Source organism: Leptodactylus fuscus, chromosome 5 (genome assembly GCF_031893055.1).
Source record: "Leptodactylus fuscus isolate aLepFus1 chromosome 5, aLepFus1.hap2, whole genome shotgun sequence".
NCBI classification, from domain to species: domain Eukaryota; kingdom Metazoa; phylum Chordata; class Amphibia; order Anura; family Leptodactylidae; genus Leptodactylus; species Leptodactylus fuscus.
This window is the reverse complement of record NC_134269.1, coordinates 25,616,404-25,688,017: the sequence shown is the minus strand read 5'-3', so window position 1 is coordinate 25,688,017 and position 71,614 is coordinate 25,616,404. Positions and strand designations below refer to the sequence as shown.

At 42.9% G+C, this 71,614-nt stretch overlaps 2 protein-coding genes and 13 non-coding genes across 15 annotated transcripts; 7 read left to right on the top strand and 8 right to left on the bottom strand.

Annotated features, from left to right (window-relative positions):
* Window positions 1-13,121: 13,121 nt before the first annotated feature.
* UBL5 (ubiquitin like 5) lies at window positions 13,122-21,049 on the top strand. The gene is made up of 5 exons (XM_075276094.1): window positions 13,122-13,197; window positions 13,679-13,741; window positions 14,025-14,108; window positions 20,256-20,293; window positions 20,861-21,049. The coding sequence occupies exons 2-5, from the start codon at window positions 13,686-13,688 to the stop codon at window positions 20,902-20,904; spliced, it is 222 nt and encodes a 73-aa protein (XP_075132195.1). The 5' UTR covers window positions 13,122-13,197; window positions 13,679-13,685; the 3' UTR covers window positions 20,905-21,049.
* A 4,600-nt stretch (window positions 21,050-25,649) lies between these two features.
* On the top strand, window positions 25,650-25,721 carry TRNAH-GUG (transfer RNA histidin (anticodon GUG)). Its single transcript has one exon. It is a non-coding gene; the product is annotated as a tRNA-His (tRNA).
* A 326-nt stretch (window positions 25,722-26,047) lies between these two features.
* On the bottom strand, window positions 26,048-26,120 carry TRNAM-CAU (transfer RNA methionine (anticodon CAU)). Its single transcript has one exon. It is a non-coding gene; the product is annotated as a tRNA-Met (tRNA).
* Window positions 26,121-27,629: 1,509 nt separating this feature from the next.
* Window positions 27,630-27,701, top strand: TRNAH-GUG (transfer RNA histidin (anticodon GUG)). Its single transcript has one exon. It is a non-coding gene; the product is annotated as a tRNA-His (tRNA).
* Window positions 27,702-28,020: 319 nt separating this feature from the next.
* On the bottom strand, window positions 28,021-28,093 carry TRNAM-CAU (transfer RNA methionine (anticodon CAU)). Its single transcript has one exon. It is a non-coding gene; the product is annotated as a tRNA-Met (tRNA).
* A 6,040-nt stretch (window positions 28,094-34,133) lies between these two features.
* Window positions 34,134-34,205, top strand: TRNAH-GUG (transfer RNA histidin (anticodon GUG)). The gene has a single exon. It is a non-coding gene; the product is annotated as a tRNA-His (tRNA).
* Window positions 34,206-34,532: 327 nt separating this feature from the next.
* On the bottom strand, window positions 34,533-34,605 carry TRNAM-CAU (transfer RNA methionine (anticodon CAU)). Its single transcript has one exon. It is a non-coding gene; the product is annotated as a tRNA-Met (tRNA).
* Window positions 34,606-42,458: 7,853 nt separating this feature from the next.
* Window positions 42,459-42,530, top strand: TRNAH-GUG (transfer RNA histidin (anticodon GUG)). The gene has a single exon. It is a non-coding gene; the product is annotated as a tRNA-His (tRNA).
* A 322-nt stretch (window positions 42,531-42,852) lies between these two features.
* On the bottom strand, window positions 42,853-42,925 carry TRNAT-CGU (transfer RNA threonine (anticodon CGU)). The gene has a single exon. It is a non-coding gene; the product is annotated as a tRNA-Thr (tRNA).
* Window positions 42,926-44,884: 1,959 nt separating this feature from the next.
* Window positions 44,885-44,957, bottom strand: TRNAM-CAU (transfer RNA methionine (anticodon CAU)). Its single transcript has one exon. It is a non-coding gene; the product is annotated as a tRNA-Met (tRNA).
* A 7,881-nt stretch (window positions 44,958-52,838) lies between these two features.
* On the top strand, window positions 52,839-52,910 carry TRNAE-UUC (transfer RNA glutamic acid (anticodon UUC)). The gene has a single exon. It is a non-coding gene; the product is annotated as a tRNA-Glu (tRNA).
* Window positions 52,911-54,050: 1,140 nt separating this feature from the next.
* Window positions 54,051-54,123, bottom strand: TRNAM-CAU (transfer RNA methionine (anticodon CAU)). The gene has a single exon. It is a non-coding gene; the product is annotated as a tRNA-Met (tRNA).
* A 222-nt stretch (window positions 54,124-54,345) lies between these two features.
* TRNAE-UUC (transfer RNA glutamic acid (anticodon UUC)) lies at window positions 54,346-54,417 on the top strand. The gene has a single exon. It is a non-coding gene; the product is annotated as a tRNA-Glu (tRNA).
* A 3,742-nt stretch (window positions 54,418-58,159) lies between these two features.
* Window positions 58,160-63,153, bottom strand: LOC142204773 (kelch repeat and BTB domain-containing protein 8-like). The gene is made up of 4 exons (XM_075276093.1): window positions 63,090-63,153; window positions 62,285-62,363; window positions 61,371-61,598; window positions 58,160-59,636 (listed from the first exon to the last, which is right to left on the bottom strand). The coding sequence occupies exons 1-4, from the start codon at window positions 63,151-63,153 to the stop codon at window positions 58,160-58,162; spliced, it is 1,848 nt and encodes a 615-aa protein (XP_075132194.1).
* Window positions 63,154-66,093: 2,940 nt separating this feature from the next.
* Window positions 66,094-66,165, bottom strand: TRNAG-UCC (transfer RNA glycine (anticodon UCC)). Its single transcript has one exon. It is a non-coding gene; the product is annotated as a tRNA-Gly (tRNA).
* Between the last annotated feature and the right edge of the window lie 5,449 nt (window positions 66,166-71,614).

Genomic DNA, 71,614 nt, shown 5'->3' with positions numbered 1-71,614 from the left:
TAAAGTTTGGTTGGACCAGCCAACCGTCTAACATGTACTAGTCAACGTTCATTTGGCAGTTGTCAGAAAAAATAAATATCGGCCATGTTAACTTTCAACATCAGATACTTTATTCTTGAGGAAAATGTTATTGAAAGTATATAACCACCTCAAACAAACAGTAGTCCACTCCACCAAGATCCATCATCTGCATGAGGGTTAGAGCGCCCAACATTTGTAGGGGAGGTGGATTGCAAGACCATTTGGTCTTTCATCCATGTCGTAGGGATGTAGATATGAGGGCCAATGTTAGTTCACATCAACATTGAAAATATAGCTTTGGGTTAACCCAAGCAGAAACCACTTCTCTCCACGGACTTATACCATCGGTAGAAATATGATGGTACAGTAGTGAACTGCACATGAAAAATGGGTAGAAATGCGTCAGTTTTCTTTCCTTCCTATGATTCTCTTACAATATTATTGAGCAGATCAACATAGATTACATAATTTATATTATACCAGTCCATCTCTATTCCAACACGCCCCCATTACTGTTACCAGGGCTGCTTTTGGCTTTTCCTTTTTTGCGGATGGAGCATCATTGGAATTGTCTTCTGATTTGATGATGACTTTTGTGGACTCCTCTTTTCTGTAACAAGATGAGGAATCCTTTTAGGTGGATCAAAACAGATTATTAGCGGACTATCGTATATAAGTATCCCCTAACATTCTTCCAATTTGAGTGGGAGGACATCATATTGGGCCACAACATGGACAATGAGCATTATTGGTCTTTTTTGACCTATACAAAACCCCTTTAAATCCCTTGCTACTTCGATGGTTCCCATCGGTCCTGACTTACTAGGGCATGTTGATAATGGGACACATTCACCACGTGACCACAGTGGCCAATTGGCCACAGCGGTAATATGTCATCCATGACACCTCTACCACTCTGTAGAGAATATTTCAGTGTAGAAGTCAATAATCAAGCTAGAACAACTCTGAATCAGTCTGTATAAATATATCTTGGCAAGGTACCAATGGGTTGACCAGTCCTATATGGGTGGGAAGACTAAAAAAAGCAACACCTCACTGAGCTAGCCACCTTCAAGTCCTCACTTTTTTTTCCCGGAAGACACAGCTATAAATCAAAAAGACAAATAGCATAAGAAGAGCTGCAATAAAGGACACCCTATCAAAATGGCCTCCCCTTATGGTTCTGGGTTTTACCAGCCAAGACAGAAGGGCTTTGTTTGTTTTATCCATGACTTTGGGCCAATTTCTACCCTTTAAGAAAGAAGTCTTGCACAGGCACACACCACCAAATGGCATAAAGATTATGACAACCAAGGCTGGCCGCCTTTTTCCAAGGACCCTACAGCATTCTTATTGGGTTGCCCCTCTGTTACATACTCAGCAATTTTTTATACCTCAGTCATATGTCAGGACATTAGTAGGGTTGAGCCGATCTTGAGATTTCAGGATCGATTTTAAAATCAGATGTCCGATCATTTTCCAGCCGATCGCGATCGTGAAATTTGCTTGATCGCCGATCGGAATCCGATCTTTTCCGATCCCTCAACCCTAGTCAATGCTTCTCTATGGGAAAAGTCACTTTTAGGGTTGAGACGATCTTGAGATTTCAGGATCAATTTTAAAATCTGATTTCCGATCATTTTCCAGCCGATCCCGATCGTGAAATTTGCTCGATCGCCGACTGGGATCCGATCCCTCAACCCTAGACATTAGTGACTATAGATCCAGGCTCCCAAGGAGAGGATGGACAATGAACTATTTCAACCTACTATCCTACTATTACATGTTGCATAAATATCTACGATTGTCCTGAATTCTCCCCCCCCCCAACAAAATCGGTAGTAACTATGAAATATTTGTTTTTCAGTAGACTTAGTCAGTACTGCCTGCATGTGGTGACATCAGCTAGTGATATGTGAGTATGTTGATGTATAAGTTGCATTTTGCACCCTATAGATGGCTTGCCAGAGCTCTGGACTACAGCTGACAGTGGTGTTACCGTGAGCCCCATAGCAGTAGTTATAGCTTCTATGAAGGTAGTTGCACCCCTGACAGATCCTGAATTGCCAGAGCCCTGGATTAATCACTTCCCCTGATTTGAGGACCTGCACAGAAAGGTCATGTGACCACAGGTCCTGCACACATGTAACACCAACAAGGGAAAGATACAAGGGAGATTCACCACCATGACCAGTCGGCCAGAATCTAGACTGCGATATGATGGGTAAAGCAGGAATAATCTCTTGGTAAACCATTGGCCACAGCGGTGACACAGCTGGGCTGGTGTTTCCTGTGTGTGTTGAGACGCAAGGTCAATGGGGATCGGGGGAGTGTAAGAACCTTTGCGATGGTGGATCAGTGAAAGGTTAGAATATTAGCCCCAAACACGTTACACTCTCTTACACGTAGACTCCCTTGTTAGTTTGCACCATGAATAAATACTCTTGGAATACAACTTGACGTTGGCCCGTTTATTGATAATAGACATACATAGCCTAAAACGATCTATATCCATCTCTAGTTCTACCATTTTTTTGCCTTTTTAACCTGACTCCTTCAAGCTCTGGCATAAGACATCTTCACCACCATCTTTTTTTTTTCCGAGTAGACATCTTTGATCCGCTCCTTGTTCTTTTACTGTTTTGCTTTGTTCTCCTGTCCTGAGGAGCCATCGCTTGACCTCCTTATGCTCAGTGCTTGAAATCTCCATCCTTTTTCTGACTTAACCCTGGGACCTCAGCTGTCATATTTTGGGGATTTTAGCAGGCTTCTTATCTTTGTATCCATCAGGATCAACCTTGTTGGTTCCTTTCGAAGAAGCTGAACCAGAACATTGCGAGTCTTTTGCTGGTCTTTTTCGGCTTCTCTTTTGGTTTCTGTAGAAGAGATGGAACCACAAGCTTTTACTCAAGACAACTCACATCAATTTACGGTCTTGTTAGACAATGGATGATTCTGTAGACTTACTAGAAGGACATGGAAGACACAAAGGGGATTTACACCACAAATATTTGTGTATATTCAAATAATTTTCCAGATATTTCTAATCAATGGACTTCCAATTTGAGTGCCCAGTGATCCCAAGAATTGGACATCCCATTTCACTCTACAGCCATATATGACACCAATGTTTGTATTGTATAGGAATAATCGAGCAATTTGATCGCTACGGGACTGCCAAAAATACATAAAATAACACTTGTCTACCTCCATCAGTCCCATAGACTTTAAATGGAGCGCTAGTGTCATACTTGCCAACTTTAAAGGGGTTGTCCCATGAAAAGCATCCTATCTATACTGCTAGTTTATGTGGATTTAAGACTTTTCCTAAATACATTGCTTTATCAATACTGCTTTGTTTGGCCGCTATCTAAATTCATTTAATTGTTTACACTCAGTTTCTATGGTCACTGGGCTTATCTGCTCAGTTCCCAAGGGGGGAGGGAGGGGCTGAGTTCTTGGCAGCAGCTCTGAGCTGTGTATGTCTGACAAGTAACGGAGCTCCTCAGATAGGGGAGGGGGAGCTGAGAGCTCCGGCATTTCTGATTCTGGTTTAATTGAATTTGGCTGATAAAGGCTGAGATAAGGAGTCCGTTACCTCAGTATGTAATGCAAGCTGACTCAAATCCAGCTCTGCTACATCAGCTTCATACTGTGGTAATGCATTTACAACCAATCCCTCATTACTGACTGCAAACATAGCAGAGCAAGTGAAACCCTGCCCACCAATGTGCCGAGAAAACCAGGAAGTGAAAACAGCAGGTAGCCTGCAGGTTGTTGAGAAAGTGTTATGGGAATACCCCTTTAATGAAAATCTTGGTTCGTGGAGCGTGCTGCAAAGATTCTTGTACGGTCACGACCGCTTTTCGTAAAACCCCACCTCTTATATACACTTCTTTTTCAGATGTGACAAGTGATGTGGACATGTAATGTGGCTGTTAAGTCCCTTCCTTCGTGATGTGCCGTCACGTAATGTGCCCATACCATATATAATATGACTGGAAGTCTGGGAGATGCAGGAGCATTCCACTGGGCCTGGGAAATTTGCCTAATTTGCCTCTTGGACGTTTTGCAAATTGGGCTAGTGTGCATGTGTAAGCACTGGACTTCTCAGAAGGAGGTCTGTCTTGTAGATAGGTAATGACGTCACAGACCATCCCCATTAAAGTCCATGATAGTTGCATCATCTCCACTATACTGTCCATAATTCAAGAAGGAGCAACTGCTACAAGAAGGACTTTAAGAACATTATAGTTTTCTCACAAGATACCTTTGTTTTTTTGGCTGACATGGAGGAGTCGCATCTGGATTTTTGCAAGCCCGGATGTCATATCCGTACGTGGCAATCAGCTCCTGCTGAGACTTGGGGGCTTGCCTATCCTCCTCAAACCTATCGTGTGTCCACCATTGCTCCTCCTTTCTATGTTTTTTTCTTCGAGAAATCTTTGTCCTGCAACAAGGTACAAACCCAGATATGACCCAAAGTGCTGACATTCTGGCCTCACTGACGGTGGAAGAGGGCTGCTAATAAATGTCATCTTGTTTACCCTCCTAATCTCACCTGAGTTCCCCATCATTCGTACGTCGCAGGTCATGCTCAAAGAAGTATCCCGACCGAGGGACATAGGCTGGGTTTTGCGGGTCTTCAAAAAGGTCCACTTGCTTTGGAGTTTTCTTAATGTCTTTCTTCTCAGTCTTTGGATTCTCCTACGAATGGACACCAACAATGAAGTCATATCAAGAATGGTAACCTGAGAGGGATACTAACTCAAAACTGGTGAATTCCATATAATATTTAAGGAGAGGATCGACAAGATTAATGTTCTCCAAACTCTCAGACAAATTACCATCTAAAAGTCTTAAGGAGGACGATTTTGGTGGGACTGGCTTGACCATCCAATGTGGTTTACACGTACGTTTGGGAGATGTCTTTCAACATGCCCGACCCTTTTGTTTAAGGCAGACAAGCCATCACTGGAGGCCTCTAGCAGTGGCTAATTCCTCTCCCCCTTATGAGAACGCATGCACACTCAGCCAAACTAGGTATTCACGTGCATGGGAAGGCCAGAAGAAGGAATATCTCTAGGCTGAACATGTATTCAGTTCTTGAGTATGTACATAAAAAAGTGGTTACGTTGGACAGGGTCAATTCATCCGTGTTGGTTTGATAGCAAGGATGAGTCAATGGACATGGGGATTTGGGTCAACTTCTCCTCATGGATTGTTACCATGGACAGAATTGTGAACAGGCTAGCCAAATTTACATCAAGCGTGGGTAGAAATGCATCAACTCTTCTCTGCTTCCCCTGATCCTCTCAGATACTAGAACAATATACAAGATTTGAATCAGTTATACTTGTCCATCTCCATTTTGCGGCTCCGCCATTACTACTAATGGGCCTATTTGTGGCTTTTCCTCTTCTGTGGACATGGCGTCATTAGGATTGTATTCCGATTTGTTGATGACTTCTATGGTCTCATCCTTTATGCCACACTCATAGCAGCCCTAATGGGAAGAACAAGATGTATCATGAATGGATTGTCATAAGCCTCACCTGTCATACCACCAAACGTAGTCATCATAAGGATTTTCATGAGGACTTTAGCGTGAGTTAGACCTTAGAGAAATACAGAGTGAACTCACGGAGTTAAGTGGAATTGGTTGACTAACTAAAGAGGGTTTCTTGACTCTCAACATACTCGATCCCTTGTTGTCAGTGGGTTTAAGCTTCCACCAGAGGTGTCTGACCGCAGCTTGTTCTCCTCTCCTTATTGAGAACATGCGTATGGTGGTTTTGGGAGAAGCGTTACTGGTCGTAGTCTCTTCCCCTTGAGAACTTGGGCAGGTCCAGGCTTCCTGGTTTGGAGGTCTCATGTCCAGAATCTGACTACAAACTTTCCCACTCCCTGCCCTCATCCTTCCTGCAGAGTCGTAACCTAAGATCTTGATGGTTATCAGGAGACATCTTGGCTTTGACCATCTACTGCATTATTACAGCAGTTATCGATCAATTATTGTCTTATCGACAGCAGCCAATCCCAGGCTATAGTGGTGGTGTCCTATCTAGGGTTGAGCAATAGGGAACGGAAAAGATCGGATCCCGATCGGCGATAGAGTAAATTTCACGATCATGATCTGGTTCCGATCCCACCTAAAAAAGATAGGGAAGGGAATTCCGATACCGATCGCTCAACTTACCTGCAGAGAAGCACTGCCGCTGCCCGTTCTTCTCTTTCCTCTTCTTTCTCCTTCACATGCCTTCAGAGCGCCGTGCACACCCCCTTGTGGCTTAGGAGAGTGTGGGCGGGAAGACGTGAGTGATGCACTCACGTCTCCCCGCGCACACTCTCCTAAGCCGCAACATGCTCCGCCTACTCCCAGCATCTCTAACACTAGCCTGGGAGGCAGGGGTGCGCACGGCACTCTGAAGGCATGTGAATGAGAGAGAAGAGGAGCAAGAAGAACGGGGAGCAGCAGCGATTCTGTGCAGGTAAGTGGGGGGGACTAAGTAGCCGGGGGATTTTTTTTCAATCACTACACAGCGTGGAGTCCAAAAATTGAAGCGTTCAATTTTTGGACTCCACGCTGTGTAGTGAATAGGATCGTTTTTAAAATCCGATCTTCGATCATTAAAAAAAATCCCATTGACTTGCATTAGGATCGGATTTGGGATTGGAATTTTCGAATGAAAATGATCGGAAATCGGACTTTAAAAACGATCCTGAAATCTCAAGATCAGCTCAACCCTAGTCCTATCCATTCTGACACTATGGCAAGTGATTGACTGTCGTAGTCACATGATCATTGCGAATAATAAATTATTAGTAAGATACAAGATATCAGGGTACCACCAAGGGCTAACATGGAGCCCCTTGGCTCCAATGAAAAATACCCACTATAATGTATAGTTTTGGTCTCCTAATATTGGGAATAGACACCTTGATGAGTTCCCGAAGGCTCCTGAGCCTGGTTAAAACAGCACTCTCTGCACCCCCTCACATTATGCCACTGGGTACCAGTGTGATGCCCACTCCCATAGGGGTTAGTATTTTATAAAAACAACACCCCACTGAGCTACTCACCTCATGGATCCCCCAGGAAGGCACAACTGTAAGTCAAAAACACAAATATTATAAGAAGATCTGCAATAAACCCAACTGTACATAGATATGATTATAATGGGCTCCATTGTGGTTCCAGATTGTACCAATGGGGACAGAAGGGTCTTCTGCTCCTTTGTCCCTCTACGAGTTTCTGTAACTCTTTGGCCTATTTCTATTTCATTGTTTACAAGCAATGCGGTTCTTTTGGAGAAGCGAGTCTTTCTCAGGTACTCGTATTCCAATAGGAAAAGGGATGGGGTCAACCTGGCCTGGGCCCCCCCTCTCCAAGGGCCCCAAGGCAGCCACATTGTCCAGCCTTAGTGGTATATATACGGTCAGTACATTGATTTTATACCTCAGTCATTCGGCCACTATTGACTAATGTTACAGATGTAAATATAAGTACTATCCTACTCAAACACAGTTCACATTAGTAACATCACATGATAAAATGCACTATGTCGGGCAACTAGTACATGTCCCTAAGTACATGGAGCTGTCCTGGATCCTCCTCCTTATATTGCAGAAAGATCTGCTGTCGATAAGTCCCACCTACCTACCTGCTCCTGTCTCCCTATACTCAAGAGGAGGAGTAAGGACGGGTGAATTGAAGGGATGGCTACTTTACTTTCTATGGGTGCATATGATGTGAGGGGGGATGTGACTCCTCAATATATAGGGAGATGTAGTTGTGCTGTATATGGGGGGATGTAGCTGTGCTGTATATGGGGGGATGTGACTCCTGAATATATGGGGAGATGTGGTTGTGCTGTATATGGGGGGATGTAGCTGTACTGTATATGGGGGATGTAGCTGTACTGTATATGGGGGGATGTAGCTGTACTGTATATGGGGGGATGTAGCTGTACTGTATATGGGGAGATGTAGCTGTACTGTATATGGGGGGGATGTGCCTGTACTGTATATGGGGGGATGTGGCTGTACTGTATATGGGGGGATGTGGCTGTGCTGTATATGGGGGGGATGAGCCTGTACTGTATATGGGGGGATGTGGCTGTGCTGTATATGGGGGATGTATCTGTACTGTATATGGGGGGATGTAGCTGTACTGTATATGGGGGAATGTAGCTGTACTGTATATGGGGGAATGTAGCTGTACTGTATATGGGGGGATGTGGCTGTACTGTATATGGGGGGATGTGGCTGTACTGTATATGGGGGATGTGGCTGTGCTGTATATGGGGGGATGTGGCTGTACAGTATATGGGGGGATGTGGCTGTACAGTATATGAGGGGATGTGGCTGTACTGTATATGGGGGGATGTGGCTATACTGTATATGGGAGAATGTAGCTGTACTGTATTTGGGGGGATGTGGCTGTACTGTATATGGGGGTATGTGGCTGTGCTGTATATGGGGGTGTTTGTGGCTGTACTGTATATGGGGGGATGTGGCTGTACTGTATATGAGGGAATGTAGCTGTACTGTATATGGGGGGATGTGTCTGTACTGCATATGGGGGGATGTGGCTGTGCTGTATATGGGGGGATGTGGCTGTACTGTATATGGGGGGATGTGGCTGTGCTGTATATAGGGGGATGCGGCTATACTGCATATGGGGGAATGTAGCTGTACTGTATATGGGGGGATGTGCCTATACTATATATGGGGGATGTGACTGTACTGTATATGGGGGGATGTAGCTGTACTGTATATGGGGGGATGTGGCTGTGCTGTATATGGGGGGGATGTAGCTGTACTGTATATGGGGGGATGTGGCTGTACTGTATATGGGGGAGGATGTGTCTGTGCTGTATATGGGGGGATGTGGCTATACTGGATGTGGTAGAATGTGATGCACTGTATGTAGGGGAATGTGTCTGCATTGTATTTGAGGGAAGGCGGTTACACTTTATATGACTGAATGTGGCTGTATTGTATATGGAGGAATGTGGCTGTACTGTGCCTGCATTATATAAGGGGGTATATTTTATGCACCATTATTTCACTGTATATGGGGAGATTTTGCTGTATTGTGTCAGAGGGAATGTTGTTACAATGTGGCTGCAATATGGGGGTATGTTTTTATGCACCAGGGCTACATTATCTATGGGGGTGGTATGGTTTCTTGCACTGTGGCTGTTCTTGCTTTGCTGCTGTACAGTACTATATATGGGGGAATGTTACTGCACTGCATATGGGGTAAAGTTACTCCATTTCAGCTGCACTGTATATGGGGGAATGTTACTGCACTGTAACCTACCACATAATACGTATTTACTTGTTGTTGCATCTTTGTTGGGGTTTATATTTATATCTTAAGCTACATTTTACCTACAGACGGCCCTTGAGTTGCCCACAAATAGTGTGTACAATGGCGGCACCATTACAGTGTATTCATCCCAGACGGGGTTTTCGGTTGGCAGCACAGTAACAAAGCAGTGACAGATCAGTACACAGACATGACTATACAATGATACCCTCCTATGTGGTCATACCGTGTTTCCGGGGTGCCGCCGGCTGCATGTTCTTTGGACGAGCTGTCAACCACTTGCTCGACATTTTCTAATGCGTCTGGGGCTTCTGTATAGGGATAACTGGATTCCTATGGACGCTCCGCCTGGTATTGTGCTGCAGATAACACAGAGAGCATCATATAGACATATACAGTGCCTGCATGGAGGGAGAGCGCCTATGGCGGATACATGAGCTTACTGTATACTGCACTATTACTGACGGTTATGTATAAATAGTATACTGCGTGCTCTGAAGCCTCCCCTAGAGGTGACTACAGTTAGAAGCAGTGTTATCTATATAGGGGACATGGACCTCTGTATCAGAAACACTGAACTCCGACCACTATGGAGTTATATGAAGAATGTTCTATCTATTTAGGAAGGAAACACTAACATGAAACATTCCCTGTGCAAAGCAAATGAAATGGATCCTGTGCCTTTAAGTAACACAATAAAGAGATGTAGAGAAGAACCCAATGACCGGATCTGGGATACTCTGAGGGATCAGCGAGAATTACTGAGTCACCGCACACGAAACTCGGAAAATTACCCGTAATTATACCGAAAATACAGACAGTGACCTGTATTATAAGAGACGTCACCTGTGCGAGAGCCCTGAGCTGTGACAAACCTTACAGAGAAATCTTCTGTCTGTCTATAGTATTATCTATCTATCTATCTATCTATCTATCTATCTATTGTAAAAGATGTACTTGGAATTTGCATCTATTTATCTATCTACAGTATTATCTATCTATAGCATTTCTATCTATCATCTATTTATTGTATTATTTGTCTATTTATCCATCTACAATTTTATCTATCTATTTACAGTATTATCTATCTCACATCTGTCTACAGATTTATCTACCTATCTAGAAAAGTATCATCTCATTTCTAGCTATCTACAGTATTATCTGTCTAAAGAAAAGCATCTTGGGCTAATAAAGTCTTTTACCTTTTCTATTTCGGAGTGCAGACTTTTGTATTTAGCATATCTATCTATCTATCTATCTTCTATCTATCTATATCTCCTATCTATCTATCTATCTATCTATCTATCTATCTATCTATCTATCTATCTATCTCCTTATCTATCTATCTATCTCCTATCTATTTATCTATCTATCTCCTATCTATCTATTTATCCATCTATCTATCTATCTATCTATCTATCTCCTTATCTATCTATCTCCTATTTATCTATCTATCTATCTATCCCCTATCTATCTATCTATCTATCTATCTATCTATCTCCTTATCTATCTATCTCCTATCTATCTATTTATCCATCTATCTATCTACTGTATCTATCTATCTATCTATCTATCTATCTATCTATCTATCTATCTCCTTATCTATCTATCTATCTATCTATCTCTATCAATCTATCTATCTCTCTCTCTATCTATCTATCTCCTATCTATCTATCTATCTATCTATCTATCTCCTATCTATGTAAGGTTGGCACTTATGGGGGATTATTGTTATGGGGACTCTGGGGCTCCCTCTGTCATTGGGCTACTTTCGCTGGATCTTCTATTGGGATTGTGTGATGGGCCCAGACTGTGACACTTTGGGATGTATCATGTCCTCTGCTATGGGGGAATAGTCCTGGTCAAGTATAGCCTGTGTAGACTAACCAAGCTTACCCGTGTGATCTCCCACCCCTTACCTTGAATAAAGACTAGAACAACTTATTAAACTCAAGTAGACGGGGTCAGCCACAGCTTTATGAAATATTCATGTTAACCATTAAACGACTTCTTTAACTTACTTAACCAACTCGTGACGTCACAAGCCGCGCCTACGCGGCGACGTCATAAAACCACAGGTGACGCGATATGCCAGCCGCAGGGTGGGTTCCCTGCCAATTACTAACTCAACCGCCAGCTGTGACTTCAATTTAGCATCCAAAAACCATGAAATACAAATATAGTAAAACCCACAGATTATACATACAAGGCGGGGGGGGGGCAAGAGGAAGAGACAGGTGAGGGTAAGACACTATAACACCAAGGGAAGTACCAATTATCAGAAACAGAGGAGGGGGAATCCAGCTCCAACCACACTTTTACTACCACCTGCTGCATTAATTACCCAAACACCCCCCTTCTCAACATGGACCAGTCCCACAAATCCAAATAATACCAGGAAGGGGTATGGAGATAAGCCGCACTATTGTAGCCCCTGCTCCCCAGGCTTATACTCCTTCCTTACTTAGTTTGATGTTTCCTAATTTTTTGGGTAGCCAGACTTTAAGCCCATAGCAGCCCCGGCATCCTGCACTGCCAACAGTAACTGACAGCAGCATTCCCCCATAACAAGGAGCTCTCCCATCCTGGGCACAGTTGCATCAGTTGACATCTACAGTGGAAAACTCCAGGGCTGTACTATTATATTTCCCTACTATCATATAACTTACAATGACTGGTACAATATACAGAGCACATACTGGTAATATACAGTATTAACCCCAAAGTAACCGGAGCGTGTAGCAAATGATCGCCTGTTCTACGCTTGGCACACGTGCGCCCTCTGGTGTCCTCGCCTAGTCAATGCGTTACATACGTGCGCCCTCTGGTGTCCTCACTTAGTCAATGCGTTACACACGAGCGCCCTCTGGTGCCTTGTCAGTAGGTTACACACGAGCGCCCTCTGGCGTCCTCGCCTAGTCAATACGTTACATACGAGCGCCCTCTGGTGTCCTCGCCTAGTCAATACGTTACATACGAGCGCCCTCTGGCGTCCTCGCCTAGTCAATACGTTACATACGAGCGCCCTCTGGCGTCCTCGCCTAGTCAATACGTTACATACGAGCGCCCTCTGGTGTCCTCGCCTAGTCAATACGTTACATACGTGCGCCCTCTGGTGTCCTCACTTAGTCAATGCGTTACACACGAGCGCCCTCTGGTGCCTTGTCAGTAGGTTACACACGAGCGCCCTCTGGCGTCCTCGCCTAGTCAATACGTTACATACGAGCGCCCTCTGGTGTCCTCACTTAGTCAATGCGTTACACACGAGCGCCCTCTGGTGCCTTGTCAGTAGGTTACACACGAGCGCCCTCTGGTGCCTTGTCAGTAGGTTACATACGAGCGCCCTCTGGCGTCCTCGCCTAGTCAATACGTTACATACGAGCGCCCTCTGGTGTCCTCGCCTAGTCAATACGTTACATACGTGCGCCCTCTGGTGTCCTCACTTAGTCAATGCGTTACACACGAGCGCCCTCTGGTGCCTTGTCAGTAGGTTACATACGAGCGCCCTCTGGCGTCCTCGCCTAGTCAATACGTTACATACGAGCGCCCTCTGGTGTCCTCACTTAGTCAATGCGTTACACACGAGCGCCCTCTGGTGTCCTTGCCTAGTCAATACGTTACATACGCCCTCTGGTGTCTCACCCATAAGCGGCGCCCTACTGGAAATTCAGAAACCGGTCAAACCATAGACTAGACCCCCCAACGGACTAGAGCGTCATCTAGCGTACATCACAAAGCGTAGCGCGCTGCAATCCAGAGCGTCTGATCTCTTCCGCCGGAAGTTTTGCGTCCAGTACTACACAGTGACAGCCGTACGGTAATAGCCTACCGAAACACAGGTAAGAGGAGCGTTATCGTTACTGTACCGCGATATTAACCGTTTGTGTAACACCTCAGCAGTATACAGATGGACTACAGGTCACAGCATGGCTTCTAAGTGTATATACTGATAGTAATGCAGCAAGGCATGCTGGGACTGCTTGTTCCTCTTCTTTGCACATCATATGGTGCAGCTACAGACTATATATATATATAGAGAGAGATATCTATATATATATCTATATAGATATATATCTATATATATATATATATGATATATATCTATAGATAGATAGATATCTATATATAGATATATATAGATATATATATGTATATATATATATATATATATATATATATATATATATATATATCGATAGATATATATGTGTATATATATATATATATATAGATATATATATATATAGGGGGGGGGACTGTGTCTATAAACACCCAGACACGCATTCATGCAGAGCTAAATCGGATGTGTTTTGTCTCCAGGTTCAACATGCTTGAAGTCGTCTGTAACGACCGGTTGGGAAAGAAAGTTCGAGTCAAGTGCAAGTATCCTTCAAATGTGCACAGTAAGCAGGAACTGGTCACACTATCAGGCAGGTATATGGGAGGACTGGATAAAGCCCAGTAGGTGCCTAAGACAACTACCCCGGTGACTGGGCTTCCACCTGGTGCAGAATGCGTGGTCTGTGTTTCCCTGCAGAAGCCATCACAGACCCCTCCTGCTGTACAGAGTAAGCCGTGTGCTCCTCCTGCACCGCTGTGACCAGTCCGCCCCACATATCCTTTTGTTCTAATTTAGCGCTGGTTTCCTTAACCTGATTATGTATAGCTCAGAGGACACCATCAAAGACCTCAAAAAACTAATAGCTGCGCAGACAGGGACAAGGTGGGAGAAGATAGTCCTAAAGAAATGGTGAGTACCAGGGGTCAGTGTATATCAGCATCTTCAGCTGCTGTATATAGATGGTAGGGATAATCCATTGTTCATTGTGTTCTATGTGGGGTCGGTTATTTGCTTACAGTAGTTGTTATATTATATTACTGATCCTGAGTTATATCCTGGATTATACTCCAGAGCTGCACTCACTATTAAAGGATGTAACTCAGGATCAGTACAGGATAAGTAATGTATATACACAGTGACTGTACCAGCAGAATAGTGAGTGCAGCTCTGGAGTATAATACAAGATGTACAGTGGTTGCCAAAAGTATTGGCCCCCCTGCAATTCTGTCAGATAATACTGGGTGTCTTCCAGAAAATGATTACAAGCACAAACTCTTTGGTAATATCATTTATTTTGCTTACAATGAAAAAACACAAAAGAGAATGAAAAAAAAAGTCCAATCATTGATCATTTTACACAAAACTCCAAAAATGGTCCGGACAGAAGTATTGGCGCCCTCAGCCTAATACTTGGTAGCACAACCTTTAGACACAATAACTGCGCACAACCGCTTCCGGTAACCAGCAATGAGTTTCTTGCAAGGCTCTGCTGGAATCTTAGACCATTCTTCTTTGGCAAACTGCTCCAGGTCCCCCCTGAGATGTGAAGGGGGCCTTCTCCAAACTGCCATCAAGAGATCTCTCCTCCCCCACAGGTGTTCTATGGGATTCAGGGCTGGACGCATTGCTGCCACTTTACAAGTCTCCAGGGCTTTCTCTCACCACCATTTTCTAGTGCCGACCTGAAGTGTGTTTTGGGTCATTGTCCTGCTGGAAGAGCCCTGACCTCTGAGGGAGACCCAGCTTTCTCACACTGGGCCCTACATTATGCTGCACAATGTGTTGGTCGTCTTCAGACTTCATAATGCCATGCACACGGTCCACATCTACATCTAGGGAGGTTAGCCACAGTGCCATGGGCTTTACACTTCTTGATGACACTGCGCACGGTAGACACAGGAACATTCAGGTCTTTGGAGATGGACTTGTAGCCTTGAGATTGCTCATGCTTCCTCACAATTTTGCTTCTCAAGTCCTCAGACAATTCTTTGGTCTTCTTTCTTTTCTCCATGCTCAATGTGGTCACACAAGGACACAGGACAAAGGTTGAGTCAACTTTAATCCATTTCAACTGGCTGCAAGTGTGATTTAGTTATTGCCACCACCTGTTAGGTGCCCTCAGGTAAGTAACAGGTGCTGTTAATTACACAAATTAGAGAAGCATCACATGATTTTTCAAACAGTGCCAATACTTTTGTCCACCCCCTTTTTTATGTTTGGTGTGGAATTATATCCAATTTGGCTTTTTGACCATTCTTTTTGTGGTTTTCCATTGAAGACAAATTAAATGAAGATAATACCAATGAATTTGTGCTTGTAATCATTTTCTGGAAGAAACTGAGTATTATCTGACAGAATTGCAGGGGTGCCAATACTTTTGGCCAACACTGTAACTCAGGATCAGTACAGCGTAAGTAATGTATGTACACACTTAATAAATATGAAAATTTTGTTAAATGATTTTCAGGGACTTCTGTATTAATGATATTTCCTTCAGAGAGGTGATTGGTCCAACACCCAGGACTCCTACTGATCAGTTGATTGAAGAGACTGCAGCGTTTGGGAGAGTGTTGCGGCCTTATTAGTGAGTACTAAGCACAGTGCTGTGTACATTGTAAGTACTCTGCTTGGTATTGCAGTGCTGGCCACTTCAGTCAGACTGCTGTACCATGTGACTGATGAACGTGACATTGGCACAGGGAAGAGGCTGTGCCACTTTTGAGCTCTAGTGCTTCTTCAAACAGCTGATCGGTCAGGGTCTTGGGTGTTATCCTGAGGATAAGCCATTAATATGTAAGTTCTGGAATACCCCTTTAAAATGTGGGGATACCCTCCCAGATGGCATTCCGGTGGAGGTGTACGCCCAGATAGCATTCCAGTGGAGGTGTATGCCCAGTATAAAGATACGCTTCTCCCTGTGCTGCTGGAGTGTTATAAGTCGGCCCTTGCGGACCGTGGTCTCCCGGCGTCCTTTTATGATGCAACTATTATATTACTTCTTAAACCTGACAAGGACCCGCTGGACTGTGGCTCGTACAGCGGGTCTATAAGTTTGTTGAATGTTGACTATAAATTACTGGCCAAAATGTTGGCTAACCGACTCAACTCTGTGATCCTAGATTTGGTCCATCCGGATCAGGCAGGTTTTATGCCCGGTAAGTCCACGTCTGATAATTTGCAACGTGTCCAGGTGGTGACCCAGATTGGCTCGGCCTCTTCTGAGGATTGGGCGATAGCTTCCCTTGTTGCAACCAAGGCCTTTGATTCGGTTGAATGGTCTTTTCTTTTGCAATCTCTGCGTAGATATGGGTTTGGGGATGGCTTCGCTAATTGGGTGTCCCTTCTGTATCGTGCCCCCAGAGCAGCGTTATCTATTAATGGTTCTCTGTCTCCATATTTCTCCTTAGGTAGGGGCGTATCCTTGCCCCGCGCCATGGCGCTTATAGATGAATTTGGTAACTATTCCGGTTTATGAACCAATTGGGACAAATCTTCTTATATGCATATTGGACGTGCTTCAGCAGCGGCGGGGGATGGCATGTTATGTGGGCTACCGGTAGTTTCTTCCTGCAAGTATCTGGGCATAGTACTCTCCAGTGACCATGAGAGGTTCCTAGACCTGAAAGTATTCCCACTTCTATCACACTTTAGAGTTAAGTTCCGTACTTGGGCTGCTTTGCCCCTATAAGTAGCAGGTCGGATTAATTTGATTAAGATGATTGTCTTACTGAAATGTTATATATATATATATATATATATATATATATATATATATATATATAATGTCACTCCGCTGTGCCCGTGCCTCTCCGATTTTTTTAAAACACCTGGATTCTCTGATGACTTCTTTTGTGTGTGGCCACTCCAGACCCAAATTGAGATTGTCTTCCCTCCAGAGACCGAAACAGCTTGGGGGGGGCTTCCCTCCCCGACCTGTTCCTTTACTATTTAGCTGGCCAGCTTCGCTTCCTTAGGCCTTGGCTCACCTCGGAGCCTCTCCGGGGCCCTGAGGCACATTTGGCTCACCATCTGGACTTGCGCATTCTATGGCCGGTGCTGGCTCGCCCTCATTTGTTTAGTGGTAGACTTTTAGCCCTTCACACTCTGGCAGTACGAGTCTGGCAATAAGCCCAGAAGGTGTCTTCCTACTCTGACACCCCTGCAGAGACCCCCCTATGGGACAATCCTAGCCTACCTGACCTTTATAGATTGCCTGATGCCCGGTCTTGGTCCAGTTATGGAGTATCTTCCCTGTCGGACCTGTATGTGCAAGGAGTCTTCGTTACGTTTGATTCTCTGACTGCCTCCCATGAGGTCCCCCGCCACCAATTTTTCTGATTTCTCCAAATACGCCATGCCCTCTCCTCTCTATTTCCCACCCAGCCGAGTGCTATCTCCGAGTATCCGCTGATTGGTGTGCTGCGCTCTCAGGCTCCTGGGGGCCTCATTTCGGCTCTCTATGATCATTTAATCCACGGCAAGGTATCCATATCGGAGGCCCCGGCTCTGACGTATTGGCGCACCAATATTCCCGAGTTGACGGATGAGACATTCCAAGACATTTTGGAATCCCCTCTGTATGTTTCACCCTCGGCCAATAACAAGCTGATCCAAATATTTATTCTGCATCAATGTTACTTGACCCCGGCCTGTCTTCATAAGATGGGTCGGCTGTCGAGCCCGAATTGTCTTAGGTGCTCGCATCCCCAGGCAGACTTCTGGCACATGGTGTGGAGTTGCCCGGTTATACAGTCCTATGAAAAAGTTTGGGCACCCCTATTAATCTTAATCATTTTTACTTCTAAATATTTTGGTGTTTGCAGCAGCCATTTCAGTTTGATATATCTAATAACTGATGGACACAGTAATATTTCAGGATTGAAATGAGGTTTATTGTACTAACAGAAAATGCGCAATATGCATTAAACCAAAATTTGACCGGTGCAAAAATATGGGCACCTCAACAGAAAAGTGACATTAATATTTAGTAGATCCTCCTTTTGCAAAGATAACGGCCTCTAGTTGCTTCCTGTAGCTTTTAATCAGTTCCTGGATCCTGGATGAAGGTATTTTGGACCATTTCTTTCTACAAAACAATTCAAGTTCAGTTAAGTTTGATGGTCGCCGAACATGGACAGCCCGCTCTCAAATGATCTGAAAACAAAGATTGTTCAACATAGTTGTTCAGGGGAAGGATACAAAACGTTGTCTCAGAGATTTAACCTGTCAGTTTCCACTGTGAGGAACATAGTAAGGAAATGGAAGAGCACAGGGACAGTTCTTGTTAAGCCTAGAAGTGGCAGGCCAAGAAAAATATCAGAAAGGCAGAGAAGAAGAATGGTGAGAACAGTCAAGGACAATCCACAGACCACCTCCAAAGAGCTACAGCATCATCTTGCTGCAGATGGTGTCACTGTGCATCGGTCAACTATACAGCGCACTTTGCACAAGGAGAAGCTGTCAGGGAGAGTGATGAGAAAGAAGCCGTTTCTGCACGTACGCCACAAATAGAGTTGCCTGAGGTATGCAAAAGCACATTTGGAGAAGCCAACTTCATTTTGGAAACAAAGATTGAGTTGTTTGGTTATAAAAAAAAGGCGTTATGCATGGCGTCCAAAAAGAAACAGCATTCCAAGAAAAACACTTGCTACCCACTGTAAAATTTGGTGGAGGTTCCATCATGCTTTGGGGCTGTGTGGCCAATGCCGGCATCGGGAATCTTGTTAAAGTTGAGGGTCGCATGGATTCCACTCAGTATCAGCAGATTCTTGAGAATAATGTTCAAGAATCAGTGACGAAGTTGAAGTTACGCCGGGGATGGATATTTCAGCAAGACAATGATCCAAAACACCGCTCCAAATCAACTCAGGCATTCATGCAGAGGAACAATTACAATGTTCTGGAATGGCCATCCCAGTCCCCAGACCTGAATATCATTGAACATCTGTGGGATGATTTGAAGCGGGCTGTCCATGCTCGGCGACCATCTAACTTAACTAAACTTGAATTGTTTGTCCAAAATACCTTTATCCAGGAACTGATTAAAAGCTACAGGAAGCGACTAGAGGCTGTTATCTTTGCAAAAGGAGGATCTACTAAATATTAATGTCACTTTTCTGTTGAGGTGCCCAGACTTTTGCACCGGTCAAATTTTGGTTTAATGCATATTGCACATTTTCTGTTAGTACAATAAACCTCATTTCAATCCTGAAATATTACTGTGTCCATCAGTTATTAGATATATCAAACTGAAATGGCTGCTGCAAACACCAAAATATTTAGAACTAAAAATGATTAAGATTAATAGGGGTGCCCAAACTTTTTCATAGGACTGTACATGACTTCTGGAGGGAGGTGGTGGATCTCCTGACAGCTGTCCTAAATTGCCCTGTCCCGTTTTCTCCCGAAGTTTATTCGGTGTACTGGATGAGGAGGTATGGCTGCATCATACTCTGATTTTCCTTCTGGAGTGTTTATTTTATGCCAGGAAAGCCATCGCTCTGTGTTGGATGGCCTCGCTATCCCCGTCTGTTTCCCAATGGAGGAAATTGGTTAATTCGATCCTCCCGTTCAACCAGATTATATATAAGGGTCGGGGCTGCCCCCAGAAATTCGTCAGGGTTTGGGGAGCGTGGTGCGACTCTCCTCTTACCCAGTATTCTGCCCCCTTGATGCGCTCAGCGTTGGGCGCCTTTGAGTCCTGAGAGGGAGACTTGTTGAATGGAGCTGTAGGCCCCTTGTGTTGGGTTTCTATGGAGCTGCCGATGCCGAGGCGCTTCCTTCCTGTTTCACTTCTTTTGTGCGAGGGGTCGGGCCTGGGTTGGGGTGGCACTGTTGCAGATCTTTATTTGTTTGGAACCTTTTTCTTTTCCTTCGCTTTGTATTGTGTATTCATTCTCCTGATTGTATTGTTTGTTTTGTTATATCTTCAATAAAACGAGTTTAAAAAAAAAAAAAAAAATGTGGGGATACGCTGTAAGAATGTGTTCCTGGCTATCTGTACTGACTGTGTGTAAGGTATATATGTTACATATTTTGGGTGTTTTCTATTTCCAGGTACACAATATTTAAGGACAACATTACGATTGCTGACTGTATCCTTTTTGAGTCCTCTTCGGGTTCGATTCTCTTAAAGCAGACATACAGAGAGGTGCAGAGATTTACTAGCTGTCTGGTGTGAAGTTGCTGATATACTAATATTCGGGACCAAATCAGTATGCAGCCCTGCTGCTGTAATAGAGGGGTCCAAAGCCTGATTAGTTGATCTGGTAGGGTCCTTGTGTCGCACCCCCACGGATCAGGTACTGTTGGGCTGGAAATACCCTATAATTTTCCCTGTCACCAGATTTGGAGCTCTTAACCAACTCCTTGTCCTTACGTTGCGGTGGTTGAGGGCCCCAAGCTCAGTCTCAGCGGTCATTACATATATGAGTCTAAGAACATTGGGTTGTGTCGCCTATGATAGTCTTCAGACTCTGGTAAAATCCTTTAAGACTGTACACGGTTATCTGCTAACCTCCTCATGTCCTCGCGCAGCGTCCTTTGACTAGTCTTCTGACTCTGTACACTGTGTAGCTACTGATGACCTATACTAAGGACAGACCACCGATATCCACGCTCGTACAACCCCTTTTATAATTCCTTAACAGATTTCCTTCCAGATGAAATTCACGATGGGATGAACCTGGAGCTCTATTACCAGTGACCGGCCCCTTCTCACCACCTCCGTCTTGCTCTCCCTGTTTTACACAGTCTGGAATCTGACCATCAAAAAGACTGCTGCTGCCATTTTTAATTTGTATTGTATTTCAATAAAGTTTTTTTTTTCTTTAAATAATAAATATCTTGTTCTGTACATAATAGCTTTGGTGTACTCGTAGTCTTCTCAACACAGCGATGAGTCTAATAAGACGCTAAAATTGAGTTGGCTTGTTGCTGATACTGATGGACTATTCCTTGGAGATATCATCAGGATCAACCATTAATCTTAGGCCTAGTTCACATCTGCATTTGGTAATCTGTTGGGGGGGTCTGCATGGGGACCCCCCGAATGGAATACCGAATGCATTGGCAAGGGGAGAGCTTTTGAGAGCACATGGACCCCATAGAGTATAATGGGGTCCGTGTGCTTTCCGCGTGGTGTCTGCCCAGGACATGCGGACAGAAAAATACTTTGTGATCTACTTTGATGTCCACATGATTCGTGCGGAAAGCACATGGACCCATTATAGTCTATGGGGTCCGTTTGCTTTCACTACACACCGCTCGTCAGTGCATTCAGTATTCCGTTCGGAGGGGCCCCTTGCGGACTCCCCGAACGGATTAGCAAACGCAGATATGAACCAGGCATTAGATGGGTGAGGTCGCTTTGCCAGCACCCACGCCGATCAGCTGATTGAGGAAGCGCCATTATTACTCTACACATTTAGTAGTGGCAGTGCCTGGTATTACAACTTGCTGCTGTAAAATTCTATTCAAGTGAATGGAACTGAGCTGTAATGCTGGACACACAATCCTGATACGAAATGAAGTGGATTCAGCCCCTGAATGTGCTGGGAGTCAGCTCTTCACCAATCCAGTAGTCAGTGTCCGAGGTGAGTTGGTGAACAATCCAGTTTTCAAGATGACATGAACAACATGGAATGAAGGGGGAGTATTGTTTAGTATGTTTGGAACAGACTGGTCACTATGGAAGTGCTGACTGACAACCGCATAGGAAAGGCTGTAGGCAGCTTGTTTGACAGCAGATCAGAGAAGGTGGCATAGTAGCAGTCAGTGATTGCAGCCCTTTCAATAGATGTTTGTCATCTGATCCCGCAGTTTTCGTCTGCCCATGTAATGTGGGCCTCCCAAGGAGCAGATGTCTGAGGAGATGAGGATTTCAGCTAAACAGGTTAGCTGTTCAGGAGCCCAGGAAATCTGGATGTGGGAACAATTTAGGTGGCCATGTTACTTGTCACTGTTTTCCACTGAACACTTCACATGCAACTCTCCAGCTTCACCTACACTTTAGTGTCATAGTTCATTACAGCCTAATAGTGCCACGTTTTAGGGTCCACAGAACCCAAACTTATCGTAGTCCTGACATGGATTTCAAATTTCATAGAAACCTATGGTAATGTAACTGTGGCCCAATTGTGGGGATCTTAAGCTGACTGGCAATGGCAGATACTGTAAGGTATATTCACACTCTAGCCTCAGTTTCTGGGAATCTTAAATTCCATCTTCGATTTGGTAGTCATGTGTAGAAAAACAAAAAAAAGGCAACTTTAAGGTCCTCATCAATTCCTTCCAGACATTTTTCCAGACCCCATCATTTTTTTAATTTTCCGTTCTCGGAGCCATATGAGGGCTGAAAGTTTGCGGGACAAATGTTTCTTCATGATGCCGCCATTATTTATTCTGTAGAATGTACTGGGAAGCTGGAAAAAAATTCAGAATAGGGTGGATTTGAAGAGAAAATGCATTTGTGCGACCTACTTACGGGCCTCGTTTTGTACAGCGTTCATTGTGCAGCCAAAATGACATGTCCCCTGTATTCTATGTTTCGGTACGATTCCGAGGATACCAAATTTATAAGGTTTTATTTACATTTTAACCCTTAACAAAAATCCAAAACTGCTTTTTTTTCTGTAAGTGTCGCCATATTCTGACACCTATAATTTTTTTTTATACTTCTGTATACGGGGATGTAGAGGGCGTCGCTTTTTTGCGGGCCGGGTGTACTTTTTAGTTCTACCATCTTGGTTAATGGCTATTGCTTTGATCACTTTTTATTCAAATTTTTATCAGAGGCAAAACAGTGAAAAAAAACAGCGGTTTGGCACTTTAGATTTTTTTTTTCCGCTATGGCGTTTACCGTACGGGAACAATATTTTTAAAGATTGGGCATTTGCGGACACAGGGATACCTAATGTGTAGATGTTTCACAGCATTTATGTAAACAAATGCAGAAGATGCTGGACGCTCCCAGAGAAACCAAGAAATCACTCAAAACACTGCTAAAGGTATACGGGTGCCTTTATTAACCCATTAATAACACTAACAGACCATTTTTAACCCCTTCCCAACATCTGCTGTTCTAGTACGGTGGATGCCAGGTGTTTAGAGATGGCGTCCGCCATAGCTGCTGGGTGTTTACTATTTTATACAGCAGACACCTAGTGCTAATGCCCGCTATCAATGCCCACACTCATCGCGGGCATTAACCCTCTGGAGCCTTGGTCGAAGCTGACCGATGCGACCACTTTACCGGTGGTGCATGGGCGTTGCCATTTTCCTGTGGATCACTGGTACCCGGGCAAGCTCCAGTGCCAGCGTCCCATTGTCATAACAGCCAGGAGGCTTGTGCAGGCTCTCAGGCCTGTTTTTCATTATGTTCTTTTGCAGGCTACTGTATGTAGCTGCTGGTTTTATGCAATGCATTAGCGGAGTCTAATAAATGGCAAAAAAATAAATAAATAAAAAATATATATATATATTAAAAGTTCAAATCACGCCCCTTCCGTTAAAACCTATATAAAAGTAATTAAATACTGTGAAACACCTGTGCATTAGGTTTGAAAATGCCCGCTCTACAAATCTATAAAAATATTTTTCCCGTATGGTAAATGCCCTAGCGGGAAAAAAATCAAAAGTGCCAAACCGCTGTTTTTTTTACTGTTTTGCCTCTGATAAAAATTTGAATAGAAAGTGATCAAAAGCAATACCAATTCCCCAAAATGGTAGAACTAAGAAGTACACCCGGCCCCGCAAAAAAGACGTCTTATGCATTCCTGTACACGGAAGTGTAAAAAAGTTACGGGTGTCCGGATATGTCGGCTTTTAAAAAAAAATAAAAAAATTGGCACAGTTTTGGATTTTTGTTAAGGGGTTAAAATACTAATAAAACCATATAAATTTGGTATCCTCGGAATCGTACCAAAACATAGAATACAGGTGACATGTCATTTTTTGAGATGAGCGAACACTGTTCGGATCAGCCGATCCGAACAGCACGCACCCATAGAAATGAATGGAAGCACCTGTGACGCTGACTTTGCCGGCCGGCGTCATAGGTGCTTCCATTCATTTCTATGGGTGCGTGCTGTTCGGATCGGCTGATCCGAACAGTGTTCGCTCATCTCTAGTCATTTTGGCTGCACAGTGGACACTGTAAAAACAAAGCCCGTAAGAAAGTCGCACAAATGCACATCTTCAAATCCACCCCATTCTGAATTTTTTCCCAGCTTCCCAGTACATTGTACAGAACAATTAATGGGAGCAACATGAAGAAAAATTTGTCCTGTAAACATTAAGACCTCATATGGCTCTTGAGAGTGGAAAAATTTAAAACAAATTATGGTGTTTGGAAGGGGGGGGAAGGAGTCAAAAATGAAAATCAAAAAATGCCAGCAGTGGGAAGGGGTTAATAAAAGATGTATTGCCCGGAAAACCCCCTTTAATAATATACATTTAGTACTTCAAAAACATACTGATAGGGAATTTAGATTACTGGTGAGAGTGAGAGCTTGCAGCGCTTTTCCCTGTTCATTTTTCTCCTTTTTCGGGCATAAACTGAGCGGAAACCACACAGATCCCATTATAGTCTACGAGTGCGCGGGTTTCCTTAGATAACCACTTTTTTATGCAGATAGGTTTCCGTTCGGAGGGTCCTGAAGCGGACTACCCAAACGGAAACGCAAACGCAGATGTGAACAGGGCTTAAGGTAAATACGTTTTAATAGGTAACTAAACAAATAAGGCACAGATGGAAGTGTGATTGTAGAATCAGACTACATAAGATTTGTTTGTAGTCTGTTACCATGGAGATACAAAGGTTTGTATAGATGCTACAAGCACAAAATGCTAAAACATGTTTATATAAAAACATGCCTGGGAAACCCTTGCTGTGTGTGGATGAGCATTATCCTGCTGAAAATTCTCTTATCCTGACTGCTATAGTACAACATTTCTCCGCCACCCTGACTGCTGTTGTAACACATTTCTCTGCTACTCTGACTGCTATAGTAACATGTTATCTCACCCTATTCCTCCAACTTTATAATAACTAGATTTAGGCGAATCGGTTCCTAACCAATTAAATTCAACCCAAATTTTAACGAAACAATTTGAGATTTGAATTGGATTAACTAAAATGGCCATGGTGACTTGCATTGCAGTAAATTATTATACTCTAAGGTCTTATCACACCTCAATGTATAATAGGCGAAGGCCCAGGAGAGGTATAAAAATAACAAAAAAAACCCCATTCATGCTCACCTTCTGTTTATTCTTTTGAGCTTTCTTACAGTGTCCGAAGCTCTCCTGTGCCATCATGTGCCCAGAGTCATTGCTGAGGCCTATGATTGTGCCACAGCAGTGACATGTGCATGCTGAGTGTATTCTTAATAGTATGAGGTCACTGGAAAGACCTTAGATGCCCCCATGATCTCACCATTATTACAGCCAGCCGTGATCGTATAGTGGTTAGTACTCTGCGTTGTGGCCGCAGCAACCCCGGTTCGAATCCGGGTCACGGCAATTTTAGTTTTTCATTCGTTTTTGTTGTTTAAAATGTAAATAAAGCATAAGTAACAACCCTGTATGTTCCAGAACCAATCATCACAGAATTTACTAACAGATACCTATTAAAGCAATGGCGCTCAACCACACCAGCAGATATGGTCATGGTCTAGTGCCATCTAGTGGACAAATTATTGATGTAAACTTGGAGAAGACCCCACATTCATTTGGTTTAATATGCAGGGCAATAACAATTGGAAGCAATAGGGACCTCATTGTCAAAGGAGGGAGTTCTTTTCTTTATAAAAATATCCCTCAATGACTTTAAAAGGAAAAACAGAAAGTGCCCCGTGTGAGGATCGAACTCACGACCTTCAGATTATGAGACTGATGCGCTACCTACTGCGCTAACGAGGCAACTGCAAAGACCACCAACCTGACCCCTGCTGGACTAAATGGGGTGAGGGGGATTGCTGTGCCTTAGATGGTACATTGTACACCATCACAAGTATCTAGCTCATGTAAATTAAAGTTTCCTAAAACCATTGCATTAGTATTACTGCTTTATGAAATTATTCCTCCTATTGTTTTACACATCATTTCCTTTGCTTGTATCTCTCCTTAACTTGCATTATAGGATGAATGACCTGACTCAGTGCTCTCTGGAGGGGAGGGGGCTGAGTTCTATTAATTACTTGCTTTTTAGAACTGTTATCTTTGGCTAATTGCAGTTTGCTGATAAAGAATTGGACAGTGTGTGTATGTAAACACAGAGATAACATTGAGTTTACTGCAAGTCCATTGTCAGTCCTTACAGCATGTAAATGTTCTCAAACCTGTGTAATGTCATATACATTTACTGTGCATATTATTTGATTTGCATTTTAGATTTATAGTAATGATAATAGAAATGATCTCATGTAAAAGGCAATATCTATATACAGTGAGGTACTTAATAGCGTCCTTTCCATCAAACAGTTAAAGCCCGCCCACCAGCTTGTTGAAAAATACAGGAAGTGAGAAGGGACAGCAGGCAAAGAGAGAGATGGGAAAACCCCTTTAATCTATAAGGAGCCACCTTCCAAAATGTGGAACTAGAGCAAGTTTCTCTTTTTCACCATTGAGGTCTTATTTGCATATTCCTTACTCAGAATTATTAGCAGGGTATGTCTGATCTAATAAGTCCCTGTAATGTCTTTCCCTAATAAGACACATTACCCACTCCTATTTCCATCATTCTCAGCCCTTCTCACCCTGCAGGTCCTCATTCCTCACAAGAAGCAGAATAAATCAAGATGTAAGATCTGAAGGACCTTCATGATATATAATGTTCATTACATCATAAAAGGTCTTTTCATTAAAGGGGCTCTATCAGCAAAATCATGCTGATAGAGCCCCACATATGCGTGAATAGCCTTTAAAAAGGCTATTCAGGCACCGTAAATGTTATATTAAACTACCCCCCCATTTTAAAATAATACCCTAAAAAAGAATGTGATCTACTTATGCATCGTGCACGATGGGCGGGCATTCAGGGTGCGCCGTCTTCTTCATCCATGCCTCCTCTTCCTCCGATGTCCTCGGGTCCCGTCCTCCTCCGGCGCTCGCGAACTGACATTGATATAAAAAAATGGCATGGGCGCATGCGCAGTAGCATGCGGCTTCTACTACGGCTACTGCACATGCGCCCAGGCCATTTTTTTTTATCAATGTCAGTTAGCGAGCGCCGGAGGAGGACGGGACCCGAAGACATCGGAGGAAGAGGAGGCGTGGATGAAGAAGAAGACACACCCTGAATGCCCGCCCAGTGTGCACAATGCGTAAGTAGATCATTCTTTTTTAGGTTTTGCTGATAGAGCCCCTTTAATAGTATGAGGTCTCTAGAAAGACCTTAGATGCCCTCTGATCTCACCATTACTACAGCCAGCCGTGATCGTATAGTGGTTAGTACTCTGCGTTGTGGCCGCAGCAACCCCGGTTCGAATCCGGGTCACGGCAATTTTAGTTTTTCATTTGTTTTTGCTGTTTAAAATGTAAATAAAGCATAAGTAACAACCCAGAATGTTCCAGAACCATATTACCACAGAATTGACTACAGATAACTATTAAAGCAATGGCAATCAACCACACCAGCAGATATGTTCGCGGTATAGTGCCATCTAGTGGACAAATTATTGATGTAAACTAGTAGAAAACCTCACATTCATTTGGTTTCATATGCAGTGCAATAACAACTGGAAACAATAGGGGACCTCATTGTCAAAGGGAGTTCTTTATAAAAATATACCTCAATGAATTTAAAAGGCATAACGAAAAGTGCCCCGTGTGAGGATCGAACTCACGACCTTCAGATTATGAGACTGACGCGCTACCTACTGCGCTAACGAGGCAACTGCAAAGCCCATTGACCTGACCCAAGCTGGACTAAATGGGGTGGGGGGGATTCCTGTGCCTTAGATGGTGCATTGTGCACCATCACAAGTATCCTATCTGTACTGCTAGCTCATGTAAATTCAAGAGTTTTCCTAAAACCATTGCATTAGTACTAGTGCTTTATGAAATTATTCCTCCTATTGTTTTACACATCATTTCCTTTGCTTGTATCTCTCCTTAACTTGCATTATAGGATGAATGACCTGACTCAGTGCTCTCTAGAGGGGAGGGGGCTGAGTTCTATTAATTACTTGCTTTTTAGAACTGTTATCTTTGGCTAATTGCAGTTGGCTGATAAAGAATTGAACAGTATGTATTATCTCTCTATGTAAACACAGAGATAACATTGCATTTACTGCAAGTCCATTGTCAGTCCTTACAGCATGTAAGTGTTCTCAAACCTGTGTAATGTCATATACATTTACTGTGTATATTATTTGATTTGCAGTTTAGATTTATAGTAATGATAATAGAAATGATCTCATGGAAAAGGCAATATCTATATACAGTGAGGTACTTAATAGCGTCCTCTCCATCAAACAGTCAAAGCCCGCCCACCAGCTTGTTGAAGAATACAGGAAGTGAGAAGGGACAGCAGGCAAAGAGAGAGATGGGAAAACCCCTTTAATCTATAGAGAGCCACCTTCCAAAATGTGGTACTAGAGCAAGTTTCTCTTTTTCACCATTGAGGTCTTATTTGCATATTCCTTACTCAGAATGATTAGCAGGGTATGTCTGGTCTTATAAGTCCCTGTAATGTCTTTCCCTCATAAGACACATTACCCACTCCTATTTCCATCATTCTCAGCCCTTCTCACCCTGCAGGTCCTCATTCCTCAAAAGAAGCAGAACAAATCAAGATGTAAGATCTGAAGGACCTTCATGATATATAATGTTCATTACATCATAAAAGGTCCTTCCATTAAGTTTTGCTTCTGCGTCTTGTGAGGTATGAGGACCTGCAGGGTGGGGAGGGCCTTGGGAGGAATGCAGAACATGCAGCAGAGCTGTGTGTAAGGAGTTATTTTCTGGAATCTTCCCATCCTGCTTTAAGCATGCTGTTATAACCCCACTATTGAAAAAACCCTCCCTGGACCCATCCTGTGCTGCTAACTATCGACCCGTCTCTAACCTCCCCTTCATCTCTAAACTCTTGGAACGCCTGGTCTATTCTCGTTTAATCCGCTATCTCTCTGCTTGACCCCTTACAATCTGGCTTCCGCACTCTGCACTCTACTGAAACGGCTCTCACAAAAGTCTCCAATGATCTCCTAATGGCTAAATCCAATGGCGACTTCTCTCTTCTTATTCTTCTGGACCTCTCTGCAGCTTTTGACACTGTTGACAATCAACTCCTCCTCACTATGCTCCACTCAGTTGGACTCAATGACACTGCGCTCTCCTGGTTCTCCCCTTATCTCTCAGGCCGCACCTTCAGTGCATCATTTGCGGGCTCTGTTTCCTCCCCTCTTTCCCTTGCTGTTGGGGTTCCTCAGGGCTCGGTCCTAGGCCCCCTCCTCTTTTCTCTCTACACAGCCCCCATTGGACAAACCATTGCCAGATTTGGCTTCAGGTACCATCTTTATGCTGATGACACCCAATTATACACATCTTCCCGTGACATCACCCCTGCACTCATACAGAACACCAGCAACTGTCTCTCTGCTGTCTCAAATATCATGTCCTCACTCTATCTGAAACTAAATCTCTCCAAGACTGAACTACTACTGTTTCCACCATCTAATAGATCTGTCCCTGATATATCCATTGCAGTCTCAGGCCTTACTATAACTCCTAGGCAGTAGGCCCGCTGCCTCGGGATCATGTTTGACGCAGACCTTTCCTTCACCCCTCATGTTGAATCACTCGCACGTTCATGTCACCTCCACCTCAAAAATCTCTCCAGAATACGCCCTTTCCTTACCAGAGATACACTAAAGACACTTATTGTCTCTCTGATTCATTCTCGCCTTGACTACTGTAACTCCTTACTAATTGGTCTTCCCCTCACTAAACGCTCCCCTCTACAATCCATTCTGAATGCAGTGTCCAGGCTCATCTACCAGGCTAGACGTTACAGCGATGCCTCTGGTCTGTGCCAGTCGCTACATTGGCTGCCTATTCATTATAGAATAAAATATAAAGTTATCCTCCTCATCCACAAGGCTCTCCATAATGCTGCACCTCCATAATTTCCTCCCTCATCTCTGTCTACCGCCCAACCCGTGCTCTCCATTCACTCAATGACCTAACACTTACATCCTCTATTATCAGAACCTCCCACGCTCGTATACAAGACTTCTCCCGAGCTGCACCACTTCTCTGGAATGCTCTACCCCGGACAATCAGATTAACTCCCAATTTCTACAGCTTCAAACGCAAACTAAAGACACATCTTTTCAGACAGGCCTATCACAATGTCTAACATAAACCCTTAACCTTCCTCTGTCCCCACTCCCACATTTCCCCACATGATATGATGTCATCTCAGGATAACTTTATCTGTCCAAGCTCCATCCACATGTTAAAGGACACGACTGTTGATGGCTCATAAAGTTTTATGTTTGTGTAATAACAGTCACCTCTATTACAACATTGTCTGACCTCTGTATAAGCAATACCGCCCCTGCTACCTCTTGTGTCACCCCCTCTACCTCATAGATTGTAAGCTCTTGCGAGCAGGGCCCTCAGTCCCATTGTGTGAAATGATTTTCTTTGGAATGTATCTGTCTGTATTTGAACCCTACAAATTGTACAGCGCTGCGGAATATGTTGGCGCTATAGAAATAAAATTTATTATTATTAGGCGGATTTTGAGGTGGAATCTGCCTCCAAACTTTTCAGTTCAATGGGAGTCAGTAGCTAATTTATCGTCTAGCTGAAAAAAACAGAGAAAGAAGCATCATGTCCTATCTCCTGGCAGATTCCACCTTGCAAAACTCATTCTTGAAATGAATGGGAGGAAGAAAAAAAACTAGTTTTTGTGGGTTTAGTGGGGGTTTTTTGTTTGTTTGTTTCAGCAGGTTCTCACTGCCTCTCATTCATTTCAATGGGTCTTGTAAGGAGGAATCCACTGGAAAGTAGGTCATGATGCTTCTTGCCCCTATAGTTGAAAAAAATCAAGTAGAGGAAAAAAAGTCTGCCATACATTTCTCCACCGCCCTGAGTGCTATAGTAACATGTTATCTCACCCTATTCCTCCAACTCTATAATAACTAGATTTGGGTGAATTGGTTCCTAACTAACTAAATTTGACCCAAATTTTAACGAAACCGAACAATTTGAGATTCGACTTGGACGAACTAAAATGGCCATGGTGACATGCGTTGCAATAAATTATTATACTCTAAGGTCTTATCACACCTCAAAGTACAATAGGTGGAGACCCAGGAAAGGTATAAAAAAAATAACAAAAAACCCATTCATGCTCACCTTCTGTTTCTTCTTTTAGGCGTCTGGCGCTCTCCTGTGACATCATGTGCCCAGAGTCATTGCTGGGGCCTATGATTGTGCCACAGCAGTGACATGTGCATGCTGAGTGTATTCTTAATAGTATGAGGTCACTGGAAAGACCTTAGATGCCCTCTGATCTCACCATTGCTACAGCCAGCCGTGATCGTATAGTGGTTAGTACTCTGCGTTGTGGCCGCAGCAACCCCGGGTCACGGCAATTTTAGTTTTTCATTCATTTTTGTTGTTTAAAATGTAAATAAAGCATAAGTAACAACCCTGAATGATCCAGAACCAATCATCACAGAATTTACTAACAGATAACTATTAAAGCAATGGCACGCAACCACACCAGCAGATATGGTCATGGTATAGTGCCATCTAGTGGACAAATTATTGATGTAAACTAGTAGAACACCTCACATTTGGTTTCATATGCAGTGCAATAACAACTGGAAACAATAGGGGACCTCATTGTCAAAGAAGGGAGTTCTTTTCTTTATAACAATATACCTCAATGAATTTATAAGGCATAACAAAAAGTGCCCGTGTCAGGATCTAGCTCATGTAAATTCAAGTTTTCCAAAAACCATTGCATTAGTAATACTGCTTTGTTTGCCTGCTATGTGAAATTATTCCTCCTATTGTTTTACACATCATTTCCTTTGCCTGTATCTCTCCTTAACTTGCATTATAGGATGAATGACCTGACTCGGTGCTCTCTTGAGGGGAGGGGGCTGAGTTCTATTAATTACTTGCTTTTTAGAACTGTTATCTTTGGCTAATTGCAGTTTGCTGATAAAGAATTAAACAGTGTGTGTATGTTAACGCAGAGATAACATTGAGTTTACTGCAAGTCCATTGTCAGTCGTTACAGCATGTAAGTGTTCTTAAACCTGTGTAATGTCATATACATTTACTGTGCATATTATTTGATTTGCATTTTAGATTTATAGTAATGATAATAGAAATGATCTCATGGAAAAGGCAATATCTATATACAGTGTGGTACTTAGTAGCATCCTCTGCATCAAACAGTCAAAGCCCACCCACCAGCTTGTTGAAGAATACAGAAAGTGAGAAGGGACAGCAGGCAAAGAGAGAGATGGGCAAACCCCTTTAATCAATAGGGAGCCACCTTCCAAAATGTGGAACTAGAGCAAGTTTCTCTTTTTCACCATTGAGGTCTTATTTGCATATTCCTTACTCAGAATGATTAGCAGGGTATGTCTGGTCTAATAAGTCCCTGTAATGTCTTTCCCTAATAAGACACATTACCCACTCCTATTTCCATCATTCTCAGCCCTTCTCACCCTGCAGGTCTTCATTCCTCAAAAGAAGCAGAACAAATCAAGATGTAAGATCTGAAGGACCTTCATGATATATAATGTAGTCACAGTGCAGAGGGATCTACCCTATTCTCATTAGCACAAGGAAGTACAAGAAGCAATGGGATGAAACTAAAGGGAAAGAGATACAGATTAGACATTAGGAAAAACTTTCTGACAGTGAGGGTAGTGAGAGAGTGGAATAGGCTGCCACGGAAGGTGGTGGGCGCTCCATCAATGGAAATCTTCAAGCGGAATCTGGATAAACATATAGCTGGGATGATTTAGGAAAACCTGCACTCGCAGGGGGTTGGACCCGATGGCCCTTGAGGTCCCTTCCAACTCTACCATAAGAATAAGAAAAATCCTACATTATAAAAGGTCCTTTCATTAAGTTTTGCTTCTGCGTCTTGTGAGGTATGAGAACCTGCAGGATGGGGAGGTCCTTGGGAGGATTGCAGAACATGCAGCAGAGCTGTGTGTAAGTTTTTTCTAGGCGAAAAAAAAACTTTCAGTTCAATGGGAGTCAGTAGCTGATTTTTCATCTAGCTGAAAAATCAGAGAAAGAAGCATCATGACCTATCTTCTGGCGGATTCCACCTTGCAAAATCCATTGAAATGAATGGGAGGAGGAAAAAAAAATTGTGTTTTTTTTTCCCAGCAGGTTCTCACTGCCTCTCATTCATTTCAATGGGTCTTGTAAGAAGGAATCCACTGGAAAGTAGGCCATGATGCTTCTTTCCCCTCTAGTTGAAAAAAATCAAGTAAAGGAAAAAAAGTCTGCCATACATTTCTCCACCACCCTGACTGCTATAGTAACATGTTATCTCACCCTATTCCTCCAACTTTATAACTAGATTTGGGTGAGTCGGTTCCTAACTAACTGAATTCGACCCAAATTTTAACGAAACTGAACAATTTGAGATTCGACTTGGACGAACTAAAATGGCCATGGTGACATGCATTGCAATAAATTATTATACTCTAAGGTCTTATCACACCTCAAAGTACAATAGGTGGAGGCCCAGGAAAGGTATAAAAAAATAACAAAAAAAAAAAAAATCATACTAACCTTCTGTTTCTTCTTTCTGGCACTCTCCTGTGACATTATGTGCCCAGAGTCATTGCTGAGGCCTATGATTGTGCCACAGCATTCTTAATAGTATGAGGTCACTGGAAAGACCTTAGATGCCCTATGATCTCACCATTGCTACAGCCAGCCGTGATCGTATAGTGGTTAGTACTCTGCGTTGTGGCCGCAGCAACCCCGGTTCGAATCCGGGTCACGGCAATTTTAATTTTTCATTCATTTTTGTTGTTTCAAATGTAAATAAAGCATAAGTAACAACCCTGAATGTTCCAGAACCATATTACCACAGAATTGACTTCAGATAACTATTAAAACAATGGCACTCAACCACACCAGCAGATATGTTCGTGTTATAGTGCCATCTAGTGGACAAAATACTGATGTAAACTAGTAGAAAACCTCACATTCATTTGGTTTCATATGCAGAGCAATAACAACTGGAAGCAATAGAGGACCTCATTGTCAAAGGAGGGAGTTCTTTTCTCTATAAAAATATACCTCAATGAATTTAATAGGCATAACATAAAGTGCCCCGTGTGAGGATCGAACTCACGACCTTCAGATTATGAGACTGACGCGCTACCTACTGCGCTAACGAGGCAACTGCAAAGCCCATTGACCTGACCCAAGCTGGACTAAATGGGGTGGGGGGATTGCTGTGCCTTAGATGGTGTATTGTGCACCATCACAAGTATCCTATCTGTACTGCTAGCTCATGTAAATTCAAGTTTTCCTAAAACCATTGCATTAGTAATACTGCTTTATGAAATTATTCCTCCTATTGTTTTACACATCATTTACTTTGCTTTAAACTCTCCTTATCTTGCATTATAGGATGAATGACCTGACTTAGTGCTCTCTGGAGGGGAGGGGGGCTGAGTTCTATTGATTAATTGCTTTTAGATCTCTTATCTTTGGCTAATTGCAGTTTGCTGATAAAGAATTGAACAGTGTGTATTATCTCTCTATGTAAACACAGAGATAACATTGCATTTACTGCAAGTCCATTGTCAGTCCTTACAGCATGTAAGTGTTCTCAAACCTGTGTAATGTCATATACATTTACTGTGCATATTATTTGATTTGCATTTTAGATTTATAGTAATGATAATAGAAATGATCTCATGGAAAAGGCAATATCTATATACAGTGAGGTACTTAATAGCGTCCTTTCCATCAAACAGTTAAAGCCCGCCCACCAGCTTGTTGAAAAATACAGGAAGTGAGAAGGGACAGCAGGCAAAGAGAGAGATGGGAAAACCCCTTTAATCTATAAGGAGCCACCTTCCAAAATGTGGAACTAGAGCAAGTTTCTCTTTTTCACCATTGAGGTCTTATTTGCATATTCCTTACTCAGAATTATTAGCAGGGTATGTCTGATCTAATAAGTCCCTGTAATGTCTTTCCCTAATAAGACACATTACCCACTCCTATTTCCATCATTCTCAGCCCTTCTCACCCTGCAGGTCCTCATTCCTCACAAGAAGCAGAATAAATCAAGATGTAAGATCTGAAGGACCTTCATGATATATAATGTTCATTACATCATAAAAGGTCTTTTCATTAAAGGGGCTCTATCAGCAAAATCATGCTGATAGAGCCCCACATATGCGTGAATAGCCTTTAAAAAGGCTATTCAGGCGCCGTAAATGTTATATTAAACTACCCCCCCCCCCCATTTTAAAATAATACCCTAAAAAGGAATGTGATCTACTTATGCATCGTGCACGATGGGCGGGCATTCAGGGTGCGCCGTCTTCTTCATCCATGCCTCCTCTTCCTCCGATGTCCTCAGGTCCCGTCCTCCTCCGGCGCTCGCGAACTGACATTGATATAAAAAAATGGCATGGACGCATGCGCAGTAGCATGTGGCTTTTACTACGGCTACTGCGCATAGGCCATTTTTTTTTATCAATGTCAGTTAGCGAGCACCAGAGGAGGACGGGACCCGAAGACATCGGAGGCGTGGATGAAGAAGAAGACACACCCTGAATGCCCGCCCAGTGTGCACAATGCGTAAGTAGATCATTCTTTTTTAGCTTTTGCTGATAGAGCCCCTTTAACCGGTTAAGGACCGGGCCCAAAAGTATGTTAAAGACCAGGCCTTTTTTTTCAAAACTGACATGTGTCACTTTAAATGGCAATAACTTTGAGACGCTTTAACATAGACAAGTGATTCTGAGATTGTTTTTTCGTAACACATTGTACTTCATGTCAATAGTAAATTTTGGTCGGTATGTTATGTCTTTGATTATTAAAAAATATGAAATTTGGCGAAAATTTCGAAAAAAATGCAGTTTTCAAACTTTGAAATTGCAAGTCTTCCAAATAGAAAGTCATACCAACCAAATTTTTTCATAAATCTAATTAACCATGTCTTTCATTTATGTTGCAATCAAATTTTAATCACTCTTTAAATTTTTTCAGATATTATAAGGCTTACAAGTCAAGCAGTAATTTTCCAAATTTTCAAGAATATTTCCAAAACACAATTTTCAAGGGACCAGTTCAGTTCAGAAGGGAACTTGAAAGGCCTCTGTAATAAAACCCCCCATAAGTCACCCCATTCTAAAAACTGCACTCCTGAAAGAATCCAAAACAGCAGGTAGAAAGTTTTTTTTAACCCTTTCAGCATTTCACAGCAATTAAAACAAAATGGAGGTCAAATTTACATTTTTCAATTTCTATCACTAATATATTCATTTAGCCCTAGAATTTACACATTTACTAAGGGTTAAAAGTGGAAATGCACCCCACATTTTGTTGCACAATTTCTTCCGAACACGACAATACCACATATGTGCTGTTACCCTAATGTACGGGCACACGGTCGCTCTCAGAACGGATGGAGCGCTAATTGGATTTTGTAGACCAGATTTTGATAAAATAGTTTGCAGGCACCATGTCCCATTTGCAGAGCTCCCAAGGTGCCAAAATAGTGGAAACCCCCAAAATGTGACCCCATTTTGGAAACTAGACCCTTCAAGGAATTTATCAAGGGGTATAGTGAGCTCTTTGACCCTACAGGTGTCTCACAGATTTTTTTAACATTGAGACGTGAAAATGAAAAATTACTTTTTTCGTAATAAAATGTTACTGTAGCCCTAAATTTTTCATCTTTACAAGGGGTTAAAGGAGAAACTGCACCCCATATTTTGTTACACAATTTCTCCCGAACACGACAATACCACATATGTGCTGTTACCCTAATGTACGGGCACACGGTCGCTCTCAGAACAGATGGAGCGCTAATTGGATTTTGTAGGCCAGATTTTGATAAAATAGTTTGCAGGCACCATGTCCCATTTGCAGAGCTCCCAAGGTGCCAAAATAGTGGAAACCCCCAAAATGTGACCCCATTTTGGAAACTAGACCCTTCAAGGAATTTATCAAGGGGTATAGTGAGCTCTTTGACCCTACAGGTGTCTCACAGATTTTTTTACCATTGAGACGTGAAAATGAAAAATTACTTTTTTCGTAATAAAATGTTACTGTAGCCCCAAATTTTTCATCTTTACAAGGGGTTAAAGGAGAAACTGCACCCCATATTTTGTTACACAATTTCTCCCGAACACGACAATACCACATATGTGCTGTTACCCTAATGTACGGGCACACGGTCGCTCTCAGAACAGATGGAGCGCTAATTGGATTTTGTAGGCCAGATTTTGATAAAATAGTTTGCAGGCACCATGTCCCATTTGCAGAGCTCCCAAGGTGCCAAAATAGTGGAAACCCCCAAAATGTGACCCCATTTTGGAAACTAGACCCTTCAAGGAATTTATCAAGGGGTATAGTGAGCACTTTGACCCTACAGGAGTTTCACAGAATTGGCCCAGCAAATTGGAAAATTACATTTTTTGCTATAAAATGTTGCTTTAACCCAAAATTTTGCATTTCCACAAGGGGTTAAAGGAGAAAATGCACCCCACAATTTGTTACGCATTTTCCCCCAACTACAGAAATGCCCCACATGTGGCTGTAAAGTGATGTATGGGTACACTGTAAGGTCCAGAGCAGAAAGAGCGCTGTTGGGATTTTGGCGGGCAAATTTAGCTGGAATATCTTTCAGGCACCATGTTGCATTTGGAGAGCCCTTGAAGTGCCAGAACAGTAGAAACATCCCCAAAATGACCCCATTTTGGAAACTAGACCCCTCAAGGAATTTATCAAGGGGTATAGTGAGCACTTTGACCCTACAGGAGTTTCACAGAAATGGCCCAGCAAATTGGAAAATGACATTTTTTGCTATAAAATGTTGTTTTAACCCCAAATTTTGCATTTCCACAAGGGGTTAAAGGAGAAATTGCACCCCACATTTTGTTACCCAATTCATCCCGAACGTGACAATACCCCATATGTGCTGGTAATCTAATGTACGAACGGATGGAGCGCTAATTGGATTTTGTAGGCCAGATTTTGCTAGAATAGTTTGCAGGCATCATGTCCCTTTTGCAGAGCCCCCAAAGTGCCAAAACAGTGGAAACCCCCAAAATATCACCCCATTTTGGAAACTAGACCCTTCAAGGAATTTATCAAGGGGTATATTGAGCACTTTGACCCTACAGTTGTTTCACAGAATTGGCCCAGCAAATGGGAAAATGACATTTTTTGCTATAAAATGTTGCTTTACCCCAAATTTTGCATTTCCACAAGGGGTTAAAGGAGAAATTGCACCCCACATTTTGTTACCCAATTTCTCCCGAACGTGACAATACCCCATATGTGCTGGTATCCGAATGTACGGGCACACGGTCGCTCTCAGAACGGATGGAGCGCTAATTGGATTTTGTAGGCCAGATTTTGCTAGAATAGTTTGCAGGCATTCAATAAGTGCTTTAGCATCTTCTTAGAGTATCCAGATTTTTTGTGAAATGTTGAAAAAGATGCAAAAAATGTAATTAGTATTTTTGTTCCCCAATGTATTCATCTAGGGGTATAATTTAGGGAATTTAGAGTTTATAACAATAGGAATTTGCAGGTTTATGCAAAAAATGTAATTAGTATTTCTGTTCCCCAATGTATTCATCTAGGGGTATAATTTAGGGAATTTAGAGTTTATAACAATAGGAATTTGCAGGTTTATGCAAAAAATGGGGCTTGGTGGCAACCACAAAATTAGAAGTGGAATATTTTCTGGGGAAGAGCTCTAATAATGAACAACAGTGTGGTATCTCTCAAAACAAGAAATACACAGGCCTGGTTGTGAGGGGCATGAGGGACAAAAGTAACGGGTATCTCTGCGTCGCCCATTTTTGGCGCAGACACGGCATTTTTTTTTGCACGTTAGCTCGTGTTGTTGTGGAGGGAATTAGACTGATAAAATGCCTTTCAGTTAGTCGTTTGACATTTTCAGACTGGGGGTTCTCTATGGGGTCCTGAGGGTCAAAAAGGAGGTTGTGAATTATTTTTTCCTGGAAATCCAGATATTTGTCGGTGCCTCCCTTCTTTTTATAAAGTAAAAAGGCATTGTGAATTCCAATTTGTATTAGGTAGATGGCCACTTTTTTGTACCAGGTTTTGGTTTTCCTTTTTATCAAATAGGGCTGTAAGATTTGATCACTTAAATCCACCCCCCCCATGTGTTTGTTATACTCGGACACACTTATTGGCTTATGCTTGTCTGCTGTTGCCCCTCTTTCCCTCACTGCCACTGTTCCTGTGGGGTGTATTGTGCTCAACACATATACATCTCTCCTATCTCTGTATTTCACCGCCAACAGCTCCTCACAAGAATAAGAACAGGACTCCCCCTTTTGTATGCCCTTCCCCACTAGCTGCTGCGGAAAACCAATTCGGTTTTTGCGCATGGTTCCACATGCTCCTGTGTTTGCACAATGCAAGTGTCTAAATAGGGCCACACCTGAATAAAAGTTGTCACAATACAAGTGGTACCCTTTGTGTAGCAGGGGCTGCATTATCTCCACCACTATTTTACTACTGATGGGAAAATTTGGGGGGCATCCTGGGGAATTAATTTTTTTATCTCGTCCCTCATATATTCTGAAGGCGGCGGTGTAGCCAGAACTGCTTTCGCAAAGCTTATATAGCTTTATGCCATATCTTGCCCGTTTGGAAGGGAGATATTGGAGAAAGCTCAGTCTGCCGTGAAAACTAAGGAGGGATTCGTCCACACTGACGTTTTGCTCTGGGGTGTAATGTTGTAAAAAGGAGTGGTTCAAATAATTTATGAGGGGTCTCAGTTTGAATAACCGATCACGGTTTGGATCATCACTTGGGGGGGCCTGTGAATTATCACTGAAGTGAAGGAACCTCATTATTCGCTCATAGCGAAGCCTGGACATGACTGCCGAATATATTGGGGTTGACTGTGCGGGACTTTTTGACCAATATGATCTGATTGAGGGCTTTTTTACAATACCCATATTTAGGGTGAGGCCCCAAAATTTTTTCATTTCCACTAGATCTGTGGGTGTCCAATCTTTGGCATGGTCAGAGGAAGGTTTTTGGGTTATGTACTGGGTGGCATATAAATTCGTTTGAAGGACAATTTCATTGAGGAGGTCGTCGCTTATGAATAAACTAAAATAATTCATGTGGGTAAATTGGGAATCATCCACTGTTATGCCAGGAGATGCAGTAAATGGGTGGACTCTAGGGGCAAAAGATGGAGCAGGTGCCCACTGGAGGGAACGCACATCAATTAGTGGGAAAGTGTCACTGTGTGCTGCCGCACTGCTAGTTCCTGCACCTTCACCATCTGAAGAGTCAATGTCATCAGGGAGAACGTCCCCTGAAGACATATCGGAATTGACACTTATATTGTCATTTTCATTGTCTGCAAATGTTTCAGTGTCAGACGCATCTGATGCATCTGACCAAAGAATGGCGTATGCCTCCTCACTAGTATAAAACCTCCTCGCCATAATCGCTATACAGGGGACAGATATATATATATATACCTATATGGCGGGTATATATATATATATATTTTATACGGTAGATATATATATATGTATTTAGCTAGAGAGCTGATTACTGCGAGCCCTCTGACACTTTGGCTGACAATGTCTGTAAAGCGCCACAGAATATGTTAGCGCTATACAGGGGACAGATATATATATATATACCTATATGGCGGGTATATATATATATATATATATATATATATATATATATATTTTATATGGTAGATATATATATATATATGTATTTAGCTAGAGAGCTGATTACTGCGAGCCCTCTTTGACACTTTGGCTGACAATGTCTGTAAAGCGCCACAGAATATGTTAGCGCTATACAGGGGACAGATATATATATATACCTATATGGCGGGTATATATATATATATATATATCTATATTTTATACGGTAGATATATATATATGTATTTAGCTAGAGAGCTGATTACTGCGAGCCCTCTTTGACACTTTGGCTGACAATGTCTGTAAAGCGCCACAGAATATGTTAGCGCTATACAGGGGACAGATATATACATATACCTATATGGCGGGTATATATATATATATATATATATATCTATATTTTATACGGTAGATATATATATATATATGTATTTAGCTAGAGAGCTGATTACTGCGAGCCCTCTTTGACACTTTGGCTGACAATGTCTGTAAAGCGCCACAGAATATGTTAGCGCTATACAGGGGACAGATATATATATATATACCTATATGGCGGGTATATATATATATATATCTATCTAAATTTTATACGGTAGATATATATATATGTATTTAGCTAGAGAGCTGATTATTGCTAGCCCTCTTTGGCACAGTGGCTGTAAAGCGCCGCAGAATATGTTAGCGCTATACAGGGGACAGATATATATATATATATATACCTATATGGCGGGTATATATATATAGATATATCTCCCTATCTAGATCTGATATACAGAGATATATATATATATATATATATATATATATTTATTTTTTTATATATATATATATATGATCTATGTATAAGGTGATATGGGGTGGGAATTAGGGGTTTTTGGGCAGTGGATGGGGTGATCGATGGGTTTTTGGGCAGTGGAAACAAAGTATAGTGTTTTGTGACAGCTGCTGCTCTAAGATATCGCTTCTTCTTCTCTTCTCCTCACAAAAGAAACTAAGTGTAAGAAGAAGAGGAGAAGGAGGAGACTTAGAAGCAGCCGTCACTACTGTAAATAGAACGGATCGCTGTGACTTGCTGTCACAGCGATCACATGACCGGGGACCAATCAGATCGGTCCCCGGCATGTTCACCAAGTCCCGCGCCGGTAGTGGGGGCGGGACTGTCGCCGGGGGGACGCGCGATCCCCTCTAAAATGGAGTCTAAAGACCGGCCGTATTTTTACAATCGGCCGGTCTTTAGGTACCAGGATCACTGGCCGTAATTTTACGGCCAGCGGTCCTTAACCGGTTAATAGTATGAGGTCTCTAGAAAGACCTTAGATGCCCTCTGATCTCACCATTACTACAGCCAGCCGTGATCGTATAGTGGTTAGTACTCTGCGTTGTGGCCGCAGCAACCCCGGTTCGAATCCGGGTCACGGCAATTTTAGTTTTTCATTTGTTTTTGCTGTTTAAAATGTAAATAAAGCATAAGTAACAACCCAGAATGTTCCAGAACCATATTACCACAGAATTGACTACAGATAACTATTAAAGCAATGGCACTCAACCACACCAGCAGATATGTTCGCGGTATAGTGCCATCTAGTGGACAAATTATTGATGTAAACTAGTAGAAAACCTCACATTCATTTTGTTTCATATGCAGTGCAATAACAACTGGAAACAATAGAGGACCTCATTGTCAAAGAAGGCAGTTCTTTATAAAAATATACCTCAATGAATTTAAAAGGCATAACAAAAAGTGCCCCATGTGAGGATCGAACTCACGACCTTCAGATTACGAGACTGACACGCTACCTACTACGCTAACGAGGCAACTGCATAGCCTATTGACCTGACCCAAGCTGGACTAAATGGGGTGGGGGGGATTCCTGTGCCTTAGATGGTGCATTGTGCACCATCACAAGTATCCTATCTGTACTGCTAGCTCATGTAAATTCAAGAGTTTTCCTAAAACCATTGCATTAGTATTACTGCTTTATGAAATTATTCCTCCTATTGTTTTACACATCATTTCCTTTGCTTGTATCTCTCTTAACTTGCATTATAGGATGAATGACCTGACTCGGTGCTCTCTGGAGGGGAGGGGGCTGAGTTCTATTAATTACTTGCTTTTTAGAACTGTTATCTTTGGCTAATTGCAGTTTGCTGATAAAGAATTGAACAGTGTGTGTATGTAAACAGAGAGATAACATTGAGTTTACCGCAAGTCCATTGTCAGTCCTTACAGCATGTAAGTGTTCTTAAACCTGTGTAATGTCATATACATTTACTGTGCATATTATTTGATTTGCATTTTAGATTTATAGTAATGATAATAGAAATGATCTCATGGAAAAGGCAATATCTATATACAGTGTGGTACTTAATAGCGTCCTCTGCATCAAACAGTCAAAGCCCACCCACCAGCTTGTTGAAGAATACAGAAAGTGAGAAGGGACAGCAGGCAAAGAGAGAGATGGGCAAACCCCTTTAATCAATAGGGAGCCACCTTCCAAAATGTGGAACTAGAGCAAGTTTCTCTTTTTCACCATTGAGGTCTTATTTGCATATTCCTTACTCAGAATGATTAGCAGGGTATGTCTGGTCTAATAAGTCCCTGTAATGTCTTTCCCTAATAAGACACATTACCCACTCCTATTTCCATCATTCTCAGCCCTTCTCACCCTGCAGGTCTTCATTCCTCAAAAGAAGCAGAACAAATCAAGATGTAAGATCTGAAGGACTTTCATGATATATAATGTAGTCACAGTGCAGAGGGATCTACCCTATTCTCATTAGCACAAGGAAGTACAAGAAGCAATGGGATGAAACTAAAGGGAAAGAGATACAGATTAGACATTAGGAAAAACTTTCTGACAGTGAGGGTAGTGAGAGAGTGGAATAGGCTGCCACGGAAGGTGGTGGGCGCTCCATCAATGGAAATCTTCAAGCGGAATCTGGATAAACATATAGCTGGGATGATTTAGGAAAACCTGCACTCGCAGGGGGTTGGACCCGATGGCCCTTGAGGTCCCTTCCAACTCTACCATAAGAATAAGAAAAATCCTACATTATAAAAGGTCCTTTCATTAAGTTTTGCTTCTGCGTCTTGTGAGGTATGAGAACCTGCAGGATGGGGAGGTCCTTGGGAGGATTGCAGAACATGCAGCAGAGCTGTGTGTAAGTTTTTTCTAGGCGAAAAAAAACTTTCAGTTCAATGGGAGTCAGTAGCTGATTTTTCATCTAGCTGAAAAATCAGAGAAAGAAGCATCATGACCTATCTTCTGGCGGATTCCACCTTGCAAAATCCATTGAAATGAATGGGAGGAGGAAAAAAAAATTGTGTTTTTTTTTTCCCAGCAGGTTCTCACTGCCTCTCATTCATTTCAATGGGTCTTGTAAGAAGGAATCCACTGGAAAGTAGGCCATGATGCTTCTTTCCCCTCTAGTTGAAAAAAATCAAGTAGAGGAAAAAAAGTCTGCCATACATTTCTCCACCACCCTGACTGCTATAGTAACATGTTATCTCACCCTATTCCTCCAACTTTATAACTAGATTTGGGTGAGTCGGTTCCTAACTAACTGAATTCGACCCACCAGCAGATATGTTCGTGGTATAGTGCCATCTAGTGGACAAAATATTGATGTAAACTAGTAGAAGACCTCACATTCGTTTGGTTTCATATGCAGAGCAATAACAACTGGAAGCAATAGAGGACCTCATTGTCAAAGGAGGGAGTTCTTTTCTCTATAAAAACATCCCTCAATGAATTTAATAGGCATAACAAAAAGTGCCCCGTGTGAGGATCAAACTCACAACCTTCAGATTATGAGACTGACGCGCTACCTACTGCGCTAACGAGGCAACTGCAAAGCCCATTGACCTGACCCCAGCTGGACTAAATGGGGTGGGGGGATTGCTGTGCCTTAGATGGTGCATTGTGCACCATCACAAGTATCCTAATCTGTACTGCTAGCTCATGTAAATTCAAGTTTTCCTAAAACCATTGCATTAGTACTACTGCTTCGTTTGCCTGCTATGTGAAATTATTCCTCCTATTGTTTTACACATCATTTACTTTGCTTTAAACTCTCCTTATTTTGCATTATAGGATGAATGACCTGACTTAGTGCTCTCTGGAGGGGAGGGGGGCTGAGTTCTATTGATTAATTGCTTTTAGATCTCTTATCTTTGGCTAATTGCAGTTTGCTGCAATTGGACAGCATGTGTATGTAAACACAGAGATAACATTGAGTTTACTGCAAGTCCATTGTCAGTCCTTACAGCATGTAAGTGTTCTCAAACCTGTGTAATGTCATATACATTTATTGTGCATATTATTTGATTTGCATTTTAGATTTATAGTAATGATCTCATGGTAAAGGCAATGTCTATATACAGTGAGGTACTTAATACCGTCCTCTCCATCAAACAGTAAAGGCCCGCCAACCAGCTTGTTGAAGAATACAGGAAGTGAGAAGAAGGGACAGCAGGCAAAGAGAGAGATGGGAAAACCCCTTTAATCTACAGGGAGCCACCTTCCAAAATGTGGTACTAGAGCAAGTTTCTCTTTTTCACCATTGAGGTCTTATTTGCATATTCCTTACTCAGAATGATTAGCAGGGTATGTCTGGTCTAATAAGTCCCTGTAATGTCTTTCCCTAATAAGGCACATTACCCACTCCTATTTCCATAATTCTCAGCTCTTCTCACCCTGCAGGTCCTCATTCCTCAAAAGAAGCAGAACAAATCAAGATGTAAGATCTGAAGGACCTTCATGATATATAATGTTCATTACATCATAAAAGGTCCTTTCATTAAGTTTTGCTTCTGCTTCTTATGAGGTATGACCTGCAGGGTGGGGAGGGCCTTGGGAGGAATGCAGAACATGCAGCAGAGCTGTGTGTAAGGAGTTTTTTTTCCAGGTGGAATCTTCCCCTAAACTCTTCATTTCAATGGGAGTCAGTAGCTGATTTTTCGTCTAGCTAAAATATCAGAGAAAGAAGCATCATGTCCTATCTCCTGGCGGATTCCACATCGCAAAACCCATTAAAAGGAATGGGAGGAGGAAAAAAAACACGTTTTTTTTTTTTCCAGCAGGCTCTGATTGCCTCCCATTCATTTCAATGCATCTTGTAAGGCGGAATCCACTGGAAAGTAGGTTATGATGCTTCTTTCCCCTCTACCTTAAAAAAATCAAGTAGAGGAAAAAAGTCTGTCTGACACCTATTATAGTGAATGGGAGACTGATAAGTGGAAGAGCAGGAGATTAAACAGCTCAGAAATCCTGGAGCACTCACCTCCCCCTCCCCTATCTGAGAGCAGGAGCTCCATTACTTGTCTGTGGCAGAGACATAAGCAGCTCAGAGCTTCTGCCGAGCACTCAGCCCCTCTCCCCCCCTTCCCTGAGTACAGGCAGCTACGTCACTTGTCTGTGGCAGAGATATACACAGCTCAGAGCTGCTCCCAGTACTCAGCCCCTCCCTCCCCTTTGAGAGCAGGGAGCTGGTCACCTGTCAATTGAGATAAGCTTAGCACCAGGCCATGGAAACACAGTGTAAACAATGAAGTGAATAAATTAAGATAGCAGCCAAACAAAACAGTTTTGATAAAGAAATGTATATAGGAAAAGTCTAAATCCACCTAAACTAGCAGTATAGATAGGATCCTTGTGATGGGACAACTCCTTTAATGCTGTAGAAATTGGAAGTTAATCTGCTTGTCGGCAATAGAACATTCCAGAGAAGCGGTGCAGCTTGGGAGAAGTCTTGTATACGAGCATGGGAAGTTCTGATAATAGAGGATGTAAGTGTTAGGTCATTGAGTGAACGGAGAACATGGGTTGGGTGATAGACAGAGATGAGGGAGGAAATGTAGGGAGGTGCAGTATTATGGAGAGCCTTGTGGCTGAGGGTGATAACTTTATATCGTATTCTGTAATGAATAGGCAGCCAATGTATGTAGTGACTGGCACAGACCAGAGGCTATACCGGAAGCCAAACTTGGTGAAGGTTTGTCCAAGGGGGGCTATGTAGAGAGAGAACAGAGGGCCTAGGACCGAGCCCTGGGGAACACCAACTGCAAAGGGAAGAGACAGAGCCTGCAAATGATACACTGAAAATGCAGTCCGAGAGATAAGAGGAGAACCAGGAGAGCGCAGTGTCCTTGATGCTGACTGAGCGGATATAGTGAGGAGTTTATGGTCAACAGTGTCAAAAGCTGCTGAGAGATCCAGAAGAATAAGAAGAGAGACGTCACCATTAGATTTAGCTGTCAGGAGATCAATGGAGACTTTTGTGAGAGCCGTTTCGGTAATGTGCGGAAGCCAGATTGTAAGGGGTCAAGAAGAGGGTTAGCAGAGAGATAGCAGATGAAACAAGAATAGACCAAGCGTTCCAAGATTTTAGAGATGAAGGGGAGGTTAGAGACGGGTCGATAGTTAGCAGCACAGGATGGGTCCAAGGAGGGCTTTTTAAATAGTGGGGTTATGACAGCATGTTTGAAAAAGGATGGAAAAATTCCAAAAGACAGAGAGTGGTTAAATATTTTGATAAGGTAAGTCGTGACAGCAGGAGACTGAGACTGGAGAAGGTGTGAGGAGAAGGGGTCACTACTGCAGGTCATAGGGTGAGATGAAGAAAGTAGTTGGGAGACTTCCTCTTCTGTAACAGGTTCAAAAGATGAGAATGGACAGTCTGAAGTGTGGTTGGTGAGGGAATTGGTATTATGGTAGGTGTGGGAATCAATGCCACCTGGGGATTGGACATTTATTTCCTGACCGATCTTATCAATTGGAAATAAGTGGCCAGATCTTTTGCACTAAGGTCTGTGAATAGCGCCTGCACCTTGGGAGTGAGTAAGGAGTGAAAAGTTTCAAAAAGCCTTTACTGGAGAGAGAAGAGAGCGGCGAAATACACTTGTTTGATGAGGTGAAGGGCAGAATTATATGTTTTAAGCATAAATTTGAAGTGGAGAAAATCTGCAGGTGAAGTTGATTTTCTCCAGAGACGTTCGGCACACCTAGAGAACCGATGAAGAAAACGCACCTGTGGCGTGTGCCAGGGTTGCTGCCTCCTACATCGAGCTTTACGAGTGGAGGGGGAGCCACCTCATCCAATGCATTTTTAAAGGTTTCATTATAGTGACTGGTGGCCAGATTGGGACAGGAGATTGAGGAGATGGGGGACAGAGAGGACTGTAGAGTATCTGAGAGGTGCTGGGTGTTAATAGCACATAAATTCCTATATGTATGATGGGTATGTGTATCCTGTGAAGGTGTTAAAGGCAGGTTTTGAGGCAGATTGTAACTCAAAAATCCACCTGCAAAAAACTCAGTGTGAATTTACCCCAATTGTACTCTGAGGTGCATGTCTACACTATATCTGTGTGTGTGCAGAAGGGTTGCGCCTGCTGTATTGCCCATATGTAAAATTCTGCCTTCCTAACAAATATTCACATGTGATTAATTGCCAAAACTGTCTACGACTGAAGATCACTTCATTTATTTGCATAGAGTTGCTCAAGGACAGGACATAGATTTCTGCTCGCTACCATTACAGTAACAGACAGCACTATGCTGTCTGACTATGCAAAGCAATATATAGTAAAGTTGAAGATTATTATTTAACTCCATAACAAAAGACTTTTGGGACATAGGGGTTGTCTCAAAGATTTCCTGGGTAAGTTTTTTTTTTTAAATAATTATTTATATATATAAATAATACATCCTACTGGGAAAAGAGGAGACCACTGTGGAGATTGCTGCCCAATACGTGTCCAGCTGTCACCAAACAAGAGGAAGATGAGACCCCAAAAGACTATTAAACCCCACCTCCCACCCATACCCACACGTCCCAAACAAGAACAACGAGACCACGAGAGCACACATACGCTCAAACCACACACCCCACGCCCATTCCCACCCCCAACCATTCTTTGCTTTGGCAATACCAAATGTTTTTTCTTCGGTTATGCTAGTAAAGCCCCTTTGTATCTTGTTGTATGTATAGATCCTTGTACTGTGACATCACTGTGTGTATTATCCCTGTACTGTGACATCACTGTGTGTATTATCCCTGTACTGTGACATCACTGTGTGTATTATCCCTGTACTGTGACATCACTGTGTGTATTATCCCTGTACTGTGACATCACTGTGTGTATTATCCCTGTACTGTGACATCACTGTGTGTATTATCCTGTACTGTGACATCACTGTGTGTATTATCCCTGTACTGTGACATCACTGTGTGTATTATCCCTGTACTGTGACATCACTGTGTATATTATCCCTGTACTGTGACATCACTGTGTGTATTATCCCTATACTGTGACATCACTGTGTGTATTATCTCTGCACTGTGACATCACTGTGTGTATTATCCCTGTACTGTGACATCACTGTGTGTATTATCCCTGTACTGACATCACTGTGTGTATTATCTCTGTACTGTGACATAACTGTGTGTATTATCTCTGTACTGTGACATCACTGTGTGTATTATCCCTGTACTGTGACATCACTGTGTGTATTATCTCTGTACTGTGACATCACTGTGTGTATTATCCCTGTACTGTGACATCACTGTGTGTATTATCCCTGTACTGTGACATCACTGTGTGTATTATCTCTGTACTGTGACATCACTGTGTGTATTATCCCTGTACTGTGACATCACTGTGTGTATTATCCCTGTACTGTGACATCACTGTGTGTATTATCCTGTACTGTGACATCACTGTGTGTATTATCCCTGTACTGTGACATCACTGTGTGTATTATCCCTATACTGTGACATCACTGTGTGTATTATCTCTGCACTGTGACAGCACTGTGTGTATTATCCCTGTACTGTGACATCACTGTGTGTATTATCCCTGTACTGTGACATCACTGTGTGTATTATCTCTGTACTGTGACATCACTGTGTGTATTATCCCTGTACTGTGACATCACTGTGTGTATTATCTCTGTACTGTGACATCACTGTGTGTATTATCCCTGTACTGTGACATCACTGTGTGTATTATCCCTGTACTGTGACATCACTGTGTGTATTATCTCTGTACTGTGACATCACTGTGTGTATTATCCCTGTACTGTGACATCACTGTGCGTATTATCCCTGTACTGTGACATCACTGTGTGTATTATCCCTGTACTGTGACATCACTGTGTGTATTATCCCTGTACTGTGACATCACTGTGTGTATTATCTCTGTACTGTGACATCACTGTGTGTATTATCCTGTACTGTGACATCACTGTGTGTATTATCCCTATACTGTGACATCACTGTGTGTATTATCCCTATACTGTGACATCACTGTGTGTATTATCTCTGCACTGTGACATCACTGTGTGTATTATCCCTGTACTGTGACATCACTGTGTGTATTATCCCTGTACTGTGACATCACTGTGTGTATTATCTCTGTACTGTGACATAACTGTGTGTATTATCTCTGTACTGTGACATCACTGTGTGTATTATCCCTGTACTGTGACATCACTGTGTGTATTATCTCTGTACTGTGACATCACTGTGTGTATTATCCCTGTACTGTGACATCACTGTGTGTATTATCCCTGTACTGTGACATCACTGTGTGTATTATCTCTGTACTGTGACATCACTGTGTGTATTATCCCTGTACTGTGACATCACTGTGTGTATTATCCCTGTACTGTGACATCACTGTGTGTATTATCCTGTACTGTGACATCACTGTGTGTATTATCCCTGTACTGTTACATCACTGTGTGTATTATCCCTATACTGTGACATCACTGTGTGTATTATCTCTGCACTGTGACAGCACTGTGTGTATTATCCCTGTACTGTGACATCACTGTGTGTATTATCCCTGTACTGTGACATCACTGTGTGTATTATCTCTGTACTGTGACATCACTGTGTGTATTATCCCTGTACTGTGACATCACTGTGTGTATTATCTCTGTACTGTGACATCACTGTGTGTATTATCCCTGTACTGTGACATCACTGTGTGTATTATCCCTGTACTGTGACATCACTGTGTGTATTATCTCTGTACTGTGACATCACTGTGTGTATTATCCCTGTACTGTGACATCACTGTGCGTATTATCCCTGTACTGTGACATCACTGTGCGTATTATCTCTGCACTGTGACATCACTGTGCGTATTATCCCTGTACTGTGACATCACTGTGCGTATTATCTCTGTACTGTGACATCACTGTGTGTATTATCTCTGTACTGTGACATCACTGTGTGCATTGTCCCTGTACTGTGACATCACTGTGTGTATTGTCCCTGTACTGTGACATCACTGTGTGTATTATCCCTGTACTGTGACATCACTGTGTGTATTATCCCTGTACTGTGACATCACTGTGTGTATTATCTCTGTACTGTGACATCACTGTGTGTATTGTCCCTGTACTGTGACATCACATTGTGTATTATCCCTGTACTGTGACATCACTGTGTGTATTATCTCTGTACTGTGACATCACTGTGTGTATTGTCCCTGTACTGTGACATCACTGTGTGTATTATCTCTGCACTGTGACATCACTGTGTGTATTATCCTGTACTGTGACATCACTGTGCGTATTATCCCTGTACTGTGACATCACTGTGTGTATTATCTCTGCACTGTGACATCACTGTGTGTATTATCCTGTACTGTGACATCACTGTGCGTATTATCTCTGTACTGTGACATCACTGTGTGTATTATCCCTGTACTGTGACATCACTGTGTGTATTATCCTGTACTGTGACATCACTGTGTATTATCCTGTACTGTGACATCACTGTGTGTATTATCCCTGTACTGTGAAATCACTGTGTATTATCCCTGTACTGTGACATCACTGTGTGTATTATCTCTGTACTGTGACATCACTGTGTGTATTATCCTGTACTGTGACATCACTGTGTGTATTATCCCTATACTGTGACATCACTGTGTGTATTATCCCTATACTGTGACATCACTGTGTGTATTATCTCTGCACTGTGACATCACTGTGTGGATTATCCCTGTACTGTGACATCACTGTGTGGATTATCTCTGTACTGTGACATCACTGTGTGTATTATCCCTGTACTGTGACATCACTGTGTGTATTATCCCTGTACTGTGACATCACTGTGTGTATTATCCCTGTACTGTGACATCACTGTGTGTATTATCTCTGTACTGTGACATCACTGTGTGTATTATCCCTGTACTGTGACATCACTGTGTGTATTATCCTGTACTGTGACATCACTGTTTGTATTATCCTGTACTGTGACATCACTGTGTGTATTATCCCTGTACTGTGACATCACTGTGTGTATTATCTCTGTACTGTGACATCACTGTGTGTATTATCCCTGTACTGTGACATCACTGTGTGTATTATCTCTATACTGTGACATCAGTGTGTGTAGCTCTATGCTGTGATAACACTGGTAACTCACTCGGCATGTTAGTCACATTTTCCATGACAGTGTATACTTGTGCAACAACATGGATACAGTTCACAACTTGACGATCATCCTGCTCTGTAGATATTACCACAGCACTACACGCCGCCATCTTCCCGCCATTTCTGTGGTACTGCAGCTCTGTGTTCTGACCTCACTGTCCTCTCAGCGAGCACTGAACGTTCTTTCCACAAAAGCCACCTAATTGGCTGATACATATCATGTGACTTGGCTTCTGTACTCTGTTCTACTAGAGTTTCTGCAACGTTGTCAGCAGTCCCATATGGTCTAGCGGTTAGGATTCCTGGTTTTCACCCAGGCGGCCCGGGTTCGACTCCCGGTATGGGAATGTAAACGTTTTTTCTCCCCAATTTTTATTATTGTCATAAATCATCATAATACTAAAAACAATCAGCTTTTATCAGTCTAATTCTTATAGCTTTTATAAAAGAGTGAACTCAACATCTGTGTTGGCCAAATTAAGTATATGTGCTTTAAATAAAATCTCCGACTGACCTCCGACTCTAATGCGGTCTGTCGCGATACGACAAAAAATAGCATAACGGGCTACGTAATTTTGTATTGTATTTTTTTTTTTCTTAATAGAATCTACAAAACCTGTATAAGGATACGGCTACACAGTGACGCCATTATACGAGACACAATATGGGAATTAGTGCGATCATTGCGGCTAATGTAAGTGACTGGGGTCGCCTTATCGCAACAGTGGGACAATAATCAGAAACATACCAGTCGTCTGATCTCAGGAATCCATTTGGCGTTAGGTTCATACTAGCATCATCGCCTGTCCGTTGTTCTGATCCGTCAGATAACCAGAACAATGGACAGGCGGACCGCTAAAATAGGTGCACCCAAAATTACTCTGCGACTCCTTCCCTAATTGTTTGACCTTTTATTGACTAGCAGTTACGGCACACTAGGGGTTGCAATGTAACTCCGTTCACTAAGGCTATGGTCACACCTGTTTTCGATGACCGTCCCCCGTTCCGCTTGTAAAAAGGGGAGAAAAAAAGTCTTACAAGCAGAACATTTTTCAGGCGGAAATCCGGCAGACCCCATTATAGTCAATGCGGTCCGCTGGTAACCGCTTTTTACGCAGATTGATTTTCTGTTTTTTGGGACCCCAACATAGGCATGAACCTGGCGTAACTGTAGTGAAGGCGTGGCAGGGTGACATGATGATCTTGAGTCACTTGCCGTAGAATCGGACTCCGGCCATGACAACCATCGCATTGCTGCAGGGTATTCCTGCGCTCATTGTGGCAAATGAAAGAGCGTCACAAATATTCCCGTTGCAAATCGCAACCTAAACACGTTCATGTGCAAAATTGTGGCCACAGGCGTCATGTCCAAAGTTACTGTATATTATATTTAATTTATATTTATTTATTTATTTAGAGGGGTAAATGTGAACATATGAAGGTTCAGACAAGTAAATATCTACATGTCTGATGATGAATAAAACAAGTGCCCCGTGTGAGGATCGAACTCACGACCTTCAGATTATGAGACTGACGCGCTACCTACTGCGCTAACGAGGCAGCTGGGGATCAGGGCTTTGTACATTCCTTCTGTGGGGTCTAACACCAGTAGATTTAGGAGGAGGAGCTTAGAGCTGACATTTGTTCCCATCACAATAAGACAACTATAAGTAAGGAAGCCGAGTGGTGAAATATAAAGTGAGATCAATGTATTAATGTGTGTTGTATTGTATTGCACCGCCTACTATACCTGCAGCACAGCCAAGCATCAATTCTATCAGCTCCCATATGGTCTAGCGGTTAGGATTCCTGGTTTTCACCCAGGCGGCCCGGGTTCGACTCCCGGTATGGGAACATGAGCTTTTTTTTTTTTTTTTTTTCTCTAAATTGTTTATGACCGTGTCTTTTCATCAGACTATCATTACATTTCACTTTGTAGGAGATTGGAGTACTCAGGGCCTGATATAGCCCTGTGCCATGTATACAACATTATTCACTATTAGCTCATTTTTAAATGTTACAGAATCCACATAGGAGTTGTTTTTCACATTAATATTTTCATAATTTTTTTGTTGCAATTTTTGCTTATTATTGTCATTGTTACATTGCAAATGCTTCTCTTATAGGCATTAAGCAGAATTGTACATATTGTACTTCACAAGGATGCCCTTTACCATTCCATACAATGTAAATAAAAAATAAAAAAAAAAGTAAAAAAAAAAACCCCACATTGCAGCATTTTTTACAGCTTCTGGTGTTATGGCATTCATTAGGCAGTTAAAATGACATTACCTATATTCTCAGGGTCAGTACGACTACAGGGACACCACATTTATGGTTTTTATTATGTTTTAGCTCCTTAGCAAAAATCCAAAACTTTCAAAAAAAAAACCCCACAAATATATGTATAATTTTTTTTGTCATATTTTTCTACCCATAACTTTTTTTTTATAATTTCAAGGGGTATAATTAGAAAATAAAGGGCCCCATAGTAAGCTTTTTTTTCTGGGGCTCAGTATAACGCCTCCTTTACTGATTGCCCCCCCCCCCCCCCCATGGTATATTGCCTCCATTAGCGGCCCACATGCAGTAAGTGCACCTGTTATAGGCCCCCATAGAGTAAGGGCCCCACATAGGTCCTTTAGGCTGTTATCTACTGGATTATTCCATCCGGTTACGTACGATTTTCACTTATGTTGTGCTCCTGTCCATGACCATCTCCGTTTATGCCTCCAGGTGATGCTGAAGAGCATCAGGTTGCAACATCTAGGACGTAATTTATGATGCCCCCTCTAGGCCATGGTAAAGAGCTGGAATAGTGAACATTGGCCAATACAGGTAAAGGCCTATTTACAAAAATCCCCCCAAAAAACCACTTTGTCTTCTATGACAGAAGTAACACCTATGTATATTTCCATGTTCGGAGTTTTGGCAGGGCAAGTTGTAATTTAATTGATACCATTATGAAGACTGTTGGACATTGGAATAGATTTTATCCAGTGTTTTTTTTTTTTTTTTTACATGCATGAGAACTATCTTTGGCCCCAAGTACTTAGTCGACCACCTTGGGCCGAGACTACAAGCGGGATGCAGCGGTATGAAAGTGGAAGGCTGTTGGGCCCAGCTACTTTTCCTGACTGAGATCCCCACACCACCACAGCCAGTTCCTCCACCATGATAGGAACCTTTAAGGAGTTGGTTGCCACTCAAAGAAGAGGACCAAACTCTAAGGGCTTGAGATAAGAGTGGGCTCTCTGAATCGTCCACGCCAAGGACAGCGTGGTGCTATGGTTAAGGAAAATGAGATCATGATCAGAGAAAGAGTCAAAAAATGCCATCAATAATAACATGAACGATGGAGGAAAAAAGAAATTGCCCAACCTGGTGTATGAGGTATGTAGGGCCAAGAACAAACTTACACCAGCAGTGACATCTTCAACCCCCCCCCCCTGCAAAATATATGCAATAGTAAGTGGAGCCTAGTGTGTGTACTAGAAGGAAGGCTAGCCTAGCACCTAAATGAGTCAAGGGTTGGGGCTGTTTAGGTTCCACACCCAACATCAAGGTGCCAGCCACAAACTTCTCCAAGTCCACCAGTACATTTCCAAGAAGGACCTCCTACACACATATGAGGGTCTAGGCCAAGAATCTTCCAATGGAGCATCAGACTTTCCCCATGACCTCAGAACAGAACCCCTCCCCCCTTGAAGTCAATGGAGAACAAAAGGCACTTGGATGGCGTCCAAATGCTTTCTGATATAAAATAATTGGGGGTGTCCCCAATGCTGCGAGAGAACTCTCTCCAGCGACGCATCCATCTTCTTCAGCAACTGCCTCTTCATCTCTTCTTCCAGCTGGGGTCACACGCCTGTGCAGTCGGCTCTGCCATCGGGTCTCAGGCAGAGCCGACGGCAGACGCCGACGGCCATTGTTTTGTGGCTGCTTACGCGAGCATGCGCCGTACGCTCTTGTAGGTCAACGGAGTACAGAGCGTACTGCGCATGCTCACGTAAGCAGCCCAAAAAAAATGAGCGCCGGCATCTGCAGCCGGAAGAAGACGTGAAGAGGTGGTTGCTGAAGAAGATGGAGGCGTTGCTGGAGAGAGTTCTCTCGTTGCATTGGGGCCTCCCCCAGTGCTGGAAGATAACACATTTGCATACCGACAAAAAACGGGATTACAGGTGAACGGCGACGCGGAGAAGACAACGAAAGGTAGGAGAAGAATAGCCTTTCTTAAGGCTATTCTGACATGTTAGTCAGAAAAAAAAAAAAGTATTTGAATGATAGGATCCCTTAAAAAAAAAAAATTATATATATATATATATATTTATGAATCTGTCTACAAAGAGAAACTGTCTTTGTTGCCCATAACAACCAATCACACAACAACTTTCATTTTCCAAAAGCAGAATACAAAGTGAAAGCTGTGCTGCGATTGGTTGCTATGGGCAACAGAGAAATTTCCTTTTAGTCGGCTTCATAAAGCTACTGTAAAACATGATGAGATGAGGAAATACTATACAGCTCTTGTTCAGACTAGAAAAGTCGAATAGTTCCCTGTTGCTCTATTATTAGTCTATGGGAACACCAGAGAGCCCCCTCCTCAGGTTTGGCAGAGGTCCCATCAGTTAGAACCCCAACAATCCTGAAGCGAATCCCTGTCCTCTTGATAGGGGATCATTTCATAACTTTGTACAAGCCCTTTAAATGGGTACCATCAATGCAGCTGGTTATTCCTTGTATAAAGTAACATTTTTTTATCATTTTCCAATTTCTGTATCAAATCCTTAGAGGCAAAAACCTATTTTTTTTTTCTTTGGCATACCTGCAGAAAAATCGCAGTGTATCTCCCAAGCACCCGCTCATAAGTCAAGTGTAACCGCCATTAGGTTGCCCACTTGCACAGAAATTTGCGCCAGCTCATGGTCAGTATAGATTTCGGGCATAACTCACTACAGTATATTTTTGACTCAAGTGGCACTTAAACAGTCTCAAACTCCAAATCTGCCTTTATGCCATAAAAGTGATGTAAATTGTTAATAAATTTGCACCGTTGTGTCACCCTTACTCCTCTCTCCAATTCCCATTGCACCCACTCCATTGCTGCCTGGGTCCCACACTACTCTTTACTTTCTGATCCATCTCAAAGTGGAAATATGGCCGCTTAGTCAATCGCTGTCTGAGCAGTCAGACCCCCATGGTGAGATGGACCATGCAGTACAGAGACGTATGGGGACCCCAGAAAGGAACAGTAGGGACAGTGGGTGATAGATGAAGTATTACTACAACAAAGGTTGCCAAAGACCCATGGACACTAATGTGTGGTCAGTATCTGATCAGTGGGGGTCTGAAATCCAGACCCCATACCAAGCAGCTGATTTGGCCGTCATAAGCCATATACAGGGTACAGATTCTTAGTATAGGACACCCTCCTTTTTGATTCTGATGACCTGTCCATTATTGAATGAAGAAATATCTGAAGTACATGTGCATGTAATATTTTATTTATCCTTTCCTACGCAACAGCTAAAGGTTAATATATATTCAGTTTAGATGTGTATACAAAAAATATAGCAGAATATACAAATATATATGGCTAAAGTGAATAGTCACTCTTCCACCATTGTTCCTCGTGGTCTTGATCATGGTCTTCTGATCGAAAATTATAGGATAACTTTCTTCTAGGAATAGCACCATGGAAGCGTTTCATAGGAACTAGTAAAGTAACTCCTCCTAAGGAACCATCATACGAGAACGGAAGATCTTTTTCACATTTGATCCACTTAGGTGTCCCAGTATTCCAGTAGAACATCTTCTCGTGGCAAAGGCCATCCCTTCCACTTCCTCCAATAATGTAGATCCTATGTTTCCAAGCCACTACTGTTGCGGATACAATGCTTTCCAAGACAGGTGGTATTGCGGATTGGCAAATTCGTCCCAAATGATCCATACAAAAACTTCTTGGGGTGGTATTTGGCTGCTCATCATATAATAGATAGGCCTGATACTCGTCATAGGGTGGGTATGCATGACAATCTCCATGTCTGGAGTCATAACTAGCAATGACGTACAACTTGTCATCTAAAACCACAGCACCTGCACCCGAAAACACCACGGGCAGCTCAAACTGGCTCCATGTGTCGGTGGCTATATCATAAATATGAAATCCCTGATACGGTGTGGATTGTTTAGCAGGGCCAGTCAATCCACCTAGGAGGAACAACTTCCCTTTGAGCACAGCCGATGGAAAACTGCGCACCGGCAATGGGATGGAAGAGATCGAACTCCAAGTTTCGTTAATCAGATTGAAACGTTCTGCGGAATTAATTGTTTCTTGACCATCATATCCTCCTACTGCATATAGGAATTCTCTGTAATGTAGGAAACCATGGCCATATCTGGGATTAATCATCGATGGCAATTCCTTCCACTCGTTTGTTATCGAGTCATACACATGTAGAAGTTTCGATACGTAATCGTCCTCACTAAAACCACCTGACACAAACAAGGAGGTGCTCACAGCTACAACTCCAGGGTCATATGGAGGACTGATAAATGGAAGCTTCTCCCATGAGTCTGTATTCGGATCATAAGCGTTTACATGATAATCGTGTAGTCCAGGAATTGTTTCATATCTCTCCGTCAGGTCCAAGCTTAGTATCCGTTCTTCATACATTCCTTGACGTAAGCGGCCGTCTGGAGAGTTGAGGATGGTGGTCTTAGGACGTACATCAGCGCTGACTTTTGATAACTCATCTCTGTTCATAAGAGGAAATCTAATAACTTTCACGAGACCTTCTGGAAGGGGGCTGCCACTGTCAGAGTTATTTTCCCACCACCGGCAAGCAAGGCTATAGATTGTAAATTCTGAAGAAACCATCAACTCATCGGAGGAGAGGATACTGGTTACTTCTGAGAGTTCCAGATGTAAGAAGTCCTCTTTTTCAGCTATACTGGTCAAATTTTGGCCAATGCAATGCATACTTATATCCAGGAGGATATGGTCATTGTGACTATGAGCCAGTCTGTAGATCCATAGGCAATTTTCAGAGTCCATATTTAAAATAAGGAACCTGAAAGAAAGCCAGAGAAGATAAAATAGACTTTTTACCTTAAATGTGAAAACTTTAGGGGAAAAAGGGGTGGGGGGGGGGCTTTGGATGGATCAGGCCAAAATTTTTAGATTTGGTTTTCAAACCCTGGTCAGCATATCAATGGTCTTAAAAATTATCAATATGACCAGGGCTGTAGAGGTGGTAGACCAAGCCACCAACTTGAACTGGTCAGTCTGAAGCAGTATAAACACCTCTAATTCATGAAAAATTTGAGTGATTGAATTCTTATCAAAGTACATAAGTAAAATTATACTACTAATAAATTATCCATAATGGTATAACCAAAAATAATTATTTTATTTTACTTTTTTCCCTGACTGCACCTAAAACCGGACCAAGCGCCAACATAATAAAATAAAAGCAGTGATGCCAATTTCACCGACCCCTTGACCAATGCCATTCTGACCATGTGCAGCTCTTCTCTTCTTGGTCCTGCTCCAACACACTGGAAATGTCACTCAGCCGGTCACTGGCCAAAGTGGGGCACCCAGGGAGAATTGGAAGAGCAGAGGTGGGGTGCAACTTCCCCAAAGAAAACACCAGTTTTGACATTTCAGGTCTCAATAACAAATTTGCTGCAAGTTTTCGAGACCTTGCCCCATGTTTGCTCATGGGTCTGCCAACTTGTACTTGACCTTAAAAGGGAAAATCTAATCAAATGTCATATCTATGACATTCAGGACATCAAAGGAGACGATGACATTTATGAAGTCAGAGATTTTGGATGCGATTACACTTTGACAGGTCAGATCTCTAGAGATTCTAGAAACTAGTGGTGGGCCAAGACCGCAAACTTCACCGATAAGGTCTACTCACATGCAACTATGAGATCATTTTGACTAGATTTCCCCTTTAAGAACAGGCTATTTTGAGCACAATACTTGCTAAGAACATTTTAAAAGGTAATAGATCTTGGGCAGTGTTGGACTGAGGTTTCTTGAGCCCATCAGATAAAAGAATTGTGGGCCATACCTCAAACCCTAAGAAATAGACCAAAGTATCCTGTAAATCTAAGGCCTAGTTCACATCTGCGTTTGGTAATCCATTCGGGGAGTCTGCATGGAGATCCCTGAACGGACTACCAAATGCATTTGCAAGCGGTGTGCAGTGAAAGCACACAGACCACATAGACTATAATGGGGTCCATGTGCTTGCCGCGAGATCTCCACAGGGGCGGACAGAAAAGTACTTGATGTACGTCATGTCAGCAGATGTGAACCAAGGGTCAGTGACTTATAGTAGACCATTAGGTCACAGCTTGGGCCACCTGTACTTGTGTACTCTGGTAGATTAAGTCCAAGAATGCCTAGGAAGTGCCCTGGTGTTGCAGCATGAAAAAAAATTAACAAGGTTTCATCATTGTACAAAGATTTTCTGCTATGTATTTGGGCTTTTGACAATGAATTGGTCTAGGAATATTGGGAACCTATTTGGTTTCTAGTGCAGATTTACATTTTCGTAGATCTACCGCCATTGATAAAGCCACTTTCACATCTGCGCTGGAGTCTCAGTTGGAGACTAAGTCGCAGAGTCTGACGAAAATCGGCAGAGAAAAAAAACCCTACACAAAGCACTTTTTCCTTCACCACTTTCAGTTTTAAAACGATGGACTATTATCGAACCACTTTAGCGGTTCGCTTCTCCGTTGTTCAGTTTGCCTGACTAGTGTGAACCAAGGGTAGCGCTCATTACCTGCTGCAGAAATCCTGCAAGGGCTTAATCTGCAGGCGACAGGACACCATGAAGAGATCCTCCACATTATCCATATTGAGTTTAGCTCTACCGGTATATACGAAGTTCAGGACATCCTTCATGACTGATGAAGGGATGTCCAGAAGAGAAACCTCTCCACTCTCCGATTCCTTCATAGGACATGTGAATAGCACTCGAAAGTAGGGGCTGACTGTTGAAAGGACGACTCTGCAAAAGACAAGAGTATGTTTCAAAAATTTTCAAGGAAATTGCAAGAAATAGATCTTGAAAACACAGAGTGATCCAAAGGTTTGGAGACACCTGAATAAAGGTGGTTGGACAAAAGGACAGAGATTGTGATTTTAACACTCAGCACTCTAACAGTCCAGCCGCCTGCCATGGCACAGTTGGTAAATTGCTTCCCAGATTCTGCCAAACAGGATCTGTTGTGGATCTGCCAAAAAGTGGATGCAACACAATTGTCCCAGATGAATTATTGTTCACTTTTTGACAGGTCCAACCAGTTTGGTGAAGATTTGACAAGCAACTTGCTAACTGTGCCATGGCGAATTGGTAACGTGAAATCCCCTGGAATGACTCGGGTACTACACTCCCCAGTGATCAACACAATCTCTGTCCTCTTCTACCATGCCAAGTTCCAAAATGGCGGCTTTCAAAATGAGTGCAGTGTTGCATTGTGCATAGTATCCAGTGAAGAAGCCAAAGCATTCGACAAAATCCTGTTGGTGTCCCGGGTGTCAAAACCAACCAATCCAATATTGATGACCTATCCCAAGTATAGGCCATCAATATCACAATCCCACAAACCCTTTTAAGGAGAATGCCCAAGTAAAGACGATCAGGAACCTGGTAATTGGAATGGGATGGGGTGCACTACAAAGACCAGTACTTACTTGTGACAAAGGAACCGTTCACCTTCCGTCACTACAGTGGCGTCACATAGGGTTTTAGAGAGATACAGTTCTTGTAGTCCTAATGTATCAAGGAAGAAATGGAAAGATGAAGCCTCACATACAATATGAATCCCAAATGGATTTCTCATACTGAGGACCTATCCACAGAATGTGACAGATTAGCATTCAGTTGCTAAAAAAAAATGGACACCAGACAGACCCCATTATAGTGATTGGGGGGGGGGGGGGTTCCTCTAGTTCATAGAAGGGAACCAATGGTGTCTGTTTTTTGATTCTTCTGGTCATCCGAAGAATGATCAGACGACGCAGTTATCACGGAGTTGTGACTCTAGTGTTACCTAGGAGAGCCTGCACACACTCGCTCCCCATACACTGCCGATGTAGACACTACCAGAATAGCTGATCTGCGTAGGGTCTGGATGTCAGATCACACACTGAATATACGACCCTATAATAACTTCTATGCATCGAAAGACAAAAGAAAGAAAAGCAAAGACAATAGAGAACCTCATATCTGTAAAAGAATGAGAAGGACATATTCTTTAGGATAGGTATGACTACTTTGGCAGGGATTCCAGTTGCATGACCAAAGATTTCAGAATAGCCCCGCAACTTCTAACTAATATAAGTGACTCGAGTCGCATTACAACCTGATCGTGCTGCATCCTTATAGTCCCTTCACTTCCATTGGGGAAGGAGTAGCAGTGTGATAATAACAAGAGTCGCCATGTAGACCTAGCCTAAAACCAGAACTGCTCTTGGTCATACAGGATTGCTGGCTGACCTTTCATGATGCTTTTTTCCAGTTTTTCAAAGTCCTCCTCATAGTCCTCCACAATGGCCTCCATGTAGTTGGGTGACTGGCCTACGGGTAAAAATAACAAAGTAAACTATTTCAATAAGTCGCGCCAGAGTTGAATAAGAGTACTCACTTCTGCCATATTAAAATTTCCAAAAACTCTTAGGCAAAGACCTCATGTCAAAGTACAAAACGGCTGGTTTTAGTGGTAATATGTCCAGAGGGATAGTACCATGAAAACCATTTAGGATATGCCATACAAGTCAGATAGATGCAGACCCCAACTTCTGGGACCCGCACCCCAACTCTTACCTCACCAAGAAGCCTGTCCTCGATGGTCGAGCTTACGAAAACCATGTAGATCTTAGCGCTACCATGATTCCATAACTTCCATTCAGAGATATACGCTGTTATCGTAAGCCCGACCAAGGAGGACAAAACCGGACATGAAGGTGGTGGGGACTAGGACATTTTAGAAATAGGGGCAGATCCCAGAGATGGGACCAGGATTTATTAGACATTTATAGCATATCCTGTGGATATCTATCTATCCATCCATCCATCTCATGACTTCGGATTGGGTCAGCTGCTGCAAGATTCCTAGATGTGAGAACGTAATGTGTCCCCCTGGCCATAAAGTCTGGTAATATCAAGTGGATAATAAGTGCTAGAAAGGTGGGGTCTGACTTCTGGGACCCCTCTCAAATCACTAGGACGGGAGGTCTTGTGTACCCTTTTCCTTCCAGCAGAAAGATCACAGACAGGAGGGGTTAAATGAACAACGGTCATACAGGCGAGATGTCCCTTCTTTCAGCATTAGGAGATGGCTGAACTGCTGTATTTGGCTTCTCCGTGTGGCGACCACCACTCCAATCAAGTCCTCTAAACCAACAAGGACGCCCTTCTGACTATTAATTGGGTCCCAACGATCAGACCTCTATGATCTAGCACTTATCTACCAGTATGTGGACTCACAAAAAGTTCCCCCTTTCCTTCTACAATATATTCTCCTCCATTACTAACAACCAGATACATCGGCCACCATAAAGTCATCACAGTATTGTCCAATCTGGTTCCATTATTGTGCCAATACCGTAGCTTGGGTAGCCTTTGGGAGATAAGTGTCTATTTTGAGAGATCATATATGGGATTTAAAAATCACAGTAGGTATAGGTAAATGAAAAACAAAATTTGAGGATTCGGTGAAGATTTCTTCTAATTCACGCCTTTAGGTGGCAGTATTTCATTAAAGAGCAGTTTACAACAGAAGAATGGCCATCTGTCGGGGAAGGTCAGCTGTTCTCGCAGGGTCTATTCTGAATTCCTCAGTGACCCCATGTCAGTAAATAGTCACTAGACCTTTTATATTTAGCTCAACAGTATATTCGACCCTGCCCTCTCTAGTGTCAGCTGTCCCCGAAAACAAGGCTACAGCTCAGACTACTGAAGGCGCGTTCACACGGCGCAGTTACCACTACATCAGAGTAACCTGCCTACAGTTTACACTAGCGTCGCCTCTCCGCTGTTTGAGTCCTTTGGAGGATAGCCGGACCGCTAAAACAGCGGTAACACACAGATGGCCCCATTGACTATAATGGGGGTCTGTCATTTTAATAACTGAAACTGGCAAAAATTCCAACACGGAGATTCCGGCGCAGATGTGAACTTAGCCCTAGAAGCATTTCTGGTGCAGTTTTTCATTTTACAGGTTAAACATGTTATATAAATGTGTTTTAAGTGGAAAAACCCAAAACATTAAAACAGGACGCCATTATTGCCAATGCAGTTTTAACTGCGCCATGTGAGTGCTCCCTTAGCATCCATCTAGCAGGACACAATACAAAAAGTGGATCTGATTCTTCCATGGCTACAAAGGAAGTGTCTGAGGTTGCTTTTCTCTACAAAAAACACAATTTATTGAAAAACCTCAAGGCCCTAGTTCATAGGTTCAGAATGAATTTCCTATAATGCGTATGGGGGCTTTAAGGGCAGCTGTTACTCTGGCCCTTCATTTCGGGTTATTACAGCTGCTAACAATTTTTAGGGAATTGTTATCCATGTGGTGAAACACACATTAGGCTGAGTTTACACAGCGCTGGTCTGCTGCAGTTTTTAATTGCAGTAATCGGCAGCCTATGTGACTATATCTCACCTGTAGGGTAATGGCCACTAAATAGAAAACCTCTGCTAACATGTGCTACTCATTACTGCAATGAAAAACTGCATGCACTTCTTCAGTAAAGAAGCACTGTGTAAACTTAGGCTTAGAAAAAAAATAAAAAATGGTTTTTTTTTTAAATGTTCCATATTAGCGGGTCCTTCCTGCCACAGTAATATTGCACCGTGTGAACCCAGCCTTAGGGAATTGCATGTACAATTGCAATGTATACACGTTACTTCGCTTGCAATACACTGATTTACACCATTGACAAATCGGTATGTCTTAACATTGCATATAGTAAAAAAAAAATTGCAAAAATTCACATTGCAGTAGAATTGTCATTGCAGTAACAATTTGCTACATGTGAACACTCACCAAAAAGGTGCAATAATATATATATATATAAATATATATATTCTATAAGAATCAATGCATACCAATACCACTATATATATATATATATATATATATATATATATATATTGGTCTGAATTGCATCTTATAGAGTTCAGTTAACATGGACACGACCTAAAAGCAACCTATTCACCTCAATACCGGATTACAGGACTCCTCCCAACATGTGCACAGCAGGAACTCTCCCTGCAAATGACCCTAAATCCCTCTATATTACCCCAAACGGAAGTCTGGACTGTCCTCCTGTCTGCCCCAGTACTATTACACTGCTCAGAATCGATAGTACATAGATATACAGACGTGGCAACGCTGTTTTGATGATAAAATGCCAATAAAAGAAGCAAAAATAAATAATGATAAAAATTAGGGAAATAAAGATATTCTGCAGAAAAATTACGTGCAAAAAGTATTTGCTGCGTTGGCCGGGAATCGAACCCGGGTCAACTGCTTGGAAGGCAGCTATGCTCACCACTATACCACCAACGCCTGCTGATTGCCGAGAGCTTGGGCTGTGTCTTTCACTGCTGTTAGCTCTGCAATCACTGCAGCACAGGATTGTCTCGGCTTCCTATGGTGACGTAGTTCTCTTATATATTTGGTATATCACGTTTGTTACTGAGGGATCTCTGTAGACTTTTGTGGTCGGGAAATGATTCCCAGCTCATATCTCACAACTTCTGTCCTTCCCTCCTACTCTCCTGCCCAAGACCACAAATTATTTTATTTTATTATTTGATCAAATTTAAATAAATCACAAAGTAATCAGTCACTAATCATAGATTTCATGGAGGGACCGAGGTAGCAGTTCTTGCTGTCCTTCCTCATGCATTGCTTCAGGTGGTGCTTTCTTCTGCTCCTTCACAGTTTCTCACAGGTTAGCTAATGTTTCAGATTCTTCTGTCCCTCTATATAGGTCCTTGTGTTGTGGCTGAGGTGGCATTTTCTTCTGTCCCCCTCCACAAGTTGGCTGAGATGACACTTTCTTCTCCCCCTTCGCATTTTCTCACAGGATGGCTAATGTTGCTGATTCTTCTCTCCCTCTTTACAATTCCTCATTGTGTGGCTGATATGTCACTTTCTTCTGTCCCTCTTTGCAGATCTTCATGGATGGTTGAGGTGGAAATTTCTTCTGGCCTCTTTCACAGGTCTTCACAGGTTGGCTGATGTGACGCTTTCTTCTATCCTTTGTCTGTCTTCATGGGTTGGATGAGGTGGTACTTTCTTCCACGACACCGGTGGCATTGAAAAAAATCGGAAAAAGTCATTGACTGCCGAAATCAGGTGACCCCCATTTTAGACGAATAGTGGATTTCAGATCCGGGTCATATGAGAATGTGAACTTTGTGACTATGAGACAGGGATAGCTGTACAGGCAGGGATAGCTAGGGATAACCTTTATTTATGTGGGAATGTTATTAAAAATAACTTTTTGGGGCTCTATCGGGTGTGTAATTGTGTTTTTTGTGAGATAAACTTTTTTCCCATAGGAATGCATTGAGCAGTGTTGATTGGCCGAATGAGATACAGAAGACGTCATTCGGCCAATCAGCGCTGGCTCTGCCGGAGGAGGCGGAGTCTAAGATCGCTACACACCAGTCTCCATTCAGGTCCGACCTTACACTCCGCCTCCTCCGGCAGAACCGGAGGCGTAATGAGCTCACCACACACATTCAGCTCTGCTTCATCATGCTAATAGAATGCAGTCTATTGGCATGATGAAGCAGAGCTGAATGTGTGTGCTGTGCTTAACTACGCCGGTGGCGTAGCGAGCTCACCACACACACTCAGCTCTGCTGCATCACCGCATAGGAATGCATTGACCAGCGTTGATTGGCCAGTCTACAGTATTCGGCCAATCAGCGCTGTCTCTGCCAGAGGAGGCGGAGGTCGGACCTGAATGGAGACTGGTGTACAGCGATCTTAGACTCCGCCTCCTCCGGCAGAGCCAGCGCTGATTGGCCGAAGGCTGGAGACTGGCCAATCAATGCTGGCCAATGCATTCCTATGGGTATGCGGTGATGCAGCAGAGCTGAGCTCGGCACACACTCATCTCTGCTGTGCAGAGACTCAGCAGACTTGGCAATGCAATGGCATTGCCAAGTCTGCTGAGTCTCTGGCACAGCAGAGCTGACCGTGTGCCGAGCTCGGCACTCGCTCAGCTCTGCTGCATCACCGCATACCCATAGGAATGCATTGGCCAGCATTGATTGGCCAGTCTCCAGCCTTCGGCCAATCAGCGCTGGCTCTGCCGGAGGAGGCGGAGTCTAAGGTCGGACCTGAATGGAGACTGGTGTGGAGCGATCTTAGACTCCGCCTCCTCCGGCAGAGCCAGCGCTGATTGGCCGAATTCTGGAGACTGGCCAATCAACGCTGGCCAATGCATTCCTATGGGAAAAAATTAGCTTGTTAAAATCGCAAGCTGACAGGGATTTCCATGTAATAAAGTGACTTATATGCCCCCAGACATGCTTCCCCTGCTGTCCCAGTGTCATTCCAGGGGCTTGGTTTCATTTCCTGTGGTGTCATAGTGGACTTGGTGACCCTCCTGAAACGGATTTGGGTTTCCCCCTTAAAGAGGACCTTTCATCAGATCGGGCACAGGCAGTGTTATATACTGCTGGAAAGCTGACAGTGCGCTGAATTCAGCGCACTATCGGCTTTCCCGATCTGTGCCCGGTGTAAAGTGCTATTGGTCCCGGTAAAGTAGCGCTTTACAGTCAGAAGGGCGTTTCTGACACTTAGGCAGGGACGCCCTTTTGCCCAGCGGCGCCTATCGCGCTGTACTGTGGAGCGGGGAGGAATGCCCCCTCCGTCTCCTGATATTACTTGTCTATGGAAGAGCACTGTGAGCAGAGGGAGGGGGCGTTCCTCCTCGCTCCACAGTACAGTGCGATAGGCGCTGCTGGGCAGAAGGGCGTCCCTGGCTAACTGTCAGAAACGCCCTTCTGACACTAACGCGCTACGGTAACGGGACCGATAGCGTTTTACACCGGGCACAGATCGGGAAAGCCGACAGTGCGCTGAATTCAGCGCACTGTTAGCTTTCCAGCAGTTTATAACACTGCATGTGCCCGATCTGATGAAAGGTCCTCTTTAACGAGTATATGTTCCCCATAGACTATAATGGGGTTCGAAACCCGTTCGAACAGTGAGCGGCTGTTCGAATCGGATTTCGAACTTCGAACATTTGGGTGTTCGCTCATCTCTAGTCCTCACAAGTTGGCTGAGATGACACTTTCTTCTGCCCCTCTCCAGAGGTCCTCACAAGTTGGCTGAGGTGGTGCTTTCTTCTGCCCCTCTCCAGAGGTCCTCACAAGTTGGCTGAGGTGGTCCTTTCTTCTCCCCCTTCACATTTTCTAACAGGATAGCTAATGTAGAAGATTCTTCTCTCCCTCTTCACAGGTCCTCATTGTATGGCTGATATGTCACTTTCTTCTGTCCCTCTTTGCAGATCTTCATGGATGGTTGAGGTGGAAATTTCTTCTGTCCTCTTTCACAGGTCTTCACAGGTTGACTGATGTGATGCTTTCTTCTATCGTTTGCCAGTCTTTATGGGTTGGATGTGGCACTTTCTTTTGTCCGCCTTTGCAGTTGCTCATAGGTTGGATGAGGTTGCACTTTCTTCTGTCCACCTTCACAGGCCCTCACAGGTCCTCTGCCACTCTTCATGGGTTTGATGAGGTGGCAATTTATTTTGTCCCCCTCCACAGGTTCTCACAAGTTGGGTGATGTGACACTTTCTTCTGTCCCCCTTTGCAAGTACCCACAGGTTGACTGAGGTAGTGGTTTATTCTGTCCCCTTTTGCAGGTTTTCTGTTGGCTGAGGTGGAAATTTCTTCTGTCTATCTTTACAGTACCTTACAGGTTATTGTAGGTGGGAATTTGTTCTGTCCACCTTTATAGTTTCTCTAGGGTTGACTGAGGTGGCGATTTGATCTGTGTTCTTCCCTATCGTATTTGCTTTTGTCTTTGTTGATGGAGGCCCCCCTTTTCCCCATGTATTTGCAACCAAAACTGAATACTTGTTGTTTGCCCCTTTTTGCTGCTGAAGCTCAGTGGGGCAGTATGCACATAGCTCCATACATTTCAATTGGCAAAATCAGGGCGCTTAAAGGAGTTTTCTTTGAAGACCTATCTCCGGGATAGCTGTGTTTCATGTTGTCTTCTGTGATAAGATATCATGCTGCAGTTGCAGAAGATCAGGTTAAAACTCTGCTACATCTGTATTGTTGCACTGAGGCAGATGACTCCCATGATACTGAGGTCATCAGTTACGCCATGTGGTCTGATAGTACTGATACCTGTATGTCGGACTCCTATAAGGCGGTGCACATACTTTGAACTTTTGGTTAATTACATTGAAAAAGTTAACTCCTTGTCTAGTTTGCTTGCATAGTCACAGCGAGGCGTAGCGCTGGCAAGTGGGCTTATTATGTATTGTAAAACCTTGGTATTGCAGCTCACCATACGGTTCAGTCTTCTAGAGGCAGTATTATGCACTGACTTCTTAGGGGCCGAGCAAAGTTGTGCCTATGAGTTCCTCTGCGGAAGATATCAGGTGTTGGCCAGGTTACCATGGACAGGAATGGATCTGTTTTTAAAGGGGTTATGCCACCAAAAATATATATCCTCTATCTGCTGAATGTCGGCATGCCCCTGCCGGACAGGAGGCATCTACCCTACCATTCACTACAATAGGAGGGCTGGAGATAACCAAAGTACAACACTTAGCTATCTCGAGCGTTCATTGCAGTGAATGGGAGAGTGGACGTGTCCTGTCCAGCAGGGGCACACCGACATTCAGTCTGGCTACGGTCTCAGGCTGGATTTGCAATGGGCGAAAACCACGCTGTTCTCAGAATTTGTGGGGGTCTCAGCAGTCAGACCCCCATGATCTGATACTTATATTAAATATTCTTGGTGGCAACACAACCTAGGACAAACTAAAATATTGTAAGCCACACCTCCACCGGAGACATAATAGCAATCTACAAATACATGAAGGGACAGCACAAAGAACTTTCTACATCCTCTACATTTGAAGGAGAAAAAGCTCACCAGCATCATAGAAGGGGATTCTTTACAGTAAGAACAGCAAGGCTATGGATTCATTGAGCAAGTTCAAAGATCACCTGAATGTTTTACTCAAGCAGAAAAATATTATGGGTTACGGGTTCTGGAGTCAGAAAGGAATATTTCCCCTAGACATGGAGCAATTGACATACAGCCTCATGGGGTTTTTTGGCTTTCTCTGGATCAACAGGCTATCAGGCTAGAAGCTACAGCGATGCCTCTTGTCTGTGCCGGTCACTACATTGGCTGCCTATTCATTATAGAATAAAATATAAAGTTATCCCCCTCATCCACAAGGCTCTCCATAATGCCGCACCTCCATACATTTCCTCCCTCATCTCTGTCTACCGCCCAACCCGTGCTCTCCATTCACTCAATGACCTAACACTTACATCCTCTATTATCAGAACCTCCCACGCTCGTATACAAGACTTCTCCCGAGCTGCACCACTTCTCTGGAATGCTCTACCCCGGACAATCAGATTAACTCCCAACTTCTACAGCTTCAAACGCAAACTAAAGACACATCTTTTCAGACAGGCCTATCACAATTCCTAATGCAAACTCTTCCGTACTACAATTAGAATCCCCAAAATTTAACCCTCCTCTGTCCCCGCTCCCACGTTACCCCACGTTACCCCACATGATATGATGTCTTTTCAGGCTAACTTTATTTGTCTAAGCTCCATCCACATTTTACAGGACACCACTAGTGATGGCTCATAAAGTTTTGTTTGTGTAATGACAGGCACCTCTATTACAAAATTGTATGAATACTGTATAAGCAATACCGCCTCTGTTACCTCTTCTGTCACCCCCTCTACCTCATAGATTGTAAGCTCTTGCGAGCAGGGCCCTCAGT

What these genes read in the sequence shown, in the direction of transcription:
- UBL5 (XM_075276094.1), top strand. Translation starts at nt 13,686, where the DNA reads ATGCTTGAAGTCGTCTGTAACGACCGGTTGGGAAAGAAAGTTCGAGTC. An exon ending in AAAGTTCGAGTCAAGTGCAA is followed by an intron (nt 13,742 to 14,024) that starts GTATCCTTCAAA and finishes GATTATGTATAG; the next exon opens with CTCAGAGGACACCATCAAAG. An exon ending in CAACATTACGATTGCTGACT is followed by an intron (nt 20,294 to 20,860) that starts GTATCCTTTTTG and finishes ATTTCCTTCCAG; the next exon opens with ATGAAATTCACGATGGGATG.
- LOC142204773 (XM_075276093.1), bottom strand. Translation starts at nt 63,153, where the DNA reads ATGGAGGCCATTGTGGAGGACTATGAGGAGGACTTTGAAAAACTGGAA. An exon ending in GAACGGTTCCTTTGTCACAA is followed by an intron (nt 61,599 to 62,284) that starts GTAAGTACTGGT and finishes TGTCTTTTGCAG; the next exon opens with AGTCGTCCTTTCAACAGTCA. An exon ending in TTGCAGGATTTCTGCAGCAG is followed by an intron (nt 59,637 to 61,370) that starts GTAATGAGCGCT and finishes GCTTTCTTTCAG; the next exon opens with GTTCCTTATTTTAAATATGG.